We start from the raw sequence: 72089 nt of genomic DNA, 5'->3' as shown, positions 1-72089 counted from the left end.
GGATGTAGGTTGCTGGTGGTTGTTGACGATGAATACACCAAGGCCTGCAGTTCTGCGAACCTGTTGTTGCATGTCAGGTGACGTGGAGGCATCCGTGTAGCACCTGGTGCCAGGCAAAAAGCGCCGGCAGCTGCACCCTGTACCAGGGTGGACTCGGCAAGGTTTGAATGTGCATAGGCTGACGTGTAGAAAGCGAATTAGAGAGCCAACACTGTTTTCCATTGATCTCTGATGTATAAATACATGTTACAACAATAGCTGCTGAATGGGCAACAGCACTGTGTGCTAGTGTACATCGTGGGCGCGGGGGCGCGTATTGGGGCGCGTGGTGACCGCGCTCTGGACTTGGTCAGCGACGGCGGTTAGCATGTCCGGTCTTGGCGCTGTCCCTCAACACCCCCCCACAGTCTGATGGGTGATCGGCAGCACACAAAGACTGGAGCGGAAGTTTTTGAACGACGCCGTCGACAGACCTTTCGTCATGACGTCGGCGAACTGTTCACCTGTTGGAACGTGGAGGACGCGCAGTTCGCCCAGTTGAACTCGTTCTCGGACAAAATAAATGTCGAGCTCAATGTGCTTGGTGCGCTTGTGGTGAACGGGATTCGAGGACATGTATACTGCGGATGCGTTGTCGCAGAACACAACCGTCGCCTTGTTGATGCCACAATGGAGTTCGCCGAGCAGCTGTCGTAACCAAATGCATTCCACGGCTGCGTTCGCCACCGCCCGATACTCGGCCTCCGTGCTTGATCTTGACACGGTGGGCTGCCGCTTGGATGACCAGGAGACGAGGGACTCACCGAGATAGACGCAGAATCCCGACGTTGATCGCCGAGTGTCTAGGCAGCCCGCCCAGTCCGCGTCTGAGTACGCGGTGACGCTGAGGTCGGTGGAGGCGCGAAGCTGGAGACCGTGCGACGTCGTGCAGCGGACGTACCACAGTATACGCTTGAGTAGCGCCATGTGCGGTGCGCGGGGATCATGCATGTGGAGGCAGGCTTGCTGGACGACGAAGGCTATGCCAGGCCACGTCATCGTTAAGAACTAGAGCGCGCCTGCCAAACTACGGTATGACGTCACGTCATCTGTTGGTGGTCCGTCGGCGGCGAGCTTGTTCTTGGCTTCGATTGGTGTTGAGGCAGGTTTGCAGTTCGTCATCCCGGCACAATCAAGGATGTCTTCTGCGTACCGCTCTTGGGAGAGGTAGAACCCGTCCTTGGTGCGCTTGACGTCGATCCTGAGGAAGAAGCGCAGCGCCCCCATGTCCTTGACGGCGAATTCGGCACAGAGGCAGTCGACAATGTGCTGGAGCAAGGCCGAGCTGGACCCAGTGAGCACAATGTCATCGACGTAGAGTAGGAGATATGCGATGTTTGTGCCACGACAAAGGACGAAAAGGGATGAGTCAGATCAGGTTGCTTTGAATCCGATCTTGGTGACAAACCCGGCGAACCGAGTGAACCACACTCGTGGTGCCTGATGGAGTCCATATAAGGATTTGTCGAGCAGACAGACAGCGTCAGGGCGATCAGCATCGACGAAGCCCGTGGGCTACTAACAGAGAACATGCTCATTGAGATGACCATGGAGGAATGCATTAGAGACATCGAGTTGCTTCGTTGGCTACTGGTTAGATGCTGCGATGGCGAGGACAGTACGAATAGTGGTTGGCTTGACAACAGGCGAGAAGGTTTCACTGAAATCAATCCCTGCTCGTTGGGTGGATCCGCAAACCACCCACCGTGCCTTGTAACGCTCTAGGGAGCCGTCAGGATTGAGCTTATGATGGAGCACCCATTTGCCACTGACAACATTGGCACCCGGTGGACGATCAACAAGGCGCCAAGTTCTGTTGCACTGGAGCGCATCAAACTCAAGCTCCATGGCTGCCCTCCAGTTAGGATCTTTGAGAGCAGTCCGAGCTGTAGCAGGAAGTGGAGAGATGACAGGCGTGGCGGATGAGTCGCCGACGTGCAGAGCATACCGTGGGTTCGGCTTGAAGATGCCTACCTTGGAACGAGTCTGCATTTGGTGACCTTGGGCCGACGCCGCGGGTACGGCGTCGAGAACAGGACTGTTGGACAGTGATGGAGAGGGAATTGAAGCACTAGAGGATGGTGCGGAATGAGTGGGTGTGGCACCAGATGCAGCAGGCGATAGTGAAGCAGGAGGTGAAGCAAGAGGAGGCGGTGGTGGGTGAGGTGCGCTCTGCTGAAGAATGATAGGCTCATCAGTTACTGTAGTCGTTCCAGCTATTGTCGTCTGACGACGCTGAGATTCAGAATGAAAGGGGAACTGGGTTTCATCAAAAACAACATGGCGAGATGTGATGACGCGGCGTGTTTGCAGATCAAGACATCAGTATCCATGGTGATCAGCCGGGTAACTGAGAAGAACACATGGCGTGGATCGAGCGTGGAGCTTATGCGGTGCTGTTGAAGACTGATTGGGATAGCACAGGCACCCAAAAACCCTTAGATGAATGTAGGATGGTGGAGCGCCGAGAAGAAGCTGAAATGGAGTCGTCTGACCAGTGGCCCGACAGGGACGATGATTCAGAAGATGGGTTGCCATGGACAACGCCTCCACCCAATATGCATCAGGCAAGCCAGCATGAATGAGAAGACTACGAACGCAGTCATTCAGTGTTCTAATGATGCGCTTAGCTTTGCCATTTTGAGATGAAGTGTAAGGACAAGATAGGCGCAAGGTGGCACCATGGTGTTCAAGATGACGCAAACTCTTTCCCATTGTCAGTTTGGAATGCAATGACAGGTAATTGAAACTGAGTATGAACATAAGCATGAAATGCAATGAGGCACTGAAAAACATCAGACTTGTTGCGTAATGGAAAAGTCCAGACATAGTGTGTAAGATCATCAATCAACACAAGGTAATACTTGAAGCCAGAGAAACTAGACACTGGAGAGGTCCAAACATCAGCATGAACAATCTAAAATGGGACATAGCTAACTGAACTAGAGTCTAAAAAAGGTAAACGCACATGCTTGCCAAGCTGACAGGCTTCACAAGTGGATGGCTTGGTGGAGATGAACTCAAGGCGAGGAAGAGTCTGCTGCAGCGTGTGCCTTCCGGGGTGGCCTAAATGCTGATGCCAGAGCTCGACAGTGGGCGTGGAGGTGGCGGCCAGGGCCTCCGACGTAGATGAGGCCAGAGGGTATAGCTCGTCGTCGCTATTACAGCGGAGGATCACCGAACGAGTTGGAAGATCCTTGACAGAGAAACCGAAAGCGTCAAACTCCACAGAGACATTATTGTCACGAGTTAAGGAACGAACTGAAATCAGATTCTTAACAAGTGATGGAGAGACAAGAACATTAGGGAGGGAAAGTGGGGATCGAGCAGTGGGGATATGTGTGGAAGCACGATGAGTCACCGACAGTGTGGCGCCGTTGCCGATGACAATAGAAGGCGGATTGTAAACTAGGTGGGAAGAGGTGAGATTACCAGCGTTGGAAGACATGTGGGAAGAAGCGCCGGTGTCCATGAACCATTCGGCCAGTTGAGGAGCAGCTGCTGTGGAATTTGTCGCGTTCAGTGCGGTGAGCAAGGCCTGATGGTTCCACGGATCCACGGAGGGTGGTGGCGGAGTGACGCCAGATCCGGCGAAGTCAGCCTGATGTGGTGATGTGCCGGGGCACGGGCCGAGCACGCCAGCTCCTGGGGCACGGAATGGCATGGGCCATGCCTGCACCATGCCAGTCCACGGATTGAATCCAGGCGTCCAGGCCGTTGGCGGCCTTGGGGAGGAGAAGCCGCCTGGAGATGAGCCGTGGCCGCGGCCACGACCACGCCTGTTGTCGAAGCGGTTTGACACACCGTGAGCAGAAGATGGTGGCTTGGTGACGGTTGTCGACGCAGTGGAGCCAGAGTTGCCAGCTGGAGTAGAGCTTGATCCGCCTTCGGTGGCGGTGGGTGCGGCGGGACGCGGTCCACCAGTGGCGAGCAGAGCGTGCTGTGCCACCATCTTGGCATGCTCCTTGTCGTAGCGCTCTTCCAGAAGAAGGTAGGAGCGCGTCGAGAGGAAGGTGTGGGGCGGCTTCCTGGCGGTGATGGCGGGGATGGCGTGGCGATATTTGGAGCTCAGGCCACGCAGCATGTTCAGGACTTGGCTCGTCTCCCACACAGGCTGGCCGATGTCGCATAGCACATCCGTGAGCTGCTTGAGTCGTCCGGTGTACTGGGTGATGTCCATATCGCCCTGGACCATGTTCCGGAACTCCGTCTCCAGATAGACTGCGCGATGGAGCTCGTTGTCGCGGAATTGATCGTGGATGGCGCCCCAGACGCGGTACGCGGTCGCCTTCGGATGGCGAACGATGTCGCGCACGTCCTTGGCGATGGAGTTGTACAGCCAACTCAAGATGCACTGATCAACCACACGCTAGTCGGGATCATGGCGCTGGTCGGCGGTTGGCGGAGATGAGACGTGGGAGGTGAGGCCGAACTTGCCGAGGAAGGCGTCGAAGAAGCACTGCCATTCTTCGTAGTTCGGCGTGGTGAGCTCGAGAACAACAGGAGTGTGAGATTTGATATTCACGGTTTGAAGGACTACGGTGGGAGGCGTGGTGGCAGGGGGATCGTCGCCGACGGAGGAGGTGAAGGAGACGTCGGAGGTGTCGTCGGAGTCGGAAGAGCCGAGACCGAAAAGGGGATTGTTGTCCATGGTTGGCATGGCGATAGCCGCGGAGAGGAAGAAGAGAGGAAGAAGACGGCGATGCAGCGAGGGATCAACCCGAGCTTGCTGATACCATGTAGAAAGGGAATTAGAGAGCCAACAGTGTTTTCCATTAATCTCTGATGTATAAATACATGTTACAACAATAGCTGTTGAATGGGCAACCGCACTGCGTGCTAGTGTACATCGTGGGCGCGGGGACGCGTACTGGGGCGCGTGGTGACCGCGCTCTGGACTTGGTCAGGGACGGCGGTTAGCATGTCCGGTCTTGGCGCTGTCCCTCAACATGACGCCTTGGCTCATGTACGCCGTATGCCTCTGAACCTGCATCTAAGAGACACATACCTTGATATGTCGATTGCCCATGCGGCTGTGTGATTTGGTGGTCCTGATTTCCTTGCTGATGCGCCTGAAGCAAATTGGCTGAAGTGTCCGCTGCGACTGCATGATGTACTTGACAAACAGTCCAAGCTTTGTTACGAAATCTACGTTCATTTCTGGCTTTCCATATATACTACATAGTGGTGAGAATGACCATCATCTGTTCATCATTGGTATGTTGGTTGATAAGCTGGCCAAGCGATTCCTGTACACCGTCCTGCTCGTTGGGTTGGGTAAGACTGAAGAACATAAAGGTGGGTTTGCAGAGAACCACCCACGTTTACCATCTGTTATCAATTGCAAAGCTATTAGAATGCATATACGGAAGAAAGCAAATAGCTTATCAATCAATTAAAGCCATTACAACATATTTCCGCAGATCCGAATTTAGCTTACATGGGATTTATCTTAAGTAAGCTTCTTTAGCTTTGATCAAATTTTCTTAGGAAAATATAGGGAAGAAAGCAGATAGCGCTATTTTCTTATATATTTTAGAAAAATTATATAAATGCCGGCCTTTGCGGAATAAGGAATGCGACTCCAGGTCGATCATCCGCTATTGGGCCAAACAAAGATCTTTGGGCTGAGGACCGAGCAAGGCTCGGTTGGCTAGCTGCGCCGGCGTGCGAGCAGCCCACCCGAGTTCGATCCCTGATCGACTCGCGTGCCTCACCGTTGCCCGGGATTTTTCTGGGATTTCTGCCTCTCGCGCGTGATGCCACAATGGGAACGTGACGTGCCCGTCGCCTACGGAATCAGTGGATTTCAGTGATCTCAAGAAGGACGCGGTCTTCAGATCTGGGTGTAGTTATATGTTTGTTCATACACGGGTGGTGTAAATAGTGTGCATATATTGAGTGGACGTGCGTGTATACGAACAGATGCTACAGCTGTACCTAGATGAGAGGCATTTAAAAAAAAGATCTTTGGGCTCGTTTCACTCGGGCTACCCAGCTAACCAACGTAAGAGGAGCGTAGGAGGCGTTCGCGCGTTGGATGTCGTTTTTAGTACCACACCGCGAGTTGAGGAGATGTGGGCGTTGCGTGGGCGCTATAAGACTATCTCCAACGATAGAATTCAAAATACAAGATCCATATTTCGTTTGGGTAGTGCTACTGACAAAGGTTTTCCAATATCTATTTTTGATCTTTTGGAACAAGAAGACTTAAAAGAAAACTCTATCTGTAAATGGGTCTCAAGGAGAGAGGATACTCAAATTTAGGTTGTGTCTATCCTGTCATCTAAAATTGGTCTTTTGTATAGGTCCTCTGTTTGAGGTCGATACAGTACAGTTGAAGACCTATTTTGCGTTTGGATGCCCTTATGGGTCACTTGTTTTAGACAGTCTAAGAGCGGTGCGAGAGGGTGGCGGAAATCTTACGCGACCCTGTCAGGGGGTGAAAGGTGGCCCATTGATGATCGTATAGAGACTGATGTGCCGTGCCGACACCTGACAGAACACGTTGCCAAAAGTGCACGCGATGTCCCGCCCCTACTTCCAGGTGGGCTCGCGCGCCAATTTTTGGAAGGCCCTGCTACCCTATGGGAAACGGGGCCTACACCACAGCTGAACATAGCTTTGTCAAAGGAGAATTTTAGCTTTTTCAAAGGACACTTTTATTTTATTGGTTAGCTGCTAGCAAACATTCGACAAAGCTTTTTTTCTCTAGGAAATTATTCATTTTATATTTCAATAATGATAGTAGGTCTAGGTGGAGCTATTTTTTTGCTCATTTTTTCTTTATTAAATTAAATTGTACAGTACATGCTCTCAGGGTATCCAGTCACTCATCTTTAACAAACTTTAAATTGATGAAAGTTCTAGTTTGGTTTTGGTGAATTGATAAAACCCTAAGTGCTAACCTAGTTTATCAAATTGATTATGAGATAGGTAGCACTATTCCAAGTGATGAAGCAACAGTGAAGATCATGATGATGGTGATGCCATGGTGATGATCAAGTGCTAGGACTTGGAAAGGAAGAAAGAGAAAAACAAAAAGCTCAAGGCAAAGGTAAAATCGATAGGAGCTTTTCGGTTTAGTGATCCAGACACTTAGCGAGTGTGATCACATTTAGGATCGATAGACGTACTATTAAGATGGGTGAAACTTGGATCAAAATGCGGTTATAAAAGTGCCACTAGATGCTCTAACTTATTGTATATGCATTTAGGATCTAGTGGAGTGCTAACACCCTTGAAAATATTTGTGAAAATATGCTAACACATATGCACAAGGTGATACACTTGGTGGTTGGCACATTTGAGAAGGGTGGAGAAGTTGATGAAGTGAAGGAGGTGATAGTCACTGAAAAACAATGACCGAACGCTAGTCACGTGGTGACCGGACTCGGGGGAGCAGTGTCCGGTCATTTATAAAATCAGTGGTGTGCTCGGGCTACTCTCGGCTTGACACCGGACGTAGGTGACCGGACTCTAGCTGAACATTGTTCAGTGTCTGGTCCTGCTGATGTGGTGGCGAGCAGAGAAGAGGTGGAGGAGCGGACGCACCAGCACGTCCGGTCATGATTTTGCCTCTCTGAAACCTTACTAGAAACGACCGGACTCTAGTGATGGAGGGTCCGGTCACTTTAAGCAGTGCGTCCGGTCGTAACTTAACACGTGGCGCGAAGCAGACTAGCCGTTAAGATCGGGCGCGAAGCATTTGAGGCTTGAAAGGATCAAGATGCCCAAGAGGGGGGGTGAATTAGGCTAATTCTAAATTTCTTTGCAATAATTAAACCCTATGGTTAACCCAACTTCACCCCTTGTGCCTAAAAAGTGTTTCTAATGTTCTACCACACAAAAAGTCTTGCAACCTAAGTTCCAATCCTACTCTAGCATGGCAATTCTATGAATGTAAAGACAAGAATTGAATTGCTCAAAGTAAATGCTCAAATTGAAGAGAGAAGGAGGAATGTGGCTATGTTTTGTCGAGGTATCGAAGAGTCGCTACTCCCCACTAGTCCTCGTTGGAGCACCCGCGCAAGGGTGTAGCTTCCCCTTGATCCACGTAAGGATCAAGTGCTCTCTACGGGTTGATTCTTTGACACTCCGTCGCGGTGAATCACCCACAACCGCTCACAACTTGAGTTGGGTCATCCACAAGCTTCGCCGGATGATCACCAAACTCCCAATCACCACCAAGTCGTCTAGGTGATGGCGATCACCAAGAGTAACAAGCACGAACTCTCACTTGAACACGACAAGCCTAATGAGAAGGGTGGATGCACACTTTGCTACTCTTACTTTCACTAATGAGGCCTCACTCTTAGATTCTCAAATCTCAATCACCTTACTAGGGCCTTGCTCTTCTTGGCACTCTCAAGGGTGTTTCTCAACTATTGGAATGAGCAAAAGTACCCCCTCACACGAATGGAGGAAGTATTTATACACCCGTGTTCAAAACAAACCGTTATGTGCCTCTATGGGGTGACCGGACGCTCCGGTCAGTTCTCCCCGAAATCTAATGTTTAAGTTGTGACCGGACGCATCCAGTCATGATTTTTTCTCTCTAGAACCTTACTGGTCACTCACCTCTCAGCGTCTGATCGCGCCAGACGATTTCACCTTGATCAAATGAACTGACTGGACTCTGCGCCAGCGTCCGGTCACACCGGAACCAGCGTTAGGTCAGCATTTGACCCTCCATTCACTTCCATCTCGCAATCATATGTGAATGAAGTTTACTCCAATTGATCTAAGGGCTTTTTAGGAGCTACCTAGTGCTAGATTTGACAAGTTGCACCACACCTAACCCACTAGACTCACCTAGGTCAAGCTATCCGTCCATACCCCCCTTCATAGTACGGTCAAAGGAAAAACAAAGTCCTAAACTACTCTAAATGTCTCTCAACACCAAACGATACTTAGAACTAGTCCATCCTTAACATTGTCGTCCATCCTTTGAAAACCAAAACGATTTCCATCGTAGGGGCATGACGACCATGGTTGCCTAATCAATCTCTATTACCATGACCTAACTTAATTGCCTCTGCAAAACACACGTTAGTCATAGTAATTACGTATTGTCATTAATCACCGAAACCCAACTAGGGGCCTAGATGCTTTCAATCTCCTCCTTTTGGTGATTGATGACAATACCACCTCGAGTATATGAAAGAGATGAGGTTTTCAACATGCTTGGTTCATATAAGCTTTTGACAATAAGAACAAAAGAGTTAGGCAAGCTTATATGACCCAAGCCAACATGATGTACTCAAAAGATATGAAATAAGCATGAGTACAAGTAATAAAGCTCATTTGCATCGGAGTAAAACGCGGAAGCAAAGCAAATGAGCATAACACAAGTGATATAACGTATAAATAATTCAAAGTAGAGAGCACACATGTCACATATCGCATAACTATTACGATCACGTGAGCATAACACAAGTGATATATCATATAAATAATTCAAAGTAGAGAGCACACATGTCACATATCATATAACTATTATGATCACGTAGATATCACTATCACATAAATATAGTTCGATGCATGAAAGTAAACACATGAATGCATAATAGTGTATCACACATAAAAATCAAATATAATAGATAAGCTAAACTCCCCCTAGATAAGTCGCTCTCCCTAAGTCTAACATACTCGATCCCTCTCTCCTTTGGCATCAAACACCAAAACCTAAGGGTCGGTTGGTGGGGCTGCAGCAGACGAGTCGGGCGCTGAGGTATGAGGAGTGAGCTAGAACTATGTGCCATCATCATCTGATCCTGAGCTCTGAGCTGTCTGGCCCTCTGTAGCAGGAAGCGATGCTGAAGCGGTCTGGGTTCGATCAGGGACTAGTGTGGCCTGAGACTCTGTAGGTATGACTGTAGCAGGTGGCTCTGATGATGCAACTGAAGAAGGGAGCGTCTCTATAGTCCTGGTAATAGGTGCAACTATGGAAGGACCTAGGACATGTAGATATGGCAGAGTAGGCTGCCCTGTCAACTCACTAAAAGTAGCACCAAGGCTCCTAGAGATTGTAGTATCTGGCATAAGCAGCAAGGAAGTCTAAGCCGGTGTGAAGCCCGTCTGAAAAGGTGTGAACTGCGGGGCTAGCACTGGCGAGGCAAACCACTAGGACACCTATTCTGTAGGAGAAGGAAACTATGCTGGTGGCTGTCTCTAACTCTGAAGCCCACTATGCTATAAAGCTAGAGTCGTAGAAGTGGTGGCAGGCTGACCGATCTGGGGTGAAGGCTATGGCGGTGGAGCCCCAATGGCTATCACAACATGCTGCATAAATCTAAGGAGCTGCTGCTGCATGAGAAGGTGCTGCTAATGTATGGCCTATTGCTGCTGCTGTATAGCCTGTTGCTGCTATTGTATAGCCTGCTGTTGTCACTGAAACTCATCCTGCTTGGTCTAAAACTGTGCGAAAGTAGCAGCGGTCTCCTAGGCCTGGCAAGCCTAATCCTGCCTCATCCACTCAAGGATAGCAAATAGAGCAGGGTCTGTCTATGGTGCAGGTGGAGCTAAATTGGAGCTACCGGCCTCATGGTCATGTCATCGTGGAGGCATCTAAGGGATAGCCTGGTAGTCATCATCTGAGCTATCACTGGGATCGCTCTCGACCATCCCCTCCTACTGAGCATCAAGTTGCTCCTCCTCTATAGCTGCTATACCCCTGATGGTCTCATCCTACTGGGCTGTAGTCTCTAGCACCTCTAGACGACAGCGCGACTGGCTAGGTGTCCTCCCTACACTATGGCAGAGCATCTGAGTCATGTTGTATGTAGAGAACTCTATAGTAGAACCACTATACTCTGTCAGCATCTTAGGTGGCCTCACAGTAACTGCCCTGTGTATCAAAAAAGTAATCCAGTGGACATAGGGCAACTGTCGATGACCTCTGAATCTCTCTACAATAGTATCCTCCATCTCTGATAGTAGGAAATCCCAAATATCAAATACAGTCTGCTGCATCAAAGAGTTCAGTAGCCATAACTATATGCGAGTCAAGCCCTCGCGATATCCCATCCTAGGAAGTAGGGTCCTCCTCATGATAGCATCAAGCACTCTAGCTGTAGGAGTGAGATCACTGGGTGTCCTGCTCGACCCCTCGCCGAATGGCTCTATGAAGCAATGGCGAACCAAATCTGTAGGACGCACCATACCACCATGAGGGTATCTGGGAGGCGTTGTCTGTCCATAGCAAACCTCATGTAGCCAAACAAGCTGCTCCTAAAGCCTGAGTATCTCCCTAACCCGAAAGCTCATCAGCCTATAATCTCTGCCTCTGAATGCAAAGTGTATAAATCTATGCTGCAGGTCAATCCAAAGTGTAGCATAGAACTCATGGACCCAAGATGGAACATATAAGCCTATCCATCCGAGTAAGTTTGTCAGCCCTAGCAAGTAGGATAGGTAAGGGTGAATATGCTCTTCAGCTGCTGCTACAATGGACTCAATGTTGCACACCCTCTGTGATCTAAACATAGCCCCACTGTTAAGATATGCATGATAAAAATCCTCCTACATTGGTGTGTAGAAGCCCTCTGATGCACGCTCATCTCGCCTCGGTGGAAACCACTCCTCAAACTGAACAAACTTGAGCTACTGCACCTACTTGACCGTGGTGGCCCTCAAATCCAAGTGAGTCACTGGAGGCGAACCCTATGGTCTAGGTGGTGGACGAGAACCCCTCCGCTGTGTCTCTGCCCTCGGTGTCACCTAGGTACGGGTATGACTAGAGCGGTGTAACTGTAGATGAGGTGCTGGCTCTATCTCCTCATACTGCACTCTCTCCTGAGTCTGCTCTGCTGGCTGTGGCTCCTGCTGTGACTCCCCCTGAGGCTGACTCTCATCAATAGCGACACGCCATCCTCCAACCATGGCTATTCTAGCTGGACCTCCATGATGACGCTCAACCTCTTGGATAGCGGGCCTCTAAGCTGGTGAAAGTTGATCTACAATGACTACACCACTCCTAGCACCTCCTACCTCTGCATGCTCTACGGCGGCTACAACTATGGCTGCTCTAGCTGTATCAGCATCTGGATACTTGCGCTTCTTCGTTGCAATCTTCTTCGTCGCCTTGCCTTTTGCATCAGTAGGCAAACGAGGCGAACGCCTCAGATCCTCATCACTTGGACCACCATTGTCATTCTTGACATGAGCCATCTAAAATGAACTGCTGCCTCTAACAAAGATCAATTGCCAACTGTCACTTTCGAGGCTTGGCCTCGATCTGTACTCACAAGCTTGGCTCCGAGTTGACTGACAACTGCCAATGAGATCTCAGAAACACTGACTCGCTGCATGTTAGAATAGATCAGACATATGAATAATTTCAATATATGTCTAGAGATGCGAAACCCTAAGAAAACAAGCAATAGATATGAAATTAGAAACGAGGGCTTGCTACCTGATGAACCGGCGAATCAACGAGAAGAGGAACGAATCGGGGAACCACCGAATCGGCAATGCGAGGCTAGGGTTGGCACTGCGAGGTGATTCAGCGGCTAGGGTTTAGGCAGTGTGAAGCTAGGGTTCGCAATGCGTAGTGGATTGGTGGCACAGTGATGGCGCTGTTGAGCTATGGGCGGCTGGTGCTATGGCGTGGCTCCGGTGAATGCACGACGATGGCGCTAGAGCAGAGCACAGGCATGGTAGTGTAGGCAGGTCATGGCGACATGGCGCAGTGACGTGGGTGTGGGTGGAGCAGTGGTGCAGGATGCGGCGGTGATCGACGATGCATAGGCGCTGGGGCAGGGCGGCGTGATGAGTGGTGGATTACGACAGCTCGGAACTCGGTGATGTCGACGCGGTGAGCTTGTGGGATGAATTAGGTCACGGTGCAATGGATTTGGTTATAAGGGGTCCCCCAACGAGACAGAAAAGGAAATGGAGAAGAAGTCCTCAACTCGCACGATTTCAACTGACCGGATGCTCCGGTGGCAATGATTGGACGCTGCCACCTAGAGTCCGGTCGATTCTAGAGAGGTCCAAAACCCCTAGAATCATGACCGGACGCGTCCGATCACCACTGACCGGACGTAGCCAGAGTTCGGTCCAACTTGACTCCTTTGTCTTAGCTCGACCGAACGCAGGAACGCCTTCTGATCGGACGCTAGATAGCAGAGTCCGGTCACTCCTTCGCAGCAAAGCTCACCTCCTATGAACTGGCCAGACGCTGGACTTTAGAGTCCGGTGCAGCGTCCGGTCACTCTTTTCCAGTAAATCTTCAAAGTTCATTCGTGCTGCCTGTTCCCAATCAAGTCCCAACTTCAATAAGATTAAAATAAATACTAATTGGGACTGATGTGAGTGACCTCTCTGAAACCCTCAAGTTTTTCAAAGTATTTTGCCTTAGACTATAATTCTTTTTAAGAAAATAGGCAATAAGAGGGCAATTGAAGAGAAACAACAAAACAACATTTATGCATATGCAATGCAAAACTTGAAAGCAAATCTAGTTGCTTGTCAAGTTTGATCCAAGGTTAAGCTTCTCCACTCGCTTTTTACCGGTTATCTTAACCATGTTAGACAAGCCCTATATGCATTATCAAAAATTAAACATGTTGTATATTACAATGCAATGCAAGGGACAACACAAGCTCATCTTTTAGTAAAGTTGCTAAAATCAAGAACATTGAGCTCATTCTGCAATCTACAAAAGGTTGCCTCATCTAGCGGTTTAGTGAAGATATCCGCCAATTGATCCTCGGTCCTTACACCTTCTAATGATATATCATTTTTAGCAACATGATCTCTAAGAAAGTGATGGTGGATATCTATGTGCTTGGTGTGTGAGTGTTGAACCGGATTATTTGCAAGTTTTACCGCACTTTCATTATCGCACAAAAGAGGTACTTTATCTAGAACTACACCATAGTCTAACAAAGTTTGTTTCATGTAAAGTATTTGTGCACAACAAACACCCGCGGCAATGTATTCCGCTTCGGCGGTGGATAAAGCCACACTATTTTGTTTCTTGGAGGACCAAGACACAAGTGATCTACCAAGCAAATGGCACTCTCCGAATGTGCTTTTTCTATCAACTTTGCAACAGGCATAATCTGAATCAGAATAGCCAACTAATTCAAATATAGCTCCTTTGGGATACTAGAGGCCAATGATTGGTGTGTGCTTAAGATACCTAAGGATTCTTTTAACAGCAATTAAATGAGTTTCCTTCGGATTAGCTTGAAATCTAGCACACATACACACACTAAACATGATGTTGGGCCTAGATACGGTTAAATATAACAAGCTACCAATCATAGAGTGGTAGAGAGTTTGATCAGCCATGTTACCTCCCTCATCTAGGTTGAGATGTCCATTAGTTGGCATTGGTGTCTTGATTGGCTTACATTCATCTATTTTGAATCTCTTGAGAAGATCATTTGTATATTTCTCGAGAGATGAAAATCCCTTCTCTCATTTGCTTGACTTGAAAACCAAGAAAGAATGTAAGCTCTCCAATCATTGACATCTTGAACTCCTTCGACATCAATTCACCAAAATCTTTGCAAGAATCTTTATTTGATGATCCAAAGATGATATCATCAACATACACTTGAGAGAACCCCTTGGACAACCTATAAACATGATTAGGATATCATCAACATACTCTCAAAGGCGCTCATACCAAGCTCTTGGGGCTTGCTTAAGCCCATATAACGCCTTGGACAATCTATAAACATGATTAGGATATCTAGGGTCTTAAAACCCAGGAGGTTGATTAACATAGACTAGTTCATTAATAAAGCCATTTACAAATGCACTTTTCACATCCATTTGATATAGTTTCATTTCATGATGTGATGCATATGCAAGGAGGATACGGATGGCTTCTAGTCTTGCAACCGGTGCAAAGGTCTCTCCAAAATCCAAATCTTCAACTTGAGAGAACCCCTTTGCAACTAGTCTTGCCTTGTTCCTCACAACAACACCTTGGTCATCTTGCTTATTGTGAAACACCCACTTTGTTCCAATGACTCTTGCGTCTTGTGGTCGCTCTTTAAGAGTCCAAACTTTATTGTGGGTGAAGTTGTTCAACTCTTCATGCATGGCATTTATCCAATCCGGATCTTGAAGTGCTTCTTCTACCTTAGTAGGCTCAAAGCAAGAGACAAAAGAGTGATGTTTAATAAACAAAGGAAGCTTTTGAGAGCGAGTCATTACTCCCTTTGATGGACTCCCTATGATGAGATCTTGTGGATGAGCTTATAGTAGAGGTGAATTTCTTCTATCAACCACTTGAGGGGGAGGTTGTGGAGCATCAACATCATGTGCTTGTGTCACCATTTGCTCATGGGAGACATGAGTGTCTTCATTTTCTACTCTCCTATCTTTATCACTATCTTGTGGCACATTTGATGAAGAGGGTGGATTGATCACTTGTACATCATCTTCATCATCATTAGGCTTGATGTCTCCAACCAGAATATTCTTCATGGCCTCCCTCAATGGTTCATCACCTACATCATCAAGATTCTCATGTGCTCCTTGAGAGCCGTTAGATTCATCAAATTTCACATCATATGTTTCTTCAACCAAGCTGGTGGCATAATTAAATACTCTATATGCTTTGGACTTTGATGAGTAACCAACAAGAAAACCAATATCACAATGTCTTTGGAACTTTCCTAGGTGTTGTCACTTCTTGTAGATGTAGCATCTGCAACCAAACACCATAAAAAAGGAGACGTCCGGCTTCTTCCCATTTAGCAACTCATAAGGTGTCTTGCCAAGAAACTTTTGAAGAAATAGGTGGTTGGATGCATAGCATGCGGTGTTGATAACTTCTGCCCATAGAGCTTTGGGAGTGTTGTACTCATGAAGCATTGTTCTTGCTAGTGTGATCAATGTCTGGTTCTTTCTCTCAACTATACCATTTTGTTGAGGAATATATGTTGCGGAGACCTCATGCTTGATTCCAACTTCATCATAATAGGCTTCTATGTTTGTGTTGTCAAATTCTTTCCCATTGTCGCTTCTAATCTTCTTGAGCTTCACTTCAAACTCATTTTGTGCTCTCTTGGCAAACTTCTTGAAGCATGATGCAACTTCGGATTTATCATGAAGAAAGAATACCCAAGTGTATCTTGAATAGTCATCAACAATCACAGGACAATAAAGATTTCCTCCCAAACTCTTGTATGTTGTTGGTCCAAATAAGTCCATGTGAAGTAGTTCTAGCACTCTTGTGGTTGACATGAAAGCTTTTGTTGGATGAGTATTTGCAACTTGCTTGCCGGCTTGACATACACTACAAACCTTGTCCTTCTCAAACTTCACATCCTTCAACCCTCTCACCAAATCATTCTTCATTAGCTTCTTGAGTGAGCTCATCCCAACATGAGCAAGTCTTCTATGCCATAGCCATCCAAGTGTTGTTTTGGTGAATAGGCATGTCTTCAAGTTAGTATCTTCAGAGGTGAAATCCACTAGATATAGGTTGTTGTATCAAAATCCTTTGAATATCACTTGATCATCATCCTTTTTAGATACAACAACTTTCTTCTCGGTAAACAAACATTGGAAGCCAAGATCACATAATTGTCCAACGGATAGCAAGTTGAAGCTCAATGAAACAACATATAGCACATTTGAGATTGAATGATCATTTGATATTGCCACTTTGCCTAATCCTTTAACCTTGCCCTTTGAATTATCTCCTAATATGATTCTTTCTTGTCTATCTACTTCTTCATCTAGTGAGGTGAACATACGAGGATTACCAGTCATATGTTGTGTGCAACCACTATCAATTACCCAATGACTCCCACCGGTCTTGTAGTTTACCTACACACAAGAGATCAAGCTTTAGGAACCCAAACTTGTTGAGGGCCCTTCACCTTCTCAACAAGTGACTTTCCAACCCAAATCTTCTTAGGTCTATTCTTATTTGGAGGTCCTAAGAACATGACTTTCATCTTTCCACTAGAGTCCTTTCTAAGCATGTAATGAGCATTGAAAGCAAAGGGTCTAGCATGCTTGGGCAAGGGTTGTGGTGGTGGAGTTTGACACTCATGGGCAAAGTGGCCTTTTTGTCCACACTCAAAACTCTTCTTTGGCTTTGGCTTTTGTTGTTGTTGTTGAGCTTGAGCCTTATTCTCTTTATTTGCCATGTACCCAATGCCACTTCTATCCATCTTCATGACAGTGTTCATTAGTAGCTCACTTTGAAGATGCTTGCCTCTTGTGAACTTGCTCAATCCAATCTTGAGATGTTCTTTCTCTAACTTGAGCTTCTTGTTCTCTTCCTTGAGTGCATCATTATTTTTCTCTTCCTTGAGCTTCTTGTTCTCTTCTTTGAGCTTCTCATTCTCTAGAATCAAATTGCCATCATGATCAAGAGTTTCTAGCACTATAGTGTTGATGGTTTTGAGCTCTTCAAGATCTTTCTTTAGCTTTTCACTATCATGCTTGAGCTTGACAAACTCATCATAGTTGTCGGTTTCAACCACTTGCTTGCCTTTGCTACTAGATCCTTGCTCAATGCTCTCAACAATTAAATCATCACACGATGTAGCTATATCAATCTTAACAACATCATTAGTAGCATCATGTGGCTCATTGGATAGAAATTCTTGAGCAATGACAAGATTATCATGATTAATCTTAAGAGTAGTATATTCTTCTTTTAGCATGTCGTGGCCAGTGATGAGCTCATTGTGTATTCTCCCAAGTTTATCATGTTTATCTTTAAGCTCTTTCTTAGAAGATTTGAGCTCCTTGAGTTTGGATGATATAGCATCATTTGCTTCTCTAAGCTCAACACTAGCCTTTTCCACTATGTCACATTTAGCTAAAAGAGAATCATTCTTAGCTTCTAGCTTGTCATTCTTAGCTTTAGTCTTTCTAATGATCTTAGTGTGATTTAGCAATTTAACAAGATCATCATAAGAAGGTGATTCATATTCATCATCATCACTATCGCTATCATCATTGCTAGCATGTTCATCACCACTACTATCATCATCATTTGAAACCTTTCGATCACCCTTGGCCATAAGGCATAGGTGTGTAGAGGATGGTAGCGGTGGTGTCGGTGAAGATGATGAAGAGTCAATCACAATGGCGGCCACCTTCTCATTATCACTATCATCATCGGATGAGCAACTTGATGAATCAATGTCCGTGAGCCAATCACCGATGATGTATGCCTTCCCACTTTTCTTCTTCTTGTGGTATTCTTTTTTCTTGCCATCATTTTTCTTGTATGGCTTGTTTTTCTTCTTCTCATCTTCTTCTTCATTACTTGAGTCATCTTTCTTGTCCTTGTACTTGTTCTTGTACTTGTGTTTCTTGAGCTTTGTGCATTGGTGTGCTAGATGACCAATGTAACACCTCTGGTGTTATGACCTTGTTTAGCATCATGATTGAGGCCTAAGTAAAATTTTTTAAACGAGTTTCTCTGAATTTTTTATCTAAAATGTACTCGACGTGGTAAATGAATCCTATATGACTTCATTTTGTGGACACAAATCAATGCCCAAGTCAAATTACTCAGTGCGTAAAGATATTTAGGAATGTCGAACGATGATGCTAGCGAAAGGTTTGTTCTGTTAGATTAAGCATGAAAAGCAACTTTTATAAATAAAATATAAATCCATTAATAAACAGAATGATATATATATACTCACAGGTTTATTTTGTTACGCACGAACTAACGAGAGAGAGAGCGCAGCAGCTTCATTTATTTTTCTGACGTGCAGCGTCCTTGCCTGGTAGTGCATCTATACGTCGTCTCGTCCATGCCCCTGTGTCCTGCGACTAGCGCATTGTGCGAGCTCCTTGCTGCTGCTACACGGCCATTGTCGCTTGCCTTTAAGAAAGATGGCCGGCCTGCTGCTCGCATCGTCCCTTCAATCTACTGTTGCCGTGTACTGCTTCACTTGAAATTCCCCCCAGGAGAGCACATGGCCCTGCTCTGACCTCGCTATGTCCTTTCGCTTCCTTGTGCACGCGCAGGTGCGCCGCTGCCGGCCCACGCTATCCCTGTGTTCCTGTTTCCATGCAGGCCAAGCTTTCCACTGTTTCCTCCTTTCTTTTCCTTCTCTGCTGCCGAAGGGAGGCGTCCCAAGTTCCTGCTCACCCGTCTCGCTAGTCATCTCTTTCTCTGTTGGCCTCCACGGTGCCTCTGGTGGTTAGACAGCCAGTATAGACAACACATTCATCGTCCCTGCTGTCGTACTACTCATGCGCTCTCTTGCTTGTGACAACGGGTGGTCTTGTCCAAATTTTTTTAAATGGGAGCACAATAGTCCTATAGTGGCGCACCTTTTTGAGCACCAGCAGCCAGTGAATTTTCACAGCACTAGCAGCCGAGCCATTGCAGCTGCAAGCGGCTCCTGTTCTTCCTTGCCTCACCGCTCACTCTCTCGGTCTCTCTGCTTGCCTCTTGTGTCGGTGCTCACTGCTCCCTGCTGTTGCCTCACGCGGGCACACGCTGGGACTGAGTTGTAATCGCTCAGCCATAGCATGCGCTAGCGCACTGCCCGTGCCCCTCGGCCTCGTGCTGCTCATCCTCTTCCTTCTCTGTCGTGGCCTCGTGTAGCCGTAGTACCTCGTCGTGGCCGCTGCAGTGCCACTGCACGTCGTAGTCGCCGGTGTCGTGCCGCAGCAGTCGTGTTGCCCCGCGCTGCTTTCCTTCTGGGACGGCCGCAGCACTGCTACCCCTCCTGTGCACCCGCAGCCGCCCAAGCCTAGTGCATCGCCGTGGCCGCGCTTCCATCACTGGCCACCACGCATGCAAGCTCCATGACCCGCCCGGCCGTGCACCGCCCTCTCAGGCGCCCCTTCGCCTCGGTTCGCGCCGTGGCCAGGCAAGCCGAGTCATGGCCATGCATCTCCTAGCGTTGCCCGTCGCCCGCTTCATCACCTGCTCCAGTGCCTCCCTCCCTCCCAACACCGTCCACGCTGGGAGCCGCCGATGCTACTAAGTCACATTGTCGCACGTCGCCGATGCTGCCGAGCCACGTTGCCACACGGCGTCGATGCCGCCGTGGAGCCATCCTGCAGCGCTGTCTTCCCCCACCGGCGGGTGCGCTGGTGGCTGGGATTTGGCTGGCCGCGCCCGTCCGATGCCTCCTCTGCTCCTCTCTATGAAGAAGATGAAGTGAATGGGTATAAATCCAAGCTGAAATATTATACAGGGTTCTCAATGCTAAATACGTCACTCGAGTAAATAGTGCTAATATACTACGGGGTGAATTGTTGGGAACTCAGGGACCTCTTCACAAAGTTGGGCTACCTATCTCTGGGCTGTCCGCGCCGCTAGCCTTGCTGGGCGCCGCGTCAACCGCGCTAGGCCTGGTGTCGCGCGCCCCGCGTGGGCCTGCACGCTCTGGCTGTAGCCGCCGGTTGGCTGCTTGGGCCCGCCTTGTGCCATGCTCGCCGGTAGTAGGCCCGCCTGGGCCACGCGTCTGCATGGGCCGTCGGTCCCACCGGACCGTCGCGAGCCCGTCCACCTAGGCTACTGGGCCAATTTAGTTGCGCCGACCCTTTTCGATTTATAGAGAAATTTCTAATTTAGTTTATAAAGTGAACTTGTAAAAATTAATATAAAATAGTATAAGGATCCAAAAATGGTAAAACTAATTTTGTTAGTCTCTAAAAATCATGATCTACCTGTTAGTATATTTTGTTCACATAGTTTGATAATATTATTGGAAGCTATATAATTAATTTAAGGTACGTAATAATGTAAAAATATAAATTGGTAGGAATTGTGGTGATAAATTGGTAATAGTGTTGAATCTGAAATTTTTACAGTAGACTCCTAGCAATATTAGGAACTCACTGTAATTTTTGTAGCTCCAGAATAATTAGTTTACTGGATTAATAATGATGCCCTATTTCGAATAAAGATTAAATTGATAGAACGGAATAAAGAAACAACTTGGATTTATATAACTAAAATATTTGTTGGGAAATAACGTCTTATCTTATTCGACAACATGGATATGTAGCCTAAGTACGGTCATCATTAGAACTAGCTCATTAACTTAAGAGGCGTAAATCGTATTTTTACGAATCACGATTACAGTCAATTAATTACGTCTTTGCATTACATCGCATTGCATATCATATAGGTACGGTGATGGATCAACGGATCAATTGGAGGATGAGTGGGAATCTGAAGATGGTGTAATGGTATTCTCTCCAAGAGATGATGCAACGGGCTTTCTCTCTGGTTGATGGTGGATGATATGAAGATGCAGATACTAACTTTTAATATATATCTTACCCTGGCAAGCCTCGGTGCATAACCCCTACTTTTTTGCAGTTTAAATTATATTTGTGCATTAAGTTTTAAGGAGTTGAATAAAACCCACTTGCATATATATATATATATATATCTTTATCCTATGAGTCTTATTAGTATGACAGGATCATGTAGATTGCTATGCTACAGAACTCCGGTAGAAGTCGAGTGATTGTCTGCCACTCGCGAGAGATAGAAAATATATTACCGTATTATTATCACTTGAAAAATATAAATGGTGGAAAGGAAAATCATGACCGAACAGGGATATGGTTTGGGTATTGGTGGGTGTAAGAGGTTGTGTCGTCGTGGACGTGGGGCATAGCCTGGTTACACTGCTTTTCTTGTCTATGTCGGTTAAGGACCGGTCGTTGCATAAGACGCTAGGCAAGTCACAGATTTATTATCCCAAGCACATACTTGTGTATGGGCGCTTGGAAGACTTGTTGCTCTCTTGTCGTAGATCTGACTCTTTCCAGACCAACTGTCAGGGTATTGTTTTTGGTGGAGGAGGTTCTTGCACCGTACTGAGTCCGGGACTCAAGGGCGGGGGCTTGGAGTCCTAGTTTGGATAGGGATCTGGACACCTAGGACAGGAGGGTGATGGGTTGGTCTTGCTTGTGCCTTGGGTACAAGCAGGGTGTGTGTTTTCGGGGTATCCAGCTGGGGACATTGGTTCGTGAATTGCCATCGAGTAGGTACAACTTGTCTTAACTCTAACATCGTAGTAAGAACTGAAAGATGAAAGATGGCAAAAGGAAATCTGATTGCTTACCACCTGCTTTAAAGTAGTATAGGTGCTTAAATAGAATGGTTAGTTAATGAACCAATACGGCTATTAATAAAAATCCAATATAAGGACGCACGCTTAGTAATGCTTCCTGCAGATACAATAAACCCACAAGCCAGATAGCCTTGCATATCCTTGGAGACTTTTCTTTCCTCCTGTCGAGTAAGTCTTGCTGAGTACAATTGAGTACTTAGGGTTTTATTCCCCCTGTTGCAGGTGACAGGTGGAGGCTAAAGCTGACCTTTATGTGTGGATTCCTCCTAGTGGGCTCAGAGAGGATTTCCTTTATGTTGTGCTCGTAGTTTTTATTTATAACTCTCACCAAATGTTTTATAAAGGAAAGTTTCATAATCTGTCGTCAAAGTTTACCTATCAATACTTTATCATGTCATGATTAGATATTCATTTCCATTGTAATTCTGATCACATGTTTATATTCCGTTGTTCAATTAAAATTGTTATAACTCTGGTAATATGATTACGTTCCACTGTTAAAATAATAAATGTTATACTCTGATATTGTATTAAAAGTGATGTAAGAAATGGTTAAATGATGTAAGCTTTAGTCTCTCATTTATGATCCTGATGGAAAAATGTGGATTTTTTTAGTTCTCCCATGGGGTGTGCCCGACGAAACCAAGTAATTTAGTGTTCTCCCCTGAGTGCTTAGTGTTTAATGGAAGACGAGCACTCCTAGGAGGCATTAGATTAGGCGGTTCTGCCACAACCAAGTTCTCAACAATTGTAGCAATTCATCTCCGAGATTGGTTTCCTTCTAGAGCTAGTGAAGAAATTCCTTTTATTGCCATCAAACTTGATGCCACTCTTGTTAAGCTTCTTTAGCATCTTGGCGGTTCTTCTCACTATGAGAGCAAGACTTGCATCATCAATTTCATCATCACTTGAGCTCTCATACTCAAGCCTTGCTTTGCCCTTCTCTTGGCTAGCTTTGAATGCTAAGTCCTTGTCTTTCTTCTTAGTAGAGGATGAGCCATCTTGTGGTGTGATATGCATGTACATCTCATGAGCATTGATCTTTCCCAAGATTTGTGTTTGTGTAGCGGTGGAAAGATCACCTTGGTGAAGCACGGTCACAATATGCCCATATTTGTCAATGGGGAGGACACTCAAGATTTTTCTTATAATGTCGGATGGTTGCATTTGAGTTAGTCCAAGCCCATTGACTTCCTCTACAAGAACATTTAAGCTTGAGTACATTTTATTAGCACTCTCTTTAGGAAGCATCTCAAATGAATTTAACTTTTTCATGACAAGATGATAGCGTTCCTCACGCTCGCTCTTTGTTCCCTCATGGAGCGCACAAATATCCGACCAAAGTGCATGGGCGTCTTTGTGGTTCCTCACCTGATTAAACATATCTTTGCAAAGGCCTCTAAAGATGGTGTTTCGAGCCTTTGCATTCCATTTTTTACAATTCACCTCATCGTCTTGTAGGTGTGTAGCATCCCGAGGTTTTAGGAAGCCTTGAGAGGCGGCTCTAAGTATTCCAACATCTAGAGCTTCTAAATACGCCTCCATGCGAATTTTCCAATATGAAAAATCATCCCCCTCAAAGATAGGAGGAGGATCATTCCTGTGAGACATCTTTCTCTAGACGGTTAAGTCTAATTTAATGAGCACGAGGCTCCGATACCAATTGAAAGGATCAAGATGCCCAAGAGGGGGGGTGAATTAGGCTAATTCTAAATTTCTTTGCAATAATTAAACCCTATGGTTAACCCAACTTCACCCCTTGTGCCTAAAAAGTATTTCTAATGTTCTACCACACAAAAAGTCTTGCAACCTAAGTTCCAATCCTACTCTAGCATGGCAATTCTATGAATGTAAAGACAAGAATTGAATTGTTCAAAGTAAATGCTCAAAGTAAAGAGAGAAGGAGGAACACGGCGATGTTTTACTGAGGTATCGGAGAGTTGCCACTCCCCACTAGTCCTCGTTGGAGCACCTGCGCAAGGGTGTAACTCCCTCTTGATCCGCACAAGGATCAAGTGCTCTCTACGGGTTGATTCTTTGACACTCCGTCGCGGTGAATCACCCACAACTGCTCACAACTTGAGTTGGGTCATCCATAAGATTCGTCGGATGATCACCAAACTTCAAATCACCACCAAGCCATCTAGGTGATGGCGATCACCAAAAGTAACAAGCATGAACTCTCACTTGACCACGACAAGCCTAATGAGAAGGGTGGATACACACTTTGCTACTCTTGCTTTCACTAATAAGGTCTCACTCTTGGATTCTCAAATCTCAATCACCTCACTAGGACCTTGCTCTTCTTGGCACTCTCAAGGGTGTTTCTCAGCTGTTGAAATGAGCAAAAGTACCCCCTCACACGAATGGAGGAAGTATTTATACACCCGTGTTCAAAACGAATCGTTATGTGCCTCTACGGGGTGACCAGACGCTCCGGTCATATTGACCAGACGCTCCGGTCAGTTCTCCCCAAAATCCAGTGTTTAAGTTGTGATCGGACGCTAGACAGCGTCCGGACAGCACTGACCGAATGTGTCCGGTCATGATTTTCCCTCTCTAGAACCATACAGGAGTCGACTGGACGCTGGCACCCAACGTCCGGTCACTCACCTCTCAGCGTCCGATCATGCCAGACGATTTCACCTTGATCAAATGAACTGACCGGAGTCTGCGCCAGCGTCCGGTCACACCGGAACCAGCGTTAGGTCAGCATTCGACCCTCCATTCACTTCCATCTCGCAATCATATGTGAATGAAGTTTGCTCCAATTGATCTAAGGGCTTTTTAGAAGCTACCTAGTGCTAGATTTGACAAGTGTGCACCACACCTAACCCACTAGACTCACCTAGGTTAAGCTACCCGTCCATACCCTCCTTAATAGTATGGCCAAAGAAAAAACAAAGTCCTAAACTACTCTAAGTGTCTCTCAACACTAAACGACACTTAGAACTAGTCCATCCTTAACCTTGTCGTTCATCCTTTGAAAATCGAAACGATTTCCATCATAGGGGCATGACAACCATGATCGCCCAATCAATCTCCATTATCATGACTTAACTTAATTGTTTCTACAAAACACACGTTAGTCATAGTAATTACGTATTGTCATTAATCACCGAAACACATCTAGGGGCCTAGATGCTTTCAAGGCTGATGACACATGGTGAGCATCGGGCGACCGGACGCTGGGGTCCTGCGTCCGATCAACCTGACCGGCGCGTCCGGTTAGCCCGTGTTTCACTAGACAGAGGAGCCAATGGCTCTATTCATGGGGCTCTCTATTTAAGACCCATGGCCGGCTCTAGCTCACCCTCTTGGCCATTTGCTTTGACATAGCAACCTTGTGAGCTTAGTCAAAGCCCTCCCAGTCATCTCTATCATTCATTCATCATCTTTGTGAGATTAGGAGAGAATCCAAGTGCATTGCTTGAGTGATTGCATCTAGAGGCACTTGGTGTTCGTGTTTCGCTGCGAGATTCGCTTGTTACTCTTGGTGGTTGCCGCCACCTAGACGGCTTGGAGTAGCGAGGATCGTCGAGCGGAGATGGTGATCGTCTCCGGCTCCGATCGTGGTAATTATGAGGGGTTCTTGACCTTTCCCCGGCGGAGAGCCAAAAGGTACTCTAGTAAATTACTCGTGGCTTGTGTGATCATCATCTTGTGTTGGTTGTGCGGCACCCTATTGAGGGTTTGGTGTGTGATGCCAATTAGCGCGTGAACCTCCAAGTGAGTGAATCACCACAACGAGGACTAGCTTGTCGGCAAGCAAGTGAACCTCAGTAAAAAAATCATTGTGTCATCATTTGATTTCGAGGTGATTGATCTTCATTGGTATTCATTCTTGTGATTGATTGGTTCATTCCTCGACTCGGCGGTATAACCATCTTGCTCTCTCTTACCGTAAACTAGTTGTCAAACTCTTTAGTGTAGCTAGTCGTGAGAGCTTGTTAGTTTGGTTAGTGTGGCTCTTTAGTTAGCCTTTGAGAGCACATTAACTTAGTGTAGTGATGTAGTCATTGTGTTGATAGACTATAGAAACTAGAATTGTGGTAGGTGGCTTACATTTTTAATAGGCTAGCGTAACACTCGCTTCGCCTCATATTTGTCTAACCGGTTTGCTAAGTGTTGTTGTAGAAATGTTTAATAGGCTATTAAACCCCACCTCTAACCATTATGACCTTACAATTGAACACCTATTTACGCATTCTTCCAACTAGCACATACTCCCTCAATTCCCAAATTATAAGCCATTCCAATTTTCTGAGCATTTAAGTTTGACCAAATTTATATAACAAAATAAAACAAATTTATGATACCAAATAAATGTCATTGGATTCTATCATAAATTTTTATAATTTTCAATAATTTTGGTCAAAATTAGAATGGCTTAAAATTTGGAACTTAGGGAGTACATATACTAAAATGCCCACGTTATACAGCATAACAACAGATGCAGACGCACTGCAATAATCAAACAGTGCTTAAGAAATTTCTTGCCATGTAAAATAAGACAATAATATGGTAAGCTAAGCAAGCACCAGTGCGCCATTACAACTCTTATCTTTTTATTAGTTCCCTGTAGCCATTGGTCTAAATAAACAATGTCAAAACGCTCTTCCTTTTAAGCACCTGAATTTTAAATGCCTTGTAAACATTTAGATTTCAAGATCCAAGTATCACATGTTTGTAAAGTACAAGCAAATATGACTGGAAATGGTATTAAATTGCTGATTCTGGTTTCCTTTTACATTTACACATCACACACTCACATGACCCTAACTAAAATCCTATTTCACGGGTCAGGAGGACATCATCTCTTGTATATTGCAATGTCAGAGAGGCTAATGACAGCTAACACGCAGTATTGTACAGTTATATGATGTATATATAGGTCATTCATGCCTTCATGTTATTCTACAGTAGAACCTGTACAATAACTGTCCTCATCCTTCGCGAACTTCTCAATCAATATTTCCATAATTTTCTTGTACATTGGCATGTAGTGATCATTGATCATGGTATTTGAGAGTCGAATCTTGCTGTAAAGATCTCTAGGGGTCTCATATATTCCAACAGAGCACTCGTCAGCAGCAACTGGATCATCTGGGTCAGCATCTGTGGGAGGCATTGCAACCATGTGCATGATTCTACCAGGTGGGTAGAATTGCTGCCTCTCCAAGCTATCTGATGTGAAGGACTGCCTGTCCTCTACACCTTTTAGCACAGCACTTTCCTCTTCCATTATTTCCTTGGCTGCAGCTGCCTCTTCCTCTCGAGTCCGTGCCTCCACTTCAGCCTGTCGATCCAAGTCCTTCTCGAACTCATACCACAACTCACCCTCTGTTATTTCTTCTTCGGCATTCTCCCGAGAGGTTTCATGCTCACTCAAAAGAGCCTCTTCTTCATCTGCTGTATCATGAACAGAAACACTAGCTGCAGTATACTGCAGTTCTTCTATGGTCTTGGTGCCACATTGTTCTACAACGAAGGACTTTGACTCAACTGTCGCTGTTACATGGGTTTCTGCTCTCATATCATCCTTAGAACTTGCAGTAACTACACCTACACCTCGACGACGTGCACCCATGCATGACCAAGAGGAAAATGCAGACCGACTTCTAGCAACAGCCTGTGCAACATTCTGTGCTTGTTTCATCACAACCTGCATTGGAATATTTGTTAAGAAGGCTTCAATAATTCTTTGGTTCTGGTGGATAAGTTTTCTGAAGAACAACTAGACACAAAGCTATCATGCTGTGCATGTCTTTCATGCACTGAATATTTGAATAATATCATTCAGCACCAAGACTTTATTTAGTTTATGAAACAACCATGTCCAAAATAAGGAAATAAAGTAGAGAACGCTTAATCTAACAAAAGAAAACTTTTAGTTATAGGGTGCAGGCATCACTATAGAACCACACCATTGCTACCAATAAAATACCATGTGCTATATTGCAAAGCAACCTTAATTTATCTAAACTATACAGCTCCTGGTCACATATGTACCTGAGTTTTGTTTGAAACGGGACGTAGAAATGCTCCAGCACCTGCAACCCTCTCTCTCGCACCAGAAAAAGACTGCAGGCGAGTTCCTAAAGCAGTGGCTGACCGGTAAACCACATTTAGGAAACGTGTCTGTTGTATTTGATCCCTCAAATCATTTAACCATGATGAAGCCGTTACCTGGATGATGGATAAGACATAAGGAGTGAGGAAGAGAGTGAAATTTCTTGCTTTAAAATTTAAATGGAAACAACCATGGTGTCATATTCACTGTTGTATAAGGCGCATTCAAATGAGTGTAAATAAGAATCACATTTCTCCCCAGAGATGAAACATTATTTAAAGCAACAAATCTGCGTGGAGAAATGGAGCTACCTCAGAACGGAGATCATCAATAGATGCAGTCGATACAGTGGGAACCAGATCAGCTCCATTGACAATCGTAGTCACAAAATGCTTGCCTGATTCTGCTAATTCCCATGTCATGCAAGAAGCTGACAACAAAAAATCAGCTGCTATTAGATCCTAACCCAATATATTATGGACACTCGACATGATAACAGTTGACATACCTGGTGCGAATGCAACACAAGTTGTTGAAGAAAACTCTTTGTGTTCTCTAAGGATGTAGGTTAGCAATGCAGCAGTACCACCACCCAATGAATGGCCAACAATCTAACAGAACAAAATTAGCTCTTCAAATGACAAGTCAAGGGGTATTATTGAGACAAAATGATGCAGCAATTTCACCACACCAAAACTTAACGAACAAGATCAGGCATGGCGAGTTTGAACCATAAAATGAATATGCACCTTGATTTGGTACTCTGGGCATTGTCTGACTGCTTCACGGAGGCATGGTGTTACACCTCTTGCAATCCAGCGGGCTGCGGCAACCATCCCACAGTGCGCATAGCCTAGCACTAATTTGCTCACACCGCCTTCATCCAAAAGTGAGAGGTGAAATGGGACCACAGCCCCAGTAGCAGCAGTCAGAGTATCTTTCATGCTATGAGTCCCTCGAATCAAAACAAGGAAGGATTTGGTGCACTCATCACGTAGAATTGTATGAGCAGGCTTCAAAATCTGTTGAAGTATGACAAAATGTTGGGAATCAAAAAAGAAAAACGCATAGTCACCTAGATTCATATTATCGCTACCAACAGACCATGCCTTAAGAAATGGAGTGAACACTAAAAAGCTATCAATACTTACTCACCCCCGCCTTTGGTTCCTCAATAAGAACATCCTCCTGTGAAAATCCAGCTAATTCCCGGAACACTGGAAACGGTTTCTTAGAGAAAAGGAAGCACAGATCAATCAACCGCCGTAGAACAATCAGCTCTTCCATGATTTCAGGTCCTTTCAGTTCAATGCACTCGCTTCCAGCATATACACTGGCAACATGTAAATTGCCCTGACAAGTAACACCAGGTTACAGTGAACATTAGGTTACTCAAGAATCAGGATTCATCACCCAACATGAGAAAAGGAACAATACATAAGTTTTGGTATCCTTTAGTAACTTAAGGTAGTACTTAGCTCTGAATCCCTCGGTTGAAAAGTTAAGCCATATTCAGTTTAATCACAACCATCTTATCTCACAGAGATCCATATTAACAGTTCTCTCACGATTAAGTATGCTAATCAGATCAGAAACTTCATCTTCAGAGGCATGTTTACTCACAACAAGCACAACTTGAAGATTGAAAAGGTATAACTCTCTCAACCGAAGTAATGCAACCTTAACTTTGCAGGTGCAACTGCATAACACTAGAATTAGCACTAGCTCCACCACAAAACCCACCAGCTTGATACCTTCGTAGTAGAAATTTTTCGCGGCATGAAAGGCTATCAGCACTAGAACACACCTGGCTTTGCGCGCATCTATATACTAAGTATCAACCACTACAAGGTTGTGGCCCAAATCCATTCCTACCAGCAGTGCAGAATGCTATCGGGAAACAAAATTCGAGCAAAGGAACTCGCATTTCAGATCCAAAACGCACTCCTTGAGAGCCAAATTCGAAACGGAGCCGAGCCATTTCACTCGGATCCAAGCGGCAGGCAACCTGATGGTGGAATAGCGATCTGTTCTCTCACCTGTCGGCGCATGAGGTACTTGATTCCGAAGGCGAGGTCCCCGATGGGCCACTTGCCGAGCGTCTCCGAGTAGGTGAACCGCAGCGTTTCCGCGAGCGTGCCCACCGCCTCGATCCACGTCGCCGGCGGTTGCACCGGGCGCCGCGCCGCGCTGCGCCCCCTCCGCCGCTTCCCGGACCCGACTCCTCCCCTTCCCCCTCCGCCGCCGCCGCCGACGGAGACGTCCTCGCCCGCCAGCCGCCGGCTCAGCACGAAGTAGAGCAGCATGGCGCCGCCCACCGCCGTCGCCATCATCGCCGTCCCCATGGTCGCCCGACGACGGCGGCGCGGCGAGGGGCCTCTACAGGAAGGACACGACGGTTTTCTCTTCGCAGGGACTGGAATGCAAATATCTCGCTCCGGTTTCTTCCTTCCCCGCCTCGGACGCGCACTTGGGTTTGGTTTGGGATGCTTCGCCGCGTCTGCAACCATGAGCCGATTTGTTGAGCTTTCCCAATTAGATCGATTTTGGTTGTCCTGATCACTGTGACTGGGTTACGGCTAACTCCATCAATACTCAGTTGCTAGCGTCTACGCTAAATTCGGATATGCTTTGTTTTTGGATGGATATTTTTCAGCAGCTTTTGCTTACGTGGGATCCGCTTTGTATGCTCCACTGATCAATAAAACATTGCTTTCGCGGTTGTATATGAACGACTGCTAAGTTTTTGTTTTCTATAAGTCACTCATAGGCTCCTGTACTAAAAAGAATTTATTCGACAGCAAACTACGAGTGAATGTTCGTGTATCAGATTGTCCGTATCCATACCATGTTTGAAAAAGAAAATTACTCGAAAGGGGTCTTGTTACATGCATGGTCAATAATCATACAAAGCGGGTACTATTACTAAATATATATTTTTAATGGACCAAGTATTTGTCATTATGTTGTGTGTAGTTTACAGAAGTTTGAACTTGTCTTCACTCTAAATTCACATTTCTTCTAGAGTTGGAGTGATTTAGCTTGAGATATTTGGAAGCGGAGGTGGGTTTTATGGAAGGAGGTTCTGGAGGAATCTGGATGGTATGGAGGAATGTTGGATGAATTTGTGAGAGAAAAATACTGTTCTGGATAAAAAAAAATAAACGAATCAAGTCGAGTTTAAAGGCACGCGAACGAAGCCTAATTCCAAACACCTTGTACATGAGACGGAAGTGAAGGCACCCTTTCCCAACCTTCCTTTCCCAAGTTTGATGCCACGCAAGGATTTGATGGTATAGTATTGGTAAGCAACAATATTTTGATCCCTTAAAGCAATGCAAAACAAATGTTTCGAATCATTATATAAATACGAATAGACTTTTTATAGAAGACTACGTGTATGTGTTCGTATCGGCAACTACTAGTTTTTAATAGAGTAAAATGTACCAGAGGTCCATTAACTTTCGTTGAGATGTCATATAGCAGCCTGTTCATTTGGTCGTATTTGGCTTATAAGCCATGGCTTATCAACCAACGTGCAGTATTTTTCTCCCACACCAAACCAGCCAACAGTACTTTCAGCCATAGCTTATAAACCAAACCAGCCTAAACAAACATGGCATAGGTCCATCAACTTTGAAACTGTATTTTTTAGTCCATGAATTTTTAAAATGGTTCACTGCAGGTCCATACTCTTTTATTTAACATTAAATCCAACGTACATTTACATAAAACCTCCTACCGAGTGCGTACAGGGATACCTTTTGTTGTGCCATGAAAAGAATTGAAAAGTAGTAAGTACAATTTTTCAAAGAAAAAAAAAAGAATTGAAAGGCTCTCACGCCCAGCCTCCTCCACGTCAGCTCCTCCGCGTCCAGCACCATCTACCAGTACCACCACGAGGACGGCAAGGACAGCAACACCAGCACCGACGGCGGCAACGACTCGGACGGCGCCGGCGAGGACGAGGACACCGAGGCACTCGGCAAGGCCAAGCAGGCGAAGTAGCTGTTGCCTAGCGGCGACTTCTACCAGGGCGACCTACGCGGGGACCTCCCACACGGCGCGGGCAAGTTCCTGTGGGCCAACGGCAGCATGTACGAGGGCGCCTGGCGCTGCGGCCATGCGTTGGGCGGCGACAAGTTCTCCTGGACCTCCGGCGCCACCTACGAGGGCGACTTCGCCGGCGGGTACATGCACGGCCAGGGCACCTACATCGGTGAGTTTGGGGACACCTTGGCGGGGCTCTGGCCCAACAACCTCCGCCACGGCCGAGGCACGCAGGCGTACGCCAACGGCGACGTCTATGACGGCCACTGGCGCGACGACCTGCAGGACGGTCACGGCCACTACATCGGCACTTGGAGGGCCGGCGACATGCACGGCTGTGGGACCGTCATCTGGGCCGATGGCGACCGCTACGACGACGCGTGGGAGGACACTAGGCCCAAGGGCCAGGGCACGTTCCGGTGGCCCGACGGCGGGATGTACATCGACACCTGGTGCGAGGAGGCCAGCGCCGTGCACGCCGACGGCATCTACTACCCGTCGTCCGGTGGCCTCGCCGTGCCCGTGCCCCGCGAGCCCTACGACCCTATCACAGCGCTGCTCCAGGAGCTAGAGGTGTGTGAGGGCAAGACGTTGTCGCTGATGCCATCGCAGAAGATCCTGACGTGGCCCGGGGTGGAGGCCGTGCAAAAGTAGCCGGTGTGGCGGCCGCCCAAGGTGAGCCTTGACCAAGGGAGGAGGTCCAGCGTGAGCAGGAGGAGCAGCGCGTCGCTGGCCCTGGACATCCTGCAGGCCACCACCGAGGGTGGCGAGAGCGAGGAGGCGCGCGCGGACAGGTCGTGCCTACGGACGTCGTTGTGCATGCGCACGCCGCCGAGGCCAGGGAAGAAGCAGAGGGAGACCATCTCCAAGGGACACAGGAACTACGAGCCCATGCTCAACCTGCAGCTTGGCATAAGGTGTTTAAGTGTTCTACACTGTTGTCGCCACGGGCATCACGAACACAGGAGGGTGAGCGCCAGAGTGTGCTTCGCTGCGGCGCCCTTGCCACGGTGGCTGGCTCGGCTTCACGTGCTCGCGCCGCACTCGGTAGGGGGTTTCTGCAAATGTATGTTGGATTTAAGGTTAAATAAATGAGTATGGACCTGCAGTGAACTATTTTAAAAGTTTATGGACCAAAAAATGCAGTTTCAAAGTTGATGGACCTATATGACACCCTAACGAAAGTTAATGGACCCCCGATGCATTTTACTCTTTTTAATATCATGCACAAGGATTTGATGGGATGGCACAAAGAACATGGATGTTTATATTGGTTCAAACAGGGTGCCTTATATCCATTGACTTGGTGCTCGGATTGCTGTATCCTAAGTGCTCAAAGTTTGAGCACAGACTAATGTATGTTACAAGAGTAGTATCGTGTTGTGTGTGTGTGTTGTGATATCTTGTGTCATGCTATGTCTTGTGTCCAAGGGGACACCCCATCCCCTTCATATACCTAAGGGGACATGGTTCTAAAGGGTGAGTAGCATGTGGTGCTGACGTCCTTCTCTTCGTACGATCCGACCCGATTACTGTAGTGATTAGATCTGAGATGATAGTGATTGCAGGTGTCGCCCACAAAGGGTTAGATGGTGCAGCGTGAGTACGTGACCCACACCTGATTCAATGGAATAGTGATGGAATGGTGCTAGGAATGAACGACATTGTTTTTGTCCCATTATCATGCAAGGTGTGGGCCCACTGTAGCCTATCAACCGCTTGTGTCAAGTTTTGTGTTTTCGTTTAACTTCTATTACTTCTATGGTTTGGTGGCAAGTATTTTACTTTGGATCCTCGGTCAGGAGCTTCCCTACCCAGCGGTGCACTTCGAATTTGGCTTCGTTCAATCGGTTAGAGACCACACCAAGAGTAACGGCATCGCCATCAACTTCTTTCCCTCCGCATCCCTTTGGCTCTGTAAGGAGGGACGTGGAGCCTCAATTGGGGAGATAATAGAGCAATCCACATATACTCACACGCGCAAGTCACTCACAACTTCTTGTAGCACACATCTACCTGACCCTCGAGTGCTTGGGCATAGCAACAAACTCTTCTTGCACTGGACATAAGGCTTGATCACCCAAATCTATGATATATATACCCTTATTTGTGTATACCATTTACGACTCCCTTATGCGGCCACGTCGCCAACGTTCACCAGCCACAAGATCTGCCATCTACGGCCTAGGAGCGTCTGTGTGTCCTGACTCCTCCAGATATTTCCAGTCGCTGCACACGGTTCTTCCTCTCTCTCGACGATTCCGACGCGCTCGACTCGGCCACCGCGGTCGCAGCTGCGTCCATGCCCGCCGGCCGACCCGCTCTACGCAGCTGCGCCCTAGGGCTGAAAACGAAAATGGTAATTCTCGATTATCGGAAATCATTTTCGAGAAATCACCTATTTTTCTCCTTAAACGAAAACGGCGACGGTAACCGACGAAATGGAAACGAGAACGGTAAAAAAATCCGATAATGAAAATGAAAACGATCCAGCACTCTTCCGATCGTTTTCGAGAAATACCGTATGCATTCGGTAATATATCGTCGGTAATTACCGATCATGCAGAATTTCAGAGACCAGAAGGAGCCCAGGATGGCATAGTGCGTAGCATCCCAGGCCAGGCCCATTGGCCGAGCCCGCCGAGCACCCTAGGCCTTACGAGGCACCTGCTGGCTGCCGCTGCCGCATCTCCATCTCACATTCTCACGCACGTCTTCACCCTGACGAGTCACGATCACAAATCATGATCGACACCAACACAGCACGTAAACCTAGCCCTAGCCGCCTCCATCACCAATCTGCTAGTCTTCGACTCCAGCACGGCAGCCGCCATTCCACGGTGTCCTCCGCACCTCCCGCGACTTCATGTCAGCGCCTCCACACTGCTGGGTCTGGGTGCTAGCTTCCTGGGGGCTTCTAGTCCATCACGTACTCACGTTGTTAGATACCTGATCGTCCTCGTCCTTCTCCTTCATCAGGCGGCCGCCGGCTGGCGGCAACATCTAAGGCGAAGATGGCACCGGCTGGAGATACGGATCCAAGTCCAACACACCGAGGCCCCCGAGTGCGAGTGATGGAGGCACGACTTCCTGTCGAACTCGCGGCCACAGCTTCGTCTGGTAAAGCTCATCTCATCTTATGCCATGTATCACTCATTCACTGATTTATTTTTTTATGTAAGTGTAGGACCGTAGCTGTAATATAGATTTATTTGTATATATTTTAGAGTTCCATTTTTTTGTATATATACATTTTTTTGTGATTTATTTGTATATATTACCGATGCATTATTTCACTGTGTATATATGAGAACGCATGCACTTCATTATTTGTGATAGGATACCATAATCGTGCAAGGCCAGCTGCAAGTGAAAGCGCAAGCCAGAATCTTGGCATATCTGCTTCTTCTGTAACACCTGCAGCAGCACCTTCATCTGAGAGAATGCTAGTGCCAAGTGGTGGTACTGGCGGCACTGAAACAGATGGTGTTGAACCAATCGATGTGGATGCAGGCAGCGACGGCGAGGATGGAAATGAACCTGTCGGCAAAAGGGCAAAGAAAAGCACATCTGAAGTGTGGCAATACTTCACCAAGTACACAGTAACAGTGAAGGTGAATGGCAAGGAGGAAAATCAGCTTTGGGCTAAGTGCAATGTCAAAGGTTGTGTAAACAAGACCAGCAAACACAGAGCTGAGAGCAGATTTGGAACAACTGGCTTTTAGACCCATCTCGCTAATTATCACAGCATTAAGAAAGGGCAACAACAGCTTACAACAAAAACTGATAAAGATACTGGCATCACAGTTGTCCAACCTTACAAGTATGATCAAGAAGCTAGCTTGAGAAAGTTCTATGAGGCTATGATAGTTCACGAGTACCCTTTTAATATGGTTGAGCATGAATATTTCCAAGAGTGGGTCAAATCAATGCGTCCACATTATCCTCTAAAGTCTCGTGTTACGGTTAGAAAGAAAATAATGGAATATTATTTGGCTGAAAAGGATAAGTTGTATGCATACTTCAAAACGGTTCAAAGTCGCTTTAGTGCAACTATGGATATGTGGACATCCAACCAGAACAAGGGTTATATGTGTGTTACTCTTCATTGGGTTGATGATGATTGGAAAATTCAGAAGAGGATCATCAATTTCTTCCATGTTGAAGGGCGACATACTGGTGAGAGGTTGTCTTATACACTTTGTTCTTCTCTTTTGAAGTGGTATGTGGAAAAGAAGATGTTCTCTCTAAGTTTGGATAATGGAGCGGCAAATGAAGTAGCAGTTAAGGATGTCATTGTAGAACTGAAGAGGCATAGTCCTTTAGTATGTGATGGGCTGTTTTTTCATGTGAGGTGTGCCAATCACATCTTTAATTTGGTTGTTAAAGATGGTATGCGTGTGATTGGCTCTGCAACTGAAAAGATTAGATCCTTTGTAGTTGTTGTTAAGGGATCTACGGTTCAGTGGGAGGAGTTCCTAAAATGTGCTACTGAATGTGGACTAGATACAAAGTCTTCTCTCTCACTTGATGTTTCTACGAGATGGAATTCTACATATCTCATGTTGAGGGATGCTCTTTATTATAAGCTTGCATTTGAGAGGCTCACTTCCATCGACCGACGCAGGTATGAGTGTATTGCTCCTTCAAGTCAGGAATGGGAAAAGGCACGGGTTCTGATTCCTTTCTTGAAAAAATTCTTTGACCTCACTGAGATATTTTCCGGTACTCAATATCCAACAGCAAACATGTTTTTCAGAGGTTTTTGTGAGATTAAGTTATATCTAACTGATTGGTGCAATAGTAATGATGCTACTCTTTGCCAAATGGCAAATGCTATGAGTGTCAAGTTTGACAAGTATTGGAAGAAGTCAAATGTTGCTCTTGCTGTTGCAAATGTGCTTGATCCTAGGTTCAAGAGAAGAATCGTAGAATTTTACCTGAGAAAATTATATAGAAATTCCTATCAAGCTGAACTTGATAAATTCAATGGTGGTCTAAGGAACATGTTTCATTGCTATGTTTCTTCCGCACCTTCTTCCAAGAGTACAACAGTTGTTTCATCAACTTCAGCTATAGATCAGCGGATGATGAGCTTGATTCATTCCTTTATGAAAGTGACGTGAGTGGTAATGATGAAGGAATAAGTGAATTGGAGAGGTACTTAGCAGAACCACAATTTAAAGTTTCTAAAGCCAACAATAATACCTTTGATATTTTAGCATGGTGGAAAAATCAGAAGGATGAATATCCTATCCTCTCCATGATTGCACGTGATGTGTTGGCAATGCAAGTGTCAACCGTGGCTTCTGAATCTGCATTTAGTGCCGGTGGACGTGTGGTCGACCCATATCGAAGCAGCCTTGATCCAGACATGGTACAAGCACTTGTTTGCACTAAGGATTGGATAACTGCAGCTAAAAGAGGTAAAGTGTAAACTGATCTGCTGCTTTGTATTAACAATGTGTTGATTATCTTTCTACTCATGTAGCCGCCTTCTAATTTGCAGGTTCTAAGAATATTTCTTCTTTGCCTAGTGATCTTGAGGTTCTTGAAGCCATTAAGAACAGTCTACTTATCGAGGTACAATTATATTTATATGTACTGCAGTACAATATAATTCATTTGAAGTACTGACATGTTATTTCTATTATAATTTGAAGGATGAATTCTCAGAAATTGGTGGTGATTATGTCCTTGGAGATGATGATGACATGCCGGAGGTTCAGCTATAGCCTACAGTGAAGAACTACCGTTCTATCAAAAATCATATTTCTAGCATCCATTCTAGATTCTACGTCCTATCCTTTGTTAAGTTCAACTGTCGGGAGTGTCGAATTAAGACCTTGGTTTGGTATTTCAGTCACTAGTATACTGGTACTTTTGAGTTTGTGAGCTTGTGTGACCACACTTGTGTTATTTATGTGCTTGTGAGACCTAAGTATTATTGTATTAAGTCCGTGATGTCACGCTGTGCACAATGGTGTATTTATTGTACTTTAGATATCGCTTTTATGATTTTCGATCATTATCGATGCACTTTCGATCGAATAAATTCGTTTCCGAATTTACCGGAATATCGATACCGTTCTCGCTTCCGATATTATCGTATCGATTTCGTTTTCGCCAAAATAATATGAAACTGAAAATGATTTGACCTCCTACTGACCGTTTCCGACCGTTTTCAGCCCTACCGCGCCCTACGCGCCCGCCGCAGTCGTCCCCTCGCGCTCGCCTCCCACGTGCGCCCGCATCGGCCGCCGCCGGCGGCGGCAGCCTACCTTCGCATGTGCGCCCGCCGCACACGCCGCCGGCCTACTTGCTCGCCGCAGCCGCGCCCTAAACGCCGACGTCAGGTTTCACTCTTTCACCTATCTGCAATTTAATTTGGTTACCGTACTACTCCGTATATCTGATGCCTCTCTTTTACTCCAAGTCCTGGAGGCGCAACGCATGGGTGCAGGCCTGCGGCACGTCTTCGCCAGACATACGTGGAGCGCCGAGCAGCGCTGCCCCGTCCTCTTCGCCAGGTCTCGCGGATGGAGCCTGCATCTCATTTGATGTTCTAATATTCCATATCAACTCTCAAATGCTCTATACTTGCTCCTCTGATCCATGCCGCTCTATAATTTCTCCTCTGATCCATGCCAGATGTACTGTGTAATGCAATTTTTCTAGGTAATACAGGTGATTTCAGTTTTGTTTTTGCTAAATGCCAAGATGAATATGTTCGCTCTTTATCAATCAATAGTCTAACGTTTTCATGTTTCTAATGCTCGAGGAACGATGCATTATCTGAACTTCTGAGGTTGCTCGTTCTGTTGCATAACACATTCCCAGTGCGTTTTTGGTTCAGGTCATAGTTCAAGAAACATAACCAAACATTACTTTCGGATTTTTCCTGATTTTTTTGGGAAACAATAGTAAAACAAAGTAACATATTAGCAGCAAGTTATCAATAGAGGGAATGTAATTTAGATATAGGACTTAGATTCTGCTTCGAATATGATCTGTTAGTACTTCAGAGTTTCAGACCATGCGATTGACTCAGAATATATTTCATACTATATTTTTCTTTTATTTTGTGCTGTGCCACTTAAATTTGTATGTCTCTGCAGTTTCACATACACTATTTATATGGCAGGAAACGAGGTACCTTTGAAGCAGAGCAAGAACATCCGTCAATCTGACGACAATAAGAGTGGCACGGCTGAAGTGGAGTAGGAGGGAGGCACTGCCTGATTCTGTACTGCCCAAATACAAGATAATGTGCTGACAGTTTTCGGAAACTTCACTAAATTCTTTTTTCCCATTTTGAATCTGGGCAGTCAAACAAATCAGATAAACTTCACAACCTTGCTAGACTATGTTCTTTAACCAAATTTGAACAAACGTTGCAATTTCCAAATCACTCCCCTTATTCGCTTACTTTAACCAAATTTGTTACAATGAGTGCTAAACTTCACAGCAATGCGGTATGAAGGCCAATTTTCATTTTTTTTTTTGCTACCATTTCAACACTAAGTGCTTCGCTTACGTTTCTGTGCAGGTCATCCAAAGTTGCAAACTAAGATCTACTGTCATCATGTACAAAAAGGGTGTCCAAACCCAGGAATTGGTCATGTCTTTTGCTAGATTACGGTTTAATACATTATTTCTTGCGTGTAGGGTATATTCATGTAACTTGAACATTTCATGATCTTTTTGTTGGGTATATTCACAGACATGTAATGCAGCGCCGATTGCTACGCTCACCTACCACCCCCGCATTGCGCGGGGAAACTGCCTAGTATGTATAATTCCTGTGTCTCGTGTGCATGCAAAATTTTACATGTCAAACGTCCATAACTCTCTCAATATAATCATCCGTTGAAAGATTATTCTTCACACGTTAACCAAATAACTCTCTACGGACCTAAACAGAGATTAGGATTATAATTTTTTTATGGAAAAAACTCGATCCTGGCTAGACAGTCTCCGGTTATTCAGCCTTCGGAAGAAGATCTTTTCATACAGATCGAGAAAACTCTCGAACATCTGCCTCACCCATACACAATGGTACCGTAGCTTCGAGAGATGAGCTGGTCATAGACATGTGCTTTGAATGTGAGGCAAACGAGGGAGTTTTTTTTCCACCCCAGTCGTTGTGGACAAAGCCAAGAGAGTGTCCTTCTAGACTTGAACTCTGAGCACCAGGGGTGAGGTGCTGAGCCTGCACTAACCACTCGGTCAGCCGGCCGTTTCATAAATTTTTTTATGGATCTTTAAAGGAAGTCACACAACTTGATATTTAATTGTACCAACCTATAGATAGCACAAAAATTATAATTAAAATATATTTACGAGCAGCTATGTTCTTACTTTGTAATGGGAGGAAAAACCCCTCAAGGTTGCATTCTAGTTTGATATACACTTAATAGGTTACCAACATTAACTTAAGTCATGAATTTTATAATCATCATAAAATAATACATATATAATATTAATTAATAAGGGAAATTATTTCTCTTAAATTTTATAAAAAGCATAAAAAACAAATAGATATGTAACATTTCGTGTCCTATTTTGATGGACATTTGATAGTCGCAGGGAAATATTTTGCTAGGATATATATCAAGTTTTCATTCATGAAACTAAAGCATATCGATGTTTTCATCAGTTTCAGATGTTGTTGAACCACGTCAAGTAAAAAGAATGGATGGAGTAGGTAGGGGAGCAGAACCACCCTTGGCTGTCTTGGTTGGTGTGCTGATGTGGCATGATCAGGAGCTTTTTATCTACACAGTGTCAGCTGTCAACCGGAAACACCTAGAATCGTTGCCTTGGCGAGGCGGAGTGCGAGCGCAAACTTGCGGCCCGCTTGAAAAAGGTGTGCGGTTCGGCCCAGAACAGCAACGCCTCCTCCGCACACAGCCGCCGCCGGCAGTTCGCCGCCTTGCCCTGCTGCGAGCCTGCGAGCAAAGGGCCCTCCCACCAAACCATCGCCGCCGCACGTCCGAGTCCGAGTGGACGCTTGGGGCCTCCGCCGACGGCGCCGCGGCACGTGCCTCCGCCTCTGCTTCCATCAAAGGCAGGGGCAGCGGCTGCTGCCAGTCGAGACTTGAGAGGCCGAGGAAGGTCCGAGCATCGGGAAATCTTCGGGGTAAGGCAGCGCGGTTCTTTTTGTTTGTAATATCCTAGCGTAGTTGGTTCCTCAATCTATCTATTAGATAGAATGCTCCGCATGATACATTTAAATCGGGAATTCATATTGAACGGTAGTCAGCATGTGTATTCAATCACCGTGACAATAAATTTTCTTTGTCTGGCAATATGAGTATTAGCTAATCTTGTTCTAGGAAGAGGTGTCTGATTGACGAGAGAGCTATTTGAGCACTTGGGTTGCCTCGTTGGACTGATAGCCACAATGGCATGGCAGTGGAGCATTTCATGTTTTCCCAGCATTTTCAAGCAGCAAAACACTTGAGCTGACATGACAATTGACAAGCTCTCTTGCATAAGCTTCTAGCGCCTTCCTGTCTGGGGAGGTTTGCTAGAGAACTTCTGTATTTTTATTCATTTATTTCTTCTGTTATATCTCATCAGCTCTCCTGCCATCAGTTATTATTAGAAAAAAAAACCTCTTGCTTGTTCCAACATCAAACTTTAAAGCTATGCGTCTGCATTACTGCAGATACTTTTATCTTTCAGTCTCTTTTGGGTGCATGATTGGAACTTCGGTGACCAAGCTTTGATAGTGGGGTACACAATGCAATATCTTTCCTTTCTTTGTCATACATGTATTTACTTTTAGTTTAAAATTAAAACTGGTGTGGTTGTCAACTCTACGTGCACGATGCATTTAACAGCTTACTCGCTATTATGAGCTTTGGTTAGGCTTGTTCAGACCTCACATTTGTCTGTGTTTTGCCTATTACCAGATGTGAAGGATTAAAGCTCATGTGAAAGATTCTAAGACTACAATTGATATTAAGTGGTTGCTTTCTTACCTCTCATATGTTCAGCCATGCTCCTCCATGCTAAGGAGTCGGTTAGGAAGATGCATTCAGTTGCTAAGAACTACTTTGGTACAGTTCTAGCTTTCACTTTTTAAATCCACCACCATGCAATCAAAAAGAGCTAAGCCTCTAATGGTCCAACTCACCCCTTCCTTCTTTTTTTTTGACAGTGTCTGATCTTACTCATCCTCCAAGATCCTTGACCAGAGCTTCCAGATATGCTGTTCCGTTCAAGGCCCGTTTGTTTACGCAATGCTCACTTGAGGGCCGTTCAGTTGACCAAGAGATTGTGATTGCTATGGGAAGTAATGTGGGTGATAGAGTCAGTACATTCGACAGGGCATTGCAGCTGATAAAAAGCTCAGGCGTGAACATCACTAGGCATGCCTGTCTCTATGAGACTGCCCCTGCTTATGTGACTGATCAGCCACGGTTTCTTAACTCTGCCATTCGGGGCACGACTAGGCTCGGGCCACATGAGCTTCTTAAAATGCTAAAGGAAATTGAGAAGGATATTGGCCGCACTGGTGGAATAAGGTATGGCCCGAGACCTATCGATCTAGACATACTTCTTTATGGTAACTCCCAGATTAATAGTGAGACTCTAATTGTGCCACATGAGCGCATCCATGAGAGGTCATTTGTTTTAGCACCTCTTGTTGACCTTCTAGGTGCATCCGGTGACGATGGTATTGAAACAAGTTGGCACTCTCTCTCAAAGTGCAGTGGAGGTTTCTTTGAATTGTGGAATAAACTTGGGGGTGAATCTATAATTGGAACAGAAAGTATTAAAAGGGTATTACCTGTTGGGGATTGTTTGTTGGATTGGTGCGAGAGGACCCTTGTCATGGGGGTCCTTAATCTGACACCAGACAGCTTTAGTGATGGAGGTAAGTTTCAACAAGTGGAAGCTGCCATTTCTCAGGCTAAGTTATTAATCTCAGAAGGTGCAGATATCATTGATATTGGTGCTCAATCTACCAGGCCCTTTGCAAAGAGATTATCTCCAAACGAGGAGCTTGAGAGGTTGGTTCCTGTTCTGGATGAGATTACTAAAATTCCTGAGATGGAGGGCAAGTTACTCTCAGTGGATACATTCTATGCAGAAGTTGCCAGTGAAGCTGTGAAAAGAGGAGCTCACATGATCAACGATGTATCCGGTGGACAGCTTGATCCAAGAATTCTTAAAGTTGCAGCTGAACTGGGAGTTCCATATGTTGCAATGCACATGAGGGGAGATCCGTCGACTATGCAAAGCGAACAAAATTTACAGTATGATAATGTCTGCAAGGAAGTTGCTTTGGAGCTATACACACAGGTGAGAGAAGCAGAGTTATTTGGGATTCCATTGTGGAGGCTAGTTCTTGATCCTGGCATTGGCTTCTCCAAGAATTCTGGACATAACCTTGAAGTAATTATGGGATTGGAATCGATTAGGAGGGAGATGGGTAAAATGAGTATAGGTGCTTCACATGTGCCAATATTACTGGGGCCTTCAAGAAAAAGATTTTTGGGTGAAATATGTAATCGTGCCAATCCAGTTGAGAGAGATGTTGCTACCGTTGCAGCTGTGACAGCTGGGATTTTGAATGGTGCTAACATAGTAAGGGTCCATAATGCTGGATATGGTGCAGATGCTGCAAAGGTTTCTGATGCATTGCGTAAGGGAAGAAGTTGCAAAAACTGAACTATCTGATCAAACAGATACCTAACTCCAGTTTTATGCAAGAAAAAGGTGATGCCTGTAGTTACTCTGCTGCAAAATGGGATTGTCATATTACACCATTTGTGAAGTATTGTTGCTGCAATGAACCAGAGATAATGCTTTTTCTTGTGTCACCAAGGAATAAGGTCACAAAAGCTGCTAGTGAAGTTGCAGATACTTATCCTTTTGGTCCTATTTAGATGATTTTGCTGAACTTTTTTTTCCCAATTTAATAATGTCAGAAGGATTCTGAATTTCTGGCATTTCAGGATTTGAAATTGTCAAGTTCTACTAGTCTGATTTGTTTGTATCTTTTCTAGTTCAGACATATTTGATTAATTGGGCTTATACCAGCTTTCCTACTTCTCCCTGTAGCTTCATCTTTTGTACCTTGATTTACCCAACAAGGAAGCCTCATATATAACAAAGGCCATATGATACACAAAGTCTCAACATTTATTCTATGATTTAACTTTTTTCTGAGGGTTTATCATACACTTATAACACCTACTGTTTGCTGCTAAATATTTTTTAGGCACCTCCCATGTAGGTTTATTTTCATTCTGAACTGCTGTTATTTGCATTTCTCACTTTTAGCAATCTTGCTGTCTTTATCCATTAAAGGAATTTCAAGAACTTTAAGTGCAGATGACTAAACTGTCATCAATATGGATATTGCCCATGATATGAACTCACTTTTTTGAGGATTCTTTTTCCTTTTTTTTATTCTGAAAGTTACTGGATTTTTTATGTGGTCGATAACACTTGCTAATTTCGTGCAAAAACATTTGGGGGAAATACAAAGCCTCATGTGATTTGTGCTTGTTTGTCATTGACACATAATTTTTACTATATCAAGTATGAACTATCCACTGAGTAGTGAAAACGAGACGTACAAAGTTCAGTTCACAGAATATAATATTAATTCTTATCGCGTCTGTGTGGTATATCTTCTTCTGGTTTCTTTGGCATATTGCCGCAGTGGAAAATTGATTCCAGATTCAGCTGGAATCTATCATCTCGTAAAGGTCATAGCCGGTTTCCTGAGGGGCATCTTTCAACAGAAGTCGATTAGGACACAACAGGCATGCACTTGAGATTAGATGTACGAGACTAGGTTAGCTTATCCCAGATGAGATAATGAGAGTAAGAAAATTCTTATAATTGCAAATATCATTTACTGTTGAGAATGGCCATTGCCACTGACTCCAAAATAGAGCACATCCTGCTTCCATATATTGCTAATGAACTTTAAATAAGAGGTAAAAAAAAAAACTTTCATGAAGAGAATGCAGATATAACCTGATGAGGCAGCCTGAAGAAAATTTGGAGTGTGGAGGTTTTAGCCAAATGGACATGGGATGCTAGACTGACACAACTTTTTGTACACTTTGATTCTACATGTCCTCCAGAAATTCATAGTCTGCTTTGATTTGTAAATGCTGAAGGTGTACTACTGTTTTTTTATTTACATTCAGATTTGCCACTTGCTTTGTCTTCTCTGAAACAACCCTAGCGCTGACATGGAGGTACAAAGATCAGCATATAAATAAATAGATGTAACTGACTAACTGTGATAGCTGACAACGAATCATGTGTGCCTGCTGAGTTTTCTGAACACCGGTCGACATGGTTTTGAATTTGAGTTACTGAAATACATGACTAATTTACTAAAAACGCCTTTTTTGTGTACGGCTGAACTCTGTTCCTGTTCTAGTATACTGTAAAGATTTCAGTGAGCGAAACTTTACAAAGTTGTATACATGCATCAGAGATAGCCAATATAAGCCTGACATATATATAGATGCTTGATTTTTTGTTTCATGCTTGCACTTAATTTATCTAACTTGTAATTCCCACTTTTTCTCAATTTGTAATGTGGTGCTATGTTGAGATGTATTCCTTCGTAGAGAAAGTCCTTAGATCATAGGGGGGAAAAACTCTCGACTGCTGAATTCTTTTTTCATGTTTCAAAACAGAAAGAAAAGCAGTCAGTTACTTCTTCTATCTAATGTCATGAATGCAAAGTCAAATTAATATTTTGTCCTGAAACGATGACGATTGCCCATCTTTCAGAAGAGCTCCATGTTGCAAGTTCAGACTAGTCCAAACAACGGTGAAGGGTAAAAAGTCTTCACATATGTCTCAGCACATAGTTTAACAGAACTGCTCTGGGGTACTTTTTTTTTAAGGCACATCAAACTTATTAAAGTAAGAATCGATGTTGAATGATACTTTCCAAGTTCAAGTCCCAGTTGGCCTTGCGTGTGATTAAGTTGCAGGAATATATGGCAACAGGCAAACAAAACATACGGTGTGCAGAGTTTGCCGGATCCAGTGACGTGAACACTCGGCCTCTTATCCTGTTCTCTATCATATATTCCAGTTACGACCTCCCCAGGTCAGTACCTACTTCCCCTGAAGCATTTCTCACCTCTTATTTTCCTTATCCCTTCTTTTGAAAGTACCAGATATATTCCTCCATGGTGAAATGAAGTTAAGTACTAACGCCTTACAAGAAAAACGAAATGACATCAAGATTACATCATTCTGGAATTCTGCATAGCGAAATGCATCTGTTTGCTACTCCTTGACATGGTTCTGCTGTACTGCACTTCCTGTGATACAAATCAGATGTGAACATTTTAATTAAGAATAACATGTGAAATGCCTATGCCTGTCATGATACTTGTTCGACAGGACAAAAAGTTAGGGTGTGTTTGGTTTGAGGACAAGGGTGGATGGGATATGACCATCCATGGATTTCGGGATATGGATATCCATGTTGTCTGTTTGGTTGGATGGATAGGACGAGCCATTTTTCTGTTTAGTTGGATGGATAAGATTGCATGAGATGAGAATACTTGAGTAATTATATCTATTGTTTAAAAATAATAACAACTAATTATACCAAAATAAATATACACCGACACTAATCTTGTCATTATAATCACTAATTAAAAATAAAATATGTTAATTAGCACTATACTACTCTAATTGTCACATAAAACATGCGCTAATCAACACGTGGATATCATCATCCGCCAAAATTTTAAGGGCCAGGATATCCAGCATCTACCCAGAATATTTCCTGTTGTGGATATCTAGGCTCAGCTTGTCCCTCCAACCAAACACCCTATATCCATGGATATACGTGTCCATCCATGGATATCGATGGAACCAAACACACCCTTACTTGGTCAACACAACACCTGTGCCACTTCCTTGTAATACACACAGGGCCACAACTGTATAGATTCTTCTCTGAGACGATAGAGAAGCATGAAGGGCATGTATATGGTGAAAATAGTGGTGATTGCCAGGAAAATCTTCTCATTCTCCCACTATGTACACGTTAAGCATCTTATCGTTCCCTTTCCATTATTACATCACATAAACCCAATACTTAAATCTGGTCATTTGTACATAGGCCAAATTAAGCCTACATGATCCGTCTCCGCTGCAGTATACATGCAAGCTTCTTTGGCATCAATGCAAGGTCTCTGCAGAAACGAATTAATTCCTTGAGCAGATTGCAACATATGGGTCTCATCTCACACTATGCAGCATGCGTTTGGGTTCTCATCGCTGAAGATAGTAGTGATCTGCCTGTCATCTCCTTTTCCCCTTGCTGGGTAGTACTCTGCAGGGAGGTAGTACCTTCCTTCCTGAACCGGAAAGCCACCATAGCCGCCGCCGTACTCGGCTACGTAACTGTGCGTCGTCGCATTCGCATGGTCAGGTGATGCTTCGTACCTGACGCCGTGCATGTCCATGGGGTGCTTCTCCCTCACCCAGTGCTCACTGTGACCACCATGGCCGTACCCGTACGGGTAGTCATGTACTGTGCGTACCACGGTGGCATCCATAGCCGCCGGGGTCTCTGCCGGCTTTGCCTCCTTGTTCTCCGGCGCGGGCGCCTCAGCTGGCGCGGCCTCCTCTGCTGCTGCTGGAGGAGCGGCGTCGGCGGCGGGAGGTGGGGGCGCCTGGGCCTCCCCTTCGGCGTCGGCAGGGGGAGGCGGCTGAGCCTCGGCTGCAGCTGCAGCTGCGACGGCGGGGTCGGTGTGAGAGAAGATGGTGGGGACCCTCTTGGTCTTCCTGATGGCCTTGACGAGCCTCTCAGGATCGGCCATCCCCACCACCGTGATCTTGTGGGTTGCTTGATCTATATATACTTCGCTAACACCTGTACAGTACAGGTCCATTACATGTCATGTGATGCTCTTGTTAGAGTATCATATCACGCTCGCCACAGGTCGAGCTCGATATCTGAATGAGGGCGGAAAAGGAACTAGCTGTTAGGTTTCAGGTTCGAATTGGCTTTACCATCAATGGCACTCAGGGTCTTCCTGATCTTGTTCCCGCAGCCATTGCAGTCCATCCTTACATGGAGCTCCGTTATTCGTGGTGTCTGCAGGTTTACGCAGGTAGATTAGTACAGCCACCATGCAAACAAACAAACAAACAAAAAAACATTGAAAAACGTATCCTTTTGGAGATTAATTCCATTATATTCAGGCACAAAGACACAGTGCACGATTATCGATGTTGTCCATACAGACACCAGTCAGACATCACGCATGAATCTAAACCACTCTTCAATTCACTAGCATGCCAAGAAAGAAATGCAACAAGAGCTAGTTATATAAGGAGATTCCACAAACCTCCAGTTCTGTAGTCATGATTGAAGCTCTGACTAGTAGAGTTGGTTTCGGGCTTGAAGCTCTGTAAAGAATTCGAGCTAGCAGGGAACTCTTGTTAAGACCTTAGCACAGGGCAGGTTGGAATTGGAGTCACTGACCATGCAATGAGTTGCATTTTATATCGCATTGCCTTGTGCGGGGGGCGGTTTTGGGATGGAATATTTAGTGGTCGATCCGTGTGGGTCACCCAAAGAATAACCGGAAAGCGAAAAGAGAGTCCCCTAGGCCCTAGCTAGATGGCTCCATCCTTGGCAGGAGCTCCGCTTCTTTTCCATGGAGTCGCAGTCACATGCAAGTGGCCTTTCTGAGTTGCTTTACAAGTGGCTCCAGTCAAGGACATTTCTACAGGGTTGTTTCAATAAATTCAATGGGCCGGCGGATGGAATTGTTAATTATAGCTGGGTGATTCAGCAGTTTCATAATGGTACCACTTCTAACTACATGGGACATCATTCCATTCATCAAAAGAAAATAAATGCTCGAAGGAAAGCTGAATATCATCGTATCAATGAGAGTACAAAGTTGCTATGAAGGTTGACAAAAATCATTAAAACTCATGTTTGATGAGTGATGCCAAGTATTGAGATAAACTTCCTCAATGGTCAGTCCATCAAATTGTGTTCCTAAAGGCTAAAGAACAGTCAAACTATATGGTCATACCATACATGTCAATCCTCCTATAAGGAACTAAAGTTCTATTGAATCAATGTCGTCGGAGCTCTCGATAGGGCTATGGCAGACGCCCTACCTCAAATTTTCGATGCTCTTCTTTATACTGGCTGCGTCATGTGCTTTCTCTCAATGTCTTTGCCATTAATCAAGGCATGGAGCTCAGACAATTCTACTGTGGCACGCCTTGGTTTGTACCTTAGTATTGTGTTGTATTTTATTTTCCAGCTGTCCAAAGTTCTGGCTACATTCCTTGCTTCATGTTTGCACTTTGGAATAGCGCTACAGCAGTGCAGCATCAGTTTGCAGTGGAATCAAGCTCAAAGCACTCGGGCTCAACAGATGCTTCGTATGCGATTGGCGCTTCCATCCTCAACTGAGGATTCCATTTTCTTCATTATTCTCCATTTTGGAGCCGGCTTTGGTTAAAATTTTGGCATCCTCTGATTGGAGTGCTGATGAGAATAGCCCTTAGCCGGCCAGAGAGAAGATAGAAGGATGAAAAGATGATAGATATGGAGGCTCCTTTGGTCAAAAGAGGAGCTCTTTTGAGAGGTGGAGGAGATCCACTCCTAGTGAACCCTCTCAGGTAAAGGAAAGTATTTATGTTTGCGCAGCCTTGATTATATCTCATCTATCTTCTATATTCTTATCTGCTATTTACACAACACGGAAATTTTGTGGTTTTCTGTGCTCTAGTTCTTGTAGATTCTTTGCCAGTTGGATGTCAACATCTGTTAGATTATTGAAGGCAAGTGCGATGTTGTTTTTATATAATCAGAGCAAAGACAGATAGTCAGTCAGCCAGTAATACTAAAAATAAATAAATGATACTTCGGAAATTGCAATAATCTCCAAACCATGATTTATAGGATTATTATCAGTTTAAATTGTATCTAGTGATACTAATTTTGTGTCAAGCTTAGTTAAATTTAAAAGGTTCAGGACTTGCGCATTTTATAATAAACAAAGCTTTTAGGCCTAAAAGCTCTGTTTCTCGTGAGATAAGCTGCTTTAATTATTGGCCACATGTTTCTTATACGGATAGGCCGGCAAAGATGAACGACTATTGCCGAGAATGCTGACGGCATGCACTGCTATCAGGAGATGAGGCCTGACTGTGTTTATTCTTGGATTGAGCTCTTCACCAGATCAGTCACCTTTGTGCCTTCTTTTTCATGTCGCGAAGAATATTTCATCTTTGGTGTCAACGCCATGGTTATACTTAAGTTTTTGTCACCGGAGGCCGGGCTCTACTATTGAAATGGGCCTTTTCTATCGGTTTGGTACGTAGCGCAAAGGCAAAAGAGTGTAGCTTATATCTGTGCACCGTACACCCACATAAAAGTTCCCCTAGTCCTGCAAAAGGTTGTGCTACTTTGAGCCTTCTATATTTCCAATATTTCCATCACATTTTTTGTCATCTGTAAGGTTTTTGGTGATGATTATTACTCTTTTAGACGTAACAGAAAATTCACAGACTGCTTGTTGCATGAAATTGTGTTCCTATGGCTTTCGGGTGTAGTTCATGCTATTGTTTGCTTACTTATATTTGACCTTTGGAGTTCCCAATATTAGTTGCAAGAAGTCAGAATTAATGGCTATGTTGTTAGTAAGACTTATGCCTTTCTACAATGTTGAAGAACTTGTTGCATTTTCGCTAATATATTGATGACGCAAACTCAAACAGACGATAGGTCGCGCGTTCACGCACTCACGCGACCCATCCACGCCCCGCCGGAGGGGAAGAAGAAGAGTCGACCGGCTGGGGTTAGGGTTTCGGGAGGAGATTCACTCACCGGCTAGTGGAGAGAGGGTTTGGGGGCGGTGGTCGTGACTCGGCGGTGGCGGGGCGGGCGAGACGGTGGCGGGGCGGGGCGGGGCGGCGGGGGCGCCACTTGCCAGGATGGCGGGAGACGGCAGTTGGGTGAGATTGGCGTTAGAGCGTCCCAGGGGGAGTGTTCGCAGCCGTCCTATGATAAGGAAGGGCGGGATTGAGAGAGCGGCGACGGGAGGTGGGTGGCGCGTCAAGGCAGCATGAGGGGTCGCACCGGGGGATATCTTCGTCCTTTAATTAGATGGGACCTTTGCGGTCCTCACTTAGATATTACCGTGGGTATATCCTGTTAGATTAATTTGGGCCAGGCCCATTATTTATTCTAATTAATCAAATAAACTTCAAAGGCCCACAATTATTGTTAAGTGGAAAAGTGATTATTACCATATGGGAAATTCACTAAAAAGGTTATCAACTTAAATAGTGAGTCTTAGGACTCTCACATAGACAAGTTGAGAGGGAGAACCGGGAGGCCACACGCGCGCGCCGCCGCCGCCGAGCCGCGCCGCCCGCACGCGCTGGCCGTGGCCTGGCTTGGTTTGGCCTGGTTTTGTCGCTTGGCCCAACCAAAACCCTAGCCGCCGCAGGCGCACAGGGAGCTTCGGTAGCAGGCCTCCGGAACTTCCCCCGTCAAGCGTACCTGCACGGGTAGGCGGGGAATCAAGTTTTTGGGGAGCGCTGGCTTCCTGGTGCGACTGCTGCCCCGTCTGTAGTTTCCTGTTCGGGGGCTTCTGCTTCCTGACGGGAGAGTCTCGCTCTACTGCTCCGACGCCGCACCTGCAGGAGCTTCCCGTGCTACTGCTGCGACACCGCACCTGCAGGAGCTTCCCGTGCCACTGCTCCGACACCGCACCTGCAGGAGCTTCCCGTGCACTGCTCCAACACCGCACCTGCAGGAGTCTCCCGGCGCGACCTCCTCTGCAACATGGTGGACACGAGGAGGACTGGTGGCCGCACCAACACCAACGACGGAGAAGATGGTGGCTCACTGTCCGCGGGTACTGGCAGTCCCACCCTAGGGTATAAATCTAATCCCACTGTGCGCTATTGTTCATATGTTATTCTGTTAGCGTTTTTAGCGCACTTGGTTGCTGCACTGTTAAATACTATCTGCAGTAGTGGTGCTGTTACAGTATGGTTAGTGGTACTGTTACTATTGTTTAAGTCGTATTTATGGATTAATATAAGTCGTAAATTGACCAAATGTTCAACATATCCTATTTGCTGTTTGGGCGTGTGATTTATTTTGTATTGTTCGGCGAACCCACACATACCTCTAAATATATTCATATATTATATAACCTCTAAGAGGATATATAGACCCCTAAATTCGAAATGAAGCAGCGTGGAGACATATGATGATTTTTTATTACTTTAAGACGTGGCACACGATGATTTCTTGTATACACAATACAATACAATACAATGTGTCACTACCGTGTGTGGGATGGAAGTATGGAACGTACCAACTACCAAGACGGACACTGGCGACGACGACGTGACGCAGATCTTTTGTCCGCGTGTTTCAGGGCTTTCAGGCGAACGATATTTTTTGCCATCGCGCGCCGAACCATGAGAGGCATCTTTCATCTTTGTGGGCAGTGGGTACCGTACCGCTGGCCGGCCCGCGGCCGAAAGTCACCCACCACCGCTCGGCGCTAGCTGCAGATGTGCCGCAACCGCAACTCTCTAGATATCTCTTGATGTGCAGCTTGGGACCAGGGAATCGCCAATGCGGCCATGCACATAATGACATAACTATCATTGCCTACATCATTCATCTGTCAACTGTACATCACCCTAGTGCTCATAATCCGCACTGAATTTTAGATCATCAGCTAAAGTTAAAACTAATTCTAATTCAATAAAAAAGACTTGTGTTGACCTATCTGCGGCCTCTCATCTCTCCTCTTGTCTAACTCCATCTTCTTTGTTCTCTCTTGCCGTGTGATCGTCGGCGGCAAGCCCAACCGTATGGGCGTGAGGTGGCGAGCCCGGCTGGGCAGGCAGGCACAAGCGGGGTAGCAACAACACCCTCCTCTTGCAGCGCCTCTCATCATCGACAGCCTAGCCCGTGGCACGGTCTTGTGCCTCAATGGCACCAAAGCGACCCTCCCTGAGCGCCTGCATCACCTCGCAGTCCACCGTGTTTCAAAGTGGTGGGGAAGACTGGTGCGACAGTGGATGGGCACAATGGACATGAGCGAGGAGGAGGCGCAGCGGCGGTGCGCAATAGGTGTGCGGTGGTCGTGGGGGATTGGGCATGCGACGCCAGTGGAGAAGATGTGTGGCGGCGGAGGATTATGCACCTAGGTGAACTACAGGGAGATAAGTGCAAGGGCAAATTTGTCCTTTAGTCAGAGAAAGGAAATTTTAGACCATTTTAACTCAATTCTATGGTTTAGTGGATCAAGAGCATCTCCAAGAGACTCTTCGTATCCTTCCTAATATATAGGAATATAGGTTTTGGAGAGAGAAAAATACACTCTAACGGTATCTTTAATTGGATCTCCAAATATAGACATCCTCTAATCCAGGTTTCTCGCTAGTCAAAGATGGAGAGCGAGGATGACTCTCTAAATTGCGTACAAGATATAGAAAAGTTGTTGGATGATATAAAGATATAAAAAGCGATTTTTACACAAATGTCTCTTCAAATAATAATTGAGGGAGTAAATATTAGAAAGACTCCTATAGATGCTCTAATGTGTTCTGGTGGGTTAGATAAAGTTTAGACATCATTATAGACTACATGTTTAGAGTTCCTAGAGTTAAATTTTAGTGGTTAAACTTTAGATAAGCATCAAAATATGACATGAATTTGTTCTTTTTGTAGTGGGGGTAAAATACCCCGAGCTTTCTTTGAACTCAAAACTTTCTTTTGAATCAAAAATGAATTTATCAAATCCAGTATCTGGAGCCATCATAAGCGTCGTCAGGCTGGTTTAAGAAGCGAAATGCCATTTTCTAAGAGCATCTCCAAGAATTTCCAAAACCCACTCCTAATATAGATTTTTGTTTTGGCAAGATTGAAAAAACTGCTCTCCAACGGCTCCATGTCTCAACTCCTAATCTTTTCACACTTGGGGAACTCGATCTAGTCGCACAGATATATACGTGCGCGTATCCAACGGCCAATCTAAAGGTGGAAGGACATGGAAAAGAATAAAAGTAGGACAGGGTCCCTAATGCAAATATATAAGAGAGAAAGATTTTTGGGATTCCTGATGTAAAATTGTCACCTAAATTTTAGAACCGATATATTGGAATTTGTTGGATGAACCCAATAATATGCTTCCAACTTTTTTAGCTACTTGAAAAACTTATTGATTTACTGATTTTTTTTAAACTATTACAGATGCTCTAATGTAAAGAAAAAAGAAGGGGAAACGAAATGCATATTGACGTGAAAAGGTTGCAGCACAGATCCAGAGTAACTTAAAGCAGAAAGCAAAGCTGCTGGCCCATCTATCTATCTGAAAGAGGAGTTCATGGGCCGAAGAAACTCACAGCACATAGGCGGCAGGCCAGGCCGTCTCATTGGGGCCTGAATGAAAAGGTAAATACTCCTAAAACTGGCTCATAGCGAGTCCCGTTAACATTCTTTTTTTCCTTCCTGACCAAAAAATCAGACATGAGTTAAAAAAAATCAGACATGACAAATTAAGTTTCAAGAACTCCACGGTTCAGTATCAAGTCTCCAAAGTAGCACAAGGTAAACGAGGAAGCTTGTACTACCCTTTGATGTAAAAGAAAAAAGGCTTAAAAATGTAGTGTGAAACCGGGAAGATCAGCAGCTCAAGTGCAGACAGGATCTTGCGCTTTTCGAGCCTAGAAGATTAGGATAATAATAATCAAGCTCCACCATGCCAATCGGCTATGCCACGCACATGCGCCTCTCTCTCTCTCTCCCCGTGGCTCCGTGCTGCAACATGCAGTGGCGGATGCACGATGCGGGATAAGGAGAGGCTAAAACAATAGATATGTTGATTTGCATGAAGATTTAATGATGAAATCAAGCTTTTGTTATAGTGATTAGGCTTGAAATCAAGCCATTAGGGGGGGGCTGGAGGGCCCCCCCCAAGCCCCCCTTTGGATCCGCCACTGGCAACATGCATGCTGCAAACTTTGGCAGCGCCTTTTCTCCTCCCTTTTTCTTGTCTATTTCTTTGCTTCACGTCTCTTTCTCGATACCTTGAAACTGCAAAGCAATCCATCGAGTTCCGAGAGCCAGACAACTAACAAAGGTGCTTTCGAATACCTTTTCCTTATCAGCGCATATTGTCAAGCCCAACGAATGTGCGGTCAGGGCGAGTTCCACGCTGTCAGCCCTGTCCGTCCACGGCCACTCGTTCCGTAGAGGAAATAAAATACTACTGGTGCTGCGTTGCTCTGTCTGAACTTTCTGTGGTTCCAGGCTACTGATGCGCTCGTTTATGCCTATGAGAACCGATTGATTTGAGAAAAAATTTTGAAGTGCAAACGAGCACTTAAATTTGGACGGAGGGAGTACACCGTTTAGATAACAACAGTGTGCTACTAGTATTTTATTTCCATGGCCGCCACTGCATTTGCATTTGCCTATGCACAGCACAGCACACGGACCACGGAGACGGATGGAGGTGGTGGACCTCTTCCAATTGCTTGCAATGCTTCTGCCCGAGATTCGCGCGTCTCGAGGCTCTCTGGCAAAGTGGTGAGTAGGCAAGCAGATTATTGTGTCTTCCACTTCCATTTTCTTCCTTCTCTGTGGCTGTGGGACCAGACATTTCGCTCCACCACGTATTTGATTTCTTGGCCGCAGAGATCTACCAACCTCATGATCAAAATTTGGCCTCGTTTAGTTGCAGAAGTTGGAATTTAGGGCTACTATAGCATTTTTATTTTTATTTGGCAATTAGTGTTCAATCATGGGCTAATTAGACTCAAAACGTTTGTCTCGTAATTTTCCACCAAACTGTGCAATTAGTTTTTTTTCGTCTACATTTAATGCTCCATGCACGGGCCTCAAACATTCGATGTGACAAGTACTGTAGCACTTTTTAAGAATTTAGGATAGAACTAAACAAGGCCTTAATTGTTTAGAATGGGTAATAAAAATAGGTACTGGAGTTATTACGTGCACTACTGTCCGTGGACGAGTATGAGATACTCCGATGTGCTGTGCTGTGCTGTGCATGGTCCAAAACTCCAGCGGCCAAATTGCACGAGAGAGCTAGGAGCAACACTATCTCCAACAACAACAACATTCAAAATACAAGACCCATTTAACATTTAGGTACCCATTCGATATCCTCTTTAACAATAGGATTCAAAAAATAATCATTTCTACAAATAAGTTTTCAAGATAGAGGATACTTATATTTGGATTGTGCCTCTTAGAGATATTCAAAATGGGTCTCTCATATATGTACTCTATTGGAGACTAATTTTTAAGTCTCCTATTATCTATTTTGGGTTTAGATGTCCATATGAGTCAACTATTGAAGACATTCCAAGAAAGAAAGTGTATTTTGGTTTGTGATGACTGATGAGGTAGAAAATGTTACCACCCAGCCAGGCGTCATCACATTCACTGATTCATAGGATGGGCTGCATACTGCTGGGGAGCGCAGATCAGAGTACAATCTGAATGTGATGCAACTACCTCAAACGACAACATCCCAGAGCAATCAGCAGGACTCCTACACCGAGCATAGCAAGCTAGCCATAACCATCTTCACTACGGCCAACAAACAGGAGGGGCAAAGAGAAACTGACGAACAAAGTTCATTCTTTTGTTAGATTGATCTCTCATCCTAAACTGGACCCAACGGTTCAGTTAGGCCTTTGATCGGATGCGTCTAGCCCACTATGGCTGGAAGACCCCTGTCATACTGTACAATAAATAGAGGTGGGGGCCGGTGGCTCTGGGTACAAGGTTCGTCTGAGCCGAGCTCCCCACCGAGCTCCCTAATCCGATCTAGAGGGTCCGCAGCCAGTGACGGGAAGCACCGCCACCACTGCACTACGCTGCCACCAGTCTTCACCGTCTGTCGCCACCGTCCATCACCGTCACCGTCTTCACCGACCGTCGCTGCCCTCGCGCAGACACCGACACAACGCCCATGACAGACGCCTCTAGATCGAAGGCCTACGATGGTCGATAACCTAGCACTACTCCTCCCTCTAATCTCTGTCTCGTTCATGTACTAGGACATGTTATCCATTTACAATATATACCTGGCTAGATTTATGACTATATCAAACAGAAGATCAACAATGGTATCAGAGCCAGGTTTCTAGGGCTTTTAGATCTAGATCGGGTGAACGAAAAATAAACCGGGTTAATCCTAACCCTAACGAAACCCTAACCCTAACAGGGTGAATGAAAAGAAGAGGGTCACCGAACCCTAACCCTAATCCCCAATCGGATAAAATCCAAGAAGAACAGAGAAAAAGAAATCAAATAAAAGAGATGAACCGAATTGAACGAATCGAATCGGGAAAAGAAACCCTAACCCTAGAAAGAGAAAGGGGACGGTAGAGAAGGGGCTTTCCTACCTAGGGCCCAGCCGTCCCATCTTCGCCGCCGGCCATCTCCATGGCCGGCGCGCGGGAAGAACCAGAGGCGTCGATTGGGCAGGTCACACCACTGCGTGGCTTCGCCTCAGGCTCGGGTGTCAAGGGCACCGTAGCGCAGCCCTTCGACGACGGTGCGCTCACCCTCGGGTGGACACACGCACCGGCAAAGGGCCGCGCGATGGTGCTGCCACTTCCTCGGCCGCCATGGCTGCTGCCCGCGCTCTCTACTCTCCGTCGCGGCGGTCAGAGAGGAAAGGGAGGGAGTGAGACTAAGCTAGGGTTTTGGGGGAGCTGACTGCAACCGCTGCTTTATTCGTGCGAAAATGAAGCTGAGCCGTCGATCTTGATCGAGCGGTTGCGAACGGCCGGGTCGGCTTTTGGCCCAGGCGGGCGCGAGTGCCGAGCTAGTTTTCCGGCCCAGGCCCAGGTTGCGGCCTAGGCGCGGGGGAGCGTGCATGAGCGGCCGTGGGTCGTGGGGCGTTTTGCTGTTTTGGGCCAAAATGGCCACAAACACAGTGAAACAGAATTTTCTTTTGTTTTATTTTTCTATAAACTTTTTTATACATATTTGATGAATTTCAAATGAATTTTGATGTCCAACTTTGCACAATTTTGATCCAATGACAATTTTGTTCAGAGAAAAATACAGTACTATAAAGTTTCTGGAAAAAAATAATGAGAATATTTATGCTTTCTATTGCGTATGTAAAGTTGTTTTTTTCATTATTAAATTCGAACCAACGAGAGAATTTAATTTTGAAAAATAGATATATTTTTAGTTTATTATAATATTGTTATTATTCTGACCAACGTTGATTAATGGCAATATTTTGATGTTATTTATGAGTTTTGTCATGCATTAATTCTATTTCTACCCAACGGTGATGTAGAATTAGTGTAGAGAACAATTGTATATTTTAATTTTGACAAACGTTGGAACTAAGGCATGCAATTGTTATTATTATATTTATGTTCTCACTCTATATGAATTATATTTTCGGGCAGATACAATTTGATGGGTTGTATTAAAGAGATTCCCACTCTCAAAGGTGACAACTACATGGAGTGGAAGAAAAAGATTGACCTGGCTTTCATCTTAACTGAGGTGGACTAGGTAGTCATCTCACCATGTCCCACTGAGCCTATGGCACCGGTGAGGGAGGCAAACGAGGCTGATGCCGCTTGAGCAATTAGAGAGAGGGATTTTGAATCCCAAAAGCTGTCCTATCACCTTGAGCATAGAAAGTGAGTCACTACCAATAAGAAATATTTGGCTGTGATAAAGAACATGATTGAGCTGGCAATTGTGGGCTCAATCCCAGAGTGTGACACGGTCACCGAGTACCTCGATAGAATAAAGAGTCAGTTTATTAGCTCTTCAAAGACATATGCTACCCAGATGATAAAGCAGCTGGTGACAGAGAGGTACTCTAGAAATGGTGGCATAAGAGAGCACATACTAAGGATGAGCAATTTGACATCCAAGCTAAAACCAATGGATCTGGCTCTCAAGGAAGAGTTCCTTATCCATCTGATTTTTGCTTCCTTACCAAAAGAATTTGACACTTTTGTTGTCAACTACAATATACAGCCCGAGAAGTAGGACTTATAGAGGCTAATGGCTATGTGTGTGCAAGATGAGAGAATGAAAACTGCCAATGGTGACACTATCAATTATGTGAAAGACAACAAGAAAAAGAATAATAATGCTAACTCCTTCTCAAAGTCAAAGGGAAAGGGTCTCATGCTGCATCAGCCTCAGCAGAACAAGTTCACAGTAGAGAAAGACCAGTATCTCTATTGCAAGAAGACGAGACATTATAAGAAAAATTGTCCCGATTACTTAAAGATTATCATGGCAAAGAAAGGTGAGAACATTATTACGTTCATAAATAAATCCCTGTATGTACAATATTCGAAATCTACTTGATGGATTGACTTAGGTGCAACTGTTTATGTTGCTAATTCTTTGCAGGAATTTTGTTCGATGAGGACTACGCAAAGAAGAGAAAGACACGTTAAAGTTGCAAATGGAGTCTGAGCAGATATCGAAGCCGTTTGCGATCTTTCTCTAGAGCTTGCTGATGGCTTCACACTTTTACTTAGAGATGTACTTTATGTTCCCTCTTTACAGAGAAACTTGATTAGTGTTTCATGCTTGGACAATGATGTATATGATTGCCATTTTGGAAATGACAAATGTAAGATAATATTTAATAATGCATGTGTTGGTCTTGCTATCTTATAAAATTAGCTTTATTTGTTATCACTACGTGATGGTGTGAATGTTGTATGCGATGATGGGAACGTTGCGTGCGATAATGAGAATGCATCCTCATCTGTGGATGTAAATAGAAAACAAAAGAGAGCTCATGATGCGTCGTCGAAATTATGGCACTATCGTTTAGGCCATATTTTGAGGGAAAGAATAGAAAGCTAGTTAAGAATGATATTCTTCCTCCATTAGAGTTCTTAGATTTTAAATACTACAGAGAATGCATAAAAGGAAAGTATATAAAGAAAATTAAGAAAAATGCCAAATGAAGCATAGGAATTTTACATATTATTCATACAGACATCTATGGTCTATTTCCTGTAAAGAGTATGGATGGTTATGATTCATTCATAACATTCACAGATGATTACTCCTGTTATGGCTATATTTATTCAATCAAAGAAAGAACAGAAGCATTGGATAAAATTTAAGATATTTAAGGCAGAAGTTAAAAATCAATAAAATTTAAAGATTAAGATAGTTAGGTCCGACCGTGGGAGGGAGTACTACGGTCGGCATACCCCATATGGCTAAGTTCCTAGACCTTTTGCAAGGTTCTTATAGGAGAATGTCATAGTAGCCCAGTATTCTACACCGGGTGAACCTCAGCAGAATAGAGTAGCTGAAAGACGCAATCGTACTCTAATGGATATGGTGCGTAGTATGATAAGTTACTCCACCTTACCATTGAGCCTGTGGATGGAGGCATTAAAAACCGCCATTCATATTCTCAATAAAGTACCAAGTAAGTCGGTGCCCAAAATACCGTATGAGTTGTGGACAGGAAGAGTACCCTCACTAAACCACTTACGTGTGTGGGAGAGTCCTACTAAGGCTAAAGTATTTAACCCAAACATTGGGAAGCTAGATCCCAAAACAATAAGTTGCCATTTCATTGGCTACCTAGAAAAGTCAAAAGGTTTTTATTTCTACTGTCCAGACAGACATACAAAGTTTATGTAAATGAGACACGCTGTATTTCTAGAGGATGAAATGATGAGGGGGAGCATGGTAGCTCGAGAAATTGACCTTGACGAGAAGCAGATGTATGCGCCTACTCTGATGATTCATGAGCCATTTTTCTCACTACTTGCTGTCGCTGCACCGACAATGTAAGATACCATGGTGCCAGCACCTGTTATTATTCTGCCTATGGCAACAATGAATGACGGAGGAACCTATTCTTCAGGATCCTATAGAACCTATTGCCACACATGAGGGGGAGCAACAACAGCCTCAAACATAAGATGTGCCAAATGTGGAGGCCCTTAGAAGGTCTCAAAGAGTTAGAAAATCAGCTATTCCTACTGACTATGAAGTATACAACACTGAGGAATTTCAAATAGAGGATGATCCCACCTCTTTTGAAGAAGCCATGAGAATTGATCATTCATCAAAGTGGCTTGAGGCCATGGAAGATGAAATGAAATCTATGAATGTCAATAAAGTTTGGGACTTAAAAATAATTTCTAAAGAAGCCAAAACAGTAGGCTACAAATAGGTCTACAAAACAAAACTTAACTCTCAAGAAAATATAGAGAGATATAAAACGCGACTTGTGGCAAAATGCTTTACGCAAAGAGAAGGATTTGATTACAATGAGACATTTTCTCCAGTCTCATGTAAGGATTCCTTCAGAATCATAATGACATTAGTGGCACATTACGATTTAGAATTACATCAGATGGATGTAAAGACGATATTTCTCAACGGAGACTTGGAGGAAAATGTTTACATGGCACAACCGAAAGATTGTCATGTGAAAGAATCAAGATGCCCAAGAGAGGGGGTGAATTGGGCTAATTCTAAATTTTCTTGCAATAATCGAATCCTATGGATAGCCCAATTAACCCCTTGTGCCTAGAAAAGTGTTTTTATCAAATTAACGTACAAAAGACTTGCAACTTATGTTCCAAACTTACTCTAGTATGGCAATTCTATGAATGTAAAGACAAGTATTGAATTACTCAAAGTAACTACTTAAAGTAAATGCTCAAAGTAAATGGAGAGAGGAACGTGGCAATGTTTTGCCGAGGTATCGGAGAGTCGCCACTCCCCACTAGTCCTCGTTGGAGCACCCGCGCAAGGGTGTAGCTCCCCTTGATCTGCGCAAGGATCAAGTGCTCTCTATGGGTTGATTCTTCGACACTCCATCACGGTGAATCACCCAAAACCGCTCACAACTTGAGTTGGGTCACCCACAAGCTCCGCCGGGTGAACACCAAGCTCCCAATCACCACCAAGCCGTCTAGGTGATGGCGATCACCAAGAGTAACAAGCACGAACTCTCACTTAACCACGCGAAGCCTAATGAGAAGATGGATGCACACTTGTCTACTCTTGATTCACTAATAAGGTTTCACTCTTGGATTCTCAAATCATAAACACCTCACTAGGACCTTGCTCTTCTTGGCACTCACAAACGTGTTTCTCAGCTGTTGAAATGAGCAAAAGTGACTCCACACACGAGTGGAGCTTCTATTTATAAGGCAGCCTAAAAAATGAACCGTTATGAGCTTCTACGGGGTGACCGGACGCTCCGATTGTGTTGATCGGATGCTCCAGTCAGTTCAACCTGTGAACCAGTAGTAATGAGTTGACCAGACGCTGGCAGGGTCTGGTCAGCACTGACCGGATGCGTCTGGTCGCATAAAACCCTTACTGGACTCGACCGGACGCTGGATACTCAGGGTCCGGTCAGTATTGACTGGACGTGTCCGGTCACACTTTCTCAAGTCTGGACCCTTACTGGAGTCGACCAGACGCTGGCCCTCAGCGTCCAGTCACATTGACCATCTAGCGTCCAGTCACACCAGACTTGTTCTCCTCGGTCAAATGAACTGACCGGACCCTGCGGCCAGCGTCCGGTTGCACCGAAGCCAGCGTCCGGTCAGTATTTGACCCTCCATTCACTTCCAAGTCTCGATCATTTGTGAATAAAGTTTGCTCCATGGGATCAAAGGGCTTCGTAGGAGCTACCTAGAGCTAGTTTTAACAAGTGTGCACCACACCTAACTCACTAGACTCAACTAGGTCAAGCTACCCATCCATACCCCCCTTAATAGTATGGCCAATGGAAAAACAAAGTCCTAAACTACTCTAAGTGTCACTTCAACTCCAATCGACACTTAGAACTAGTCATCCTTAACCTTGTCGTCCATCCTTTGAAAACCGAAATGATTTCCATCGTAGGGGCATGACAACTTTGATTGCTCGATTGATCTCCATTACCATGACCTAACTTAATTGCATCTACAAAACACATGTTAATCATAGTAATCTTGTATTGTCATTAATCACCAAAACCCAACTAGAGGCCTAGATGCTTTCAATCTCCCCCTTTTTGGTGATTGATGACAATACCACCTTGAGTATGTGAAAGAGTGAGGTTTTTGATGGACTTGGTTCATATAAGCTTTTGTCAATAAGAACAAAAGTGTTAGTCAAGCTTATATGACCCAAGACAACACAATATACTCAAAGGATGTGAATTAAACATGAGTACGATTAACAAAGCTCATTTGCATAGGAGTATAAACGTGGAAGCAAAGACAAATGAGCATAACACAAGTGATATGACATTTAAATAATGCAAAGTAGAAAGCACACATGTCATATATCACAATCACATAGATAGCACTATCACATATATAATAGTATGCGTGAAAGTAAACACATGAATGCATAAGTAATAGTGTATCACACAAATAGAACTCCAAATGTATATAATAAGCTAATACTAGATAACTAGCTCTCCCTAAATGTAGCTCCCCCTGAGATTGCATACTCGAACTCCCTCTCCCCCTTTAGCGTCAAACACCAAACCTAAGGATCGGTTGGCGGGGCTGCAGCGGATGAGCCGGGCGCTGAAGAACGTGGGGCAAGCTAGAACTGGGCACCGTCATCATCTGACCCTGAGCTCTAAACTGACTGCCCTCTATGGAAGGAAGTGTCGCTAAAGCGGTCTGGGTCTGAGCTAGGGTTGGTGCTGCCTGTGAAGATTCTAGTATGTCTATCGTAGGATCTGACGAGGCGATAGATGAGGGAAGCCTCTGTGTAGTCACTGCGACTGGAGCTACTATGGATGGACCAGCGGTATGCATATGAGGCAGAGTAGGCATGCCGGTCAACTCGCTGAAGGATGCTTCAAGACTCCTGGAGACTGATGTGTTAGGCACGAATAGCGAGGAAGACTGCTCTGGTGTGAAGCCCGTCTAAAGTGGAGTGAACTGCGGGGCTACCACGGGTGAGGCCAACCACTGGGACACCTATACAAGAGGTGAAGCAAACTAAGCTGGAGGCTGTCCCTGACTCTGGAGCCCACTAGGCTATACTACTGGAGTCATCGAAGTGGTGGCAGGTGGAGCAAGCTAGGGCGAAGACTGTGGCTGTGGGGCCCCAAGAGCTGTCACTACATGCTGCATGAAACCCATAAGCTGCTGCTGTAAGAGTATCTACTATTGATGCATCTGCTGCTGCTGCTACATGGCCTGCTACTGCCTCTGGAACTCATCCTATCGAGTCTGAAACTAGGCAAAAGTAGCAGCTGTCTCCTATGCCTGTCTATCCTGTGTCTGCTGCATCCGCTCAAGAATAGCAATGAGAGCGGGGTTTGTCTGTGGAGCAGGTGGAGCCGAACTAGAGCTACCAGCCTCTGCATCGTGTCTGCGTGGAGGCATCTGAGGTATAGACTGGTAGTCATCGTCAGAGCTGTCACTATACTTGCTCACCTCCTACTGTGCCTCTAGCTCCTCCTCCTTAGTGGCTGCAATCCCTCTAATAATCTCATCCTACTAAGTTGCAGACTCTGGCATGTCGGGACGATGGCTAGGCTGTCTGGGTGCCTGAGGAGTGTTGTGTCTGATCCTCTGTGATAAGTTGTAAGTTGGGAACTCTATGGTGGCACCTGTATACTCATCCATCATACCTAGGGGCTTATCAAGCACAACTCTACAGATGAGAAACATGATCCAGTGAGCATAGGGAAGCTGCCTGTGACCCTTGAATCCCTCAGCTATTGTATCCTCCATCTCTAAAAGAAGAAGATCCTAGATATCAAATAATGTCTGCTGCATCAGGGCATTGAGAAGCTAGAGCTGTAAGCGAGTCAGGCCCTCCCTGTATCCCAACCTAGGAAGCAGTGTCATCCTGATAATGGCCTCTAGTACTCTCGCTGTAGGAGTCAAGTCACTGGGGTTTCTGCTCGACCCCTCTCCAAAAGGCTCCTTGAAGCAATGTCGCACTAAGTCTGTAGGGGGCACCAACCCTCCATGTGGACGCCTGGGAGGCTCCTGCTATCCATAACAAACCTCATGCATCTTGACAGGCTGATCCTGTAGCCTCAGTATCTCTCTGGCCCTACCACTCATCACTCTGTAGTCTTTGCCTCTTAAAGCAAAGTGAATAAATCTGTGATGTGGATCGATGAAGAGTGAAGCATAAAACTGATGAACCCAAGATGGTACATATATTCCCGTCTGTCCAATCAAATCTGTCAGCCCTGGCAAATATGATAAGTAAGGCCGAATGTGCTCTCTGGCTACTGCCACAATAGACTCTATCCGACATACTCTCTGAGATCTGAACTGTGGCAGAACCTCCTAAGTTATAGGGCCCACATGCACCTGTCACTGTCCGACGACTTTTGACATTTATGCATATGTTTCCAATAACTTAAAAAGACTGTCAGGTGTCCTCGGAGAACCCCGAATCATCCACGATTTCTGAGCAGGATCACGTTACAGAGTCATTGCAGTATTACAACATTTATTCAAATATCAAAACCAGAGTAAAAACAGCGGAAGTCTTACGATAACATAGTTTACAAACCAGTTGTTTCAAACCTTATAAACTAAGTTCGATAATTATTACAAACCATAGTAGTAGTGGAGTGGCATAATTAATATAGATATATCACACAAAATAAACATCCTGCCCAAGGATCACACATTTACTTCTCATCGTCAGAACGAACGATAGTCATGCAGCACGATCCAAAACAGATCTGCTCATGAGGCTCACCTACAACAAGGGTCAATGAACCCTGAGTACGAAAGTACTCAACAAGACTTATCCGAAATATTAACTGATAAACTCAGTAATGCAGGCTCAGGGATTCAAGGTATAGCTTTAACAATGATCAAAGTTCTTTTGCGTAAAAGCTCTTTTAACAACATTCTTTATATAGAAAACTTCTCAAGAATTATATACAAAGCTGACACGATCCGCACTGAGATCATGAAACTTCATATCCAACACCTTCACAAGCCTTATTCAAGTTTCGGTTATTAATTCTACGATGATGAACAGTGAGTTGAGTCTCCTTAACCGAGGAGCAACGACGATTCGAACCGATTAAGCCCAGCTGGGGATTCTAGACCACACAACATATGCAGGTCCCCGACCTACATATACCAACCTACCCTCGGATCCCCTAAAACAAGAACGGGTCCGCGCCACCCGAGAACACAGTACTCCACCATTCCAGCCCATGGCCACGTGGGTACACGCTATTCCCGCCATCTCTCCACTCCCAGTGCGCGAGTAGCCATTCTCGTAATAGAATTGCCAAGTTCAGGCTTACCAGAGTATGTGGTTAGTACTACAAATTCTCACCTCATGCAATTCAACAACGGACGTGCCTTAATCGACACAGGTGGAAAGACCCCGCTCACAAGACCTCCATGTCTGGTGGCTCACACTCACCGAGTCCGCCCGGTCTAGATTTTATTACTCCACATTCCCATATCACATGCTAACAGAATTAACCAATGTTCCATTTAAAACTTGTAGGTGGCAGCTAGTCACCCGACTTTCATCGTTCTACGCATAGCTAAGCAAAACTAGGCATATACGAGTTTAAAAACTGGTAATATGGTAAACATGGAATAACAAGGGTGGTAATGCACCAATTAGGCTCTTACTTAACTCCTAACCACTTAATGTAGTAACGGAAAGCAAAAGCGAAATTAATTTGTAAAACACAAGGTAGGGTTGTATGCATCCGTGGCTTGCCTTCGTTGACGGAAAAGTCCGGTTCCTGCGACGTTTCACAAGTATTCGATCCGACCTCAATAGACGGATTAACTTCTTCTACGACTTGATTAACTACCACGTGTTCACCTTCGTTCACTACACGTAGTAACAATGCCATGTTTAACATGATGCGGAATACGAAACATGATGCTCTATGATGGATGCAAAATTAATAATTTGAATACAACTTTCCTTCACGGTACGATTGCAAGTCAAACTAATCAAACCTTTTTCACAACACCCAAATCAATTGCCAAGGATCATTATCAACTAATGACCCAAGGTCATCACTCAATCCAAAAGTCCAAACAAAAACCCAAATCATTAAAAGTTACTATTCGCTTTTATGAATTAATTATTTAATTCAAAATTATGAAATAAATCAACTTATTCTAATTGAGCTCAAAATGTTAGTACATGTTCATTACCTGGTGACTAAGTGGCAAAATAAATTTCATAATTTTTGGATAAATAAACAAGCCTAGAAAAATCATGGAAAGTCATTTATTAATTAATTAAGCAATTTTTATCATATTCCAAAAATACTGAAAATCAATATTTCAAATTTTTGTCATATAATATACATCATAGAGAATTCACACAAAACATTTTATAATTTTTGGAGCTCTAAATAATTCTACACAAAAATAACAAAATACAGCACTATTTATTTAAATCTGAAAAACAGAAAATTCATTTTGAACGTTGAGTCACTGACATGGTGACCCCACCTGTCATCTTCTACCTCGCGCTTTGACTATGGCGATGATGGCGCTGACCGGCGATATCTCGCCGCCGGTGAGTCCAACGGCGACGGCCAAGGTACCTACACCCTCCCCGAGACTAGGCGCATCCATTTTGAGCACAAGGCTGACTAACTATGGACTGGACCGAGCACTACGTCGGCCATGGCGGCCACGACAGCGCGGCTACGCTATGCCGGCGAAATGAAGCCAAAAACAGTGAAACAGAGGGTATGGGAAGGTCCAGTAGCTCACCACGAACACGTTGGAGCAAAGAACGAGACCGGATAAGCTTTGGTGACACGGGTCAACGTTGACAGCGGTCACGGCGGAGCGATCTTCGACGACGGCGATGCTCCGGTAGCTGTGGTGGTCAAAATGAGAAACCAATGGGTCACAAAGCACTACATCATTGCGGCGAAGCCAAAGCAAGACTCAGTAAGGGCAGAGACTCACCGTAGCGCGCTAGCCACGGCGACGCGCACTCCACGGTGGTGCTACCGGCCGTGAGGAAGAAAAGCGCCGAACGAGGTTTCCCGATGATGGCAAGCGACCAGGGCTAGTTATTTAGGTGCGCAAGGATGAGACGAAGCTGGGACAAGCTTATCAGTGATGGTGAAGCACTACGGCATCGACACGAGCTCGCCGGAGTTATGGCCGTGGCGTCGGAAAAACAGAGCAAGAGAGCGGAGGCAAACGGCGACGGCCAAGGCTAAGTAGAGCGGCTCAGAAGCGCAAGGAAGCTACGTTGTGGCCTTCACTGTGCCAGTGCGACGTCAAAGACGGCCACGACCGCGCCTGGAAGCAAACCGAAGATCGTCGGCCATGTAGCTAGGGCGGTGAGTACTGTTCACCGAATTTATAGATTTGCCATTCGGTTTCAAATTCAAATTTCTCCCAAATTTGTATAGCAACTCAAAAATCTCCAAAAATAAAAGTTGTTTAAAATCAAAAGTTCTACAACTTTGCTTTTATAACCAACCCCTAATTCTATCTAGATTTTGAAATGATCTTTTAAATTCAAATAGGGGATATTTAACGAATTACGCCTTTTTGAATTACTCAAAATTTTTCTAAACAACTTGAAAAACTCCAAAAACAAACTTTGTATAACTTGCCAAGCTCTACACTTTTGCTTTTGGGCCCAACCCCAAAATATGCTTAGATTTTGAAATGGATTTTTAGGGTAGGGTTTAAATGTTGAAAAGCGGGGTTTTCTGGAAAAATTCAAAATCTAAACAAATATTGAACTTGAGTCAAACAATACAATTCAACATTCATTACACAATTATAAACTTGTTTTAGTAAATGTACATCAAAGTTTTCACCAAATGCCAAATGCTTTGCAATGCATATGATGACATGTCAGATTTTAATATTTAAACACCCGAGGTGTTACAATCCTTCCCCCTAAAAGAAATCTCGCCCTGAGATTCAAAGCCATAGGGTAAGTAATGGAAAAGGAAATGTGTCAGTCCAAAAACATCCAAAACTTGCCTATAAAATAGCTGAGGTTCCTTTACAAAACACAACTTGTAGCAACCGAGCACAACTAACACTACTCTATTCTATATTGACGCTAGAAACTCTGGAAACTTTTCTAACAAGTAATCTTCTGATTCCCAAGTAGCTTCCTCTTCTGAATGTTGATTCCATTGTATTTTATAGAACTTGATTGTCCGTCTTCGAGTAATACGATCTTTCTGATCTAACACTCGGATAGGATATTCGGAATAGGTTAAATCCGGTTCTAGTTCTACTCCTTCAATTTCAACATTTTGTTCAGGCACTCGGAGACACTTCTTCAATTGAGAAACATGGAACACATCATGCACAGCTACAAGATGTTCAGGTAACTTCAAACGATATGCCACTTTTCTATACCTTTCCAAAATTTGATATGGTCCAATATATCGGGGTGCCAACTTTCCTTTAACACCGAAACGAGTAACTCCCTTCATTGGTGATACTTTCAGATATACAAAATCTCCTTTGGTAAATACCAATGGTCTCCGTCTTCTATCTACATAACTCTTTTGTCGGGATTGAGCTATCTTTAAATTACTCTGTATTTGTCTAACCTTGTCTTCTGTTTCTTTCACAAGGTCAACTCCAAAGAATCTTCTTTCTCTAGGCTCAGACCAACTCAATGATGCCCTACATCTACGACCATAGAGTGCTTCAAATGGAGCCATTCTAATGCTTTCCTGATAACTATTGTTGTATGAGAACTCGGCCAAAGGTAAGCATTCGTCCCACTTATTGGAATAGTTAAGGACACAACACCTTAACATATCTTCAAGTACTTGATTAACTCTTTCAGTCTGTCCATCAGTTTGCGGATGATAAGCTGTACTATACAGAAGTTTGGTACCCAATGAAGAATGCAATTGTTTCCAAAAGTTGGAGACAAATTGTGTACCTCTATCTGACACAATAGTCTTGGGTACTCCATGGAGACTCATGATTCTTGCTAAGTACATCTTGGCATATTGGATCATAGGATATATTGTCTTGACTGGAAGAAAATGTGCTGACTTAGTGAGTCGATCTACAATAACCCATACTGAGTCAAATCCCTTTGATGTCTTGGGTAGACCAACAATAAAATCCATACTTATATCCTCCCACTTCCAAGATGGAATAGGTAATGGTTGTAATTCACCAGCAGACCTAAAATGTATAGCTTTCACCTTTTGACAAGTATCACACTTTGCTATATATCTAGCAATCTCTATTTTCATTTTAGTCCACCAGAATCTTTGCTTCAAGTCATGGTACATCTTGTTACTTCCCGGATGGATTGATAACCTAGTAGCATGTGCCTCATCTAGAATTGACTGCCGCAACTCAGGAACTTTTGGTACCACCAGGCAATCCTTGAACCATAACACATCTTCATTGTCAATACTAAAGCATTCCGCTTTTCCATTCTTGACTCTTTCCTTGATATGGGCTATACCCTTGTTTTCCTTCTGAGCAGCAATAACTTGATCTCGAATAGTGGCTTCAACAATTATGTTGGTCAAACTTCCTTGTTGAATTACTTCTACATTCAACTTTTCCATTTCTTGACATAAATTCAAACCCATTGTTCTCACTGTCAGACAATTGCAATAACTTTTGCGACTGAGGGCATCTGCAACTATATTTGCTTTACCGGGGTGATAATGTACTTCCAAATCATAATCCTTAATCAGTTCTAACCATCTTCTTTGTCGCATGTTCAACTCTGACTGAGTAAAGATATACTTTAAGCTTTTGTGGTCTGTATACATATGGCATGTATTACTAAGTAGGTAATGCCGCCAAATCTTCAGAGCATGAACCACAGCTGCTAACTCCAAGTCATGAGTCGGATAATGTTCTTCATGTTGCTTAAGTTGCCTAGATGCATAGGCAATGACTCAGCCTTCTTGCATCAACACACCTCCAATACCAATACCTGAAGCATCACAATAAACATCAAATGGCTTCTCAATGTTAGGTTGGGCTAATACTGGTGCAGTGGTTAACAGTCTCTTCAAAGTCTGGAAAGCCTTCTCACAATCTGATGACTAGACAAACTTAACTTGGTTCTTCAACAATTAAGTTATGGACTTTGATATCTTTGAGAAATCTGGAATAAACTGACGGTAATATCCCGCCAAACCCAAAAAACTCCGAACTTGATGAACTGTGGTTGGTGGTTTCCAATCAAGCACATCCTTCACTTTGCTTGGATCAACTGCAACTCCTTCGGCTGACAAGACATGTCCAAGAAATTGCACTTCCTTAAGCCAAAAATCACACTTGCTGAACTTGGCATATAGTTGATGTTCTCTCAAACGGGTCAGAATAATTTTGAGATGTTCCGCATGTTCTTTCTTATTCTTGGAATATACTAAAATGTCATCGATAAACACTACTACAAACTTGTCTAGCTCAGGCATGAATACTGAGTTCATTAGATACATGAAATGAGCTGGAGCATTTGTCAAACCAAAAGACATTACCAAGTATTCATATAACCCATATCTTGTGGTAAATGCTGTTTTGGGAATATCCTCAGGCTTTATCTTGATTTGGTGATATCCTGATCTCAAATCTATCTTGGAGAAAACTTTGGCTCCGGCCAATTGATCAAAAAGTAGATCTATCCGAGGTAATGGATACTTATTCTTGATGGTCACTTCATTCAATGGACGATAGTCAACACATAACCTCAGGGTCTCATCTTTCTTTTTCACAAAAATTGCCGGACATCCCCAAGGTGAAGAACTAGGTTGGATAAACCCTTTCTCAATCAATTCTTGTAACTGAGTTTTCAACTCGGCCAATTCCTTAGGTGGCATCCTATAAGCTCT

General features: G+C 44.7%; 3 protein-coding genes and 1 pseudogene across 4 annotated transcripts; 2 read left to right on the top strand and 2 right to left on the bottom strand.

The window, feature by feature from the left end:
• Positions 1 to 26798: 26798 nt before the first annotated feature.
• Positions 26799 to 30811, bottom strand: LOC136455979 (uncharacterized). Its single transcript, XM_066455724.1, has 7 exons — positions 30204 to 30811; positions 29320 to 29517; positions 28914 to 29186; positions 28673 to 28775; positions 28476 to 28594; positions 28104 to 28280; positions 26799 to 27756 (listed from the first exon to the last, which is right to left on the bottom strand). Exons 1-7 carry the CDS (start codon positions 30672 to 30674, stop codon positions 27004 to 27006), a joined length of 2094 nt encoding a protein of 697 aa, XP_066311821.1. The 5' UTR covers positions 30675 to 30811; the 3' UTR covers positions 26799 to 27003.
• A 245-nt stretch (positions 30812 to 31056) lies between these two features.
• LOC136460540 (phosphatidylinositol 4-phosphate 5-kinase 6-like) lies at positions 31057 to 33385 on the top strand (annotated as a pseudogene).
• Positions 33386 to 38404: 5019 nt separating this feature from the next.
• Positions 38405 to 44363, top strand: LOC136455981 (folate synthesis bifunctional protein, mitochondrial-like). 2 transcript variants are annotated; one of them, XM_066455725.1, is made up of 6 exons: positions 38405 to 38570; positions 38651 to 38892; positions 39333 to 40003; positions 40874 to 41356; positions 42135 to 42281; positions 42383 to 44363. In XM_066455725.1, the coding sequence occupies exons 5-6, from the start codon at positions 42221 to 42223 to the stop codon at positions 43897 to 43899; spliced, it is 1578 nt and encodes a 525-aa protein (XP_066311822.1). In that variant the 5' UTR covers positions 38405 to 38570; positions 38651 to 38892; positions 39333 to 40003; positions 40874 to 41356; positions 42135 to 42220; the 3' UTR covers positions 43900 to 44363. The 2 variants fall into 2 exon arrangements, with proteins under 2 accessions (XP_066311822.1, XP_066311823.1); XM_066455726.1 differs by having other exon boundaries at positions 38651 to 40003; positions 40880 to 41356.
• A 2832-nt stretch (positions 44364 to 47195) lies between these two features.
• On the bottom strand, positions 47196 to 48752 carry LOC136458187 (heavy metal-associated isoprenylated plant protein 6-like). The gene is made up of 3 exons (XM_066458169.1): positions 48582 to 48752; positions 48244 to 48328; positions 47196 to 48103 (listed from the first exon to the last, which is right to left on the bottom strand). Exons 1-3 carry the CDS (start codon positions 48597 to 48599, stop codon positions 47472 to 47474), a joined length of 735 nt encoding a protein of 244 aa, XP_066314266.1. The 5' UTR covers positions 48600 to 48752; the 3' UTR covers positions 47196 to 47471.
• Positions 48753 to 72089: the final 23337 nt, after the last annotated feature.

The sequence above is a fragment of the Miscanthus floridulus genome, chromosome 6 (assembly GCF_019320115.1).
Source record: "Miscanthus floridulus cultivar M001 chromosome 6, ASM1932011v1, whole genome shotgun sequence".
Classification (NCBI taxonomy): domain Eukaryota; kingdom Viridiplantae; phylum Streptophyta; class Magnoliopsida; order Poales; family Poaceae; genus Miscanthus; species Miscanthus floridulus.
This window is presented reverse-complemented; position numbering and strand designations above follow the sequence as displayed.

What these genes read in the sequence shown, in the direction of transcription:
- LOC136455979 (XM_066455724.1), bottom strand. Translation starts at nt 30,674, where the DNA reads ATGGTTGCAGACGCGGCGAAGCATCCCAAACCAAACCCAAGTGCGCGT. An exon ending in AGTACCTCATGCGCCGACAG is followed by an intron (nt 29,518 to 30,203) that starts GTGAGAGAACAG and finishes GTTACTTGTCAG; the next exon opens with GGCAATTTACATGTTGCCAG. An exon ending in TTGAGGAACCAAAGGCGGGG is followed by an intron (nt 29,187 to 29,319) that starts GTGAGTAAGTAT and finishes ATACTTCAACAG; the next exon opens with ATTTTGAAGCCTGCTCATAC.
- LOC136455981 (XM_066455725.1), top strand. Translation starts at nt 42,221, where the DNA reads ATGCTCCTCCATGCTAAGGAGTCGGTTAGGAAGATGCATTCAGTTGCT. An exon ending in AGTTGCTAAGAACTACTTTG is followed by an intron (nt 42,282 to 42,382) that starts GTACAGTTCTAG and finishes TTTTTTTGACAG; the next exon opens with TGTCTGATCTTACTCATCCT.
- LOC136458187 (XM_066458169.1), bottom strand. An exon ending in GACCCTGAGTGCCATTGATG is followed by an intron (nt 48,104 to 48,243) that starts GTAAAGCCAATT and finishes TGTACTGTACAG; the next exon opens with GTGTTAGCGAAGTATATATA.